Below are 72089 nucleotides of genomic sequence, written 5' to 3' on the forward strand. Positions count from 1 at the left end.
AATTTTCTACAATGGCTGACAAAAATGGATGCCGCCAATGTGTTAGATACCGCATCATTTGTGGTTTCCCGCAGTGTGTCAGGCCGTGGGCCTCTTCCAGAACGGCATCTAAGAGACCGGGCGGGAGACCAGGTCTGCCGTCTGGGACCCGCCAAATTCCTTCAACTTTCACAGCTCCCCTTTTCCTTCCAAACTGTTTTTTGTGGAGAAGCTTCTTCTTGATCACAACCAAGTCTTTCCCTGTCGTATCTTGGTGAAATTTCCTGAACTGTTTTCTCTACCAACAGTTTTGCTACCCCTGCTACACGCCTTACACATGGTGGCTGCCTGTTTTCAATGGGGTCCAGCATTATACTTGCATACATTAATACTTTCCTTTCACCCCCTTTTTTCTGAAAGAGAACACCATTTACTGTATGTTCTCCTTCAGAAACATCCAAAAAGAAAGGCTCTTTATAATCTGGAACTGCCAAATGTGCAGATGTCGTGAGTGCCTGTTTAAGGTTTCTCTCCCTCAGTTGTGCATGTTAGCCGGGCTGCCAAATTACGCATTCCCTGTTCATTCACCATTGCACGTAGGGGCATAGTCTTTTCTGAATATGAAGGAATAAAATGTTTACTATAGCTCGTGAGACCCAGAAATGACAACATTTCAACATGTTCAGCAAAGTCGACCTGCTCAGGCCCAACACACCAACACGGTGATGTAATCATCCAGAAATTTCCCTATAACCTTTCTCTAAACACATCCTGATACACCTCATTATTCTTACGGTCGTAAAACAGAGTGACATGATAGGGATCAACTGGCGGGGCAAAGGGACCCAGCATCGACAACCAGGGCCTCCAGCTCTGAAACAGTGCCACAACACCGACACCAGGTGAGGTCTCAGGCTCAAGTTCTCCCCAATAAATGTCCACCCACACCCCCTGTTCTGGAGAGGGTGTCACACTCATCAGCATTTGTCCCTTCACACCTTGGTGTGAAATGCAGCAGTTCAGTTTCAGTCCATTAGGAAATTGCACCAAAAGACCTTTATCTCCACACAGAATAGCTGCTCCTGTCCTCAACAGGAGATCTCGTCCCAACAGGTTGATAGGGCAATGTGGTGAAATCAAAGGGGTGCAACACAGTCTGTCCAGCAAAACGAGTCACTAATGGAACAGAAAACGGCAGTCTCTCTGGGCTTCCTGAGAACCCCACAAGCTCGACGGTGTCAGATAAAATCAGCTCCGATAAATTCTGATAAATTCCATGAGATGGTGGAACACTGCCTAGTACCTCCGGGTAGTTGTGATATGGACAGTCCCTTTGCCAATGACCATACCCTTTGCAGGCATGACACTGATCTCGGCCTAAGTACCCGCCTATCAAGCCATATCTCTGCCCGCCGCGTCTCCCACACATGCCTCCACTTGGACTGACCCAATACGGGTTTATCGGAACAAAATTTTGCTGCGGACCTAACGGATCTGGCTGCAACTGCCGAGGAAACTGCTGATCCATCTGTTTCTTCCTTTCGTTTATCATTAAGCTTTTTCCGTGCCTCATCTAACTGCATTTTTAAGAGCTGTTCCTGCGCTGTAATCACCCCCTCTTTCTTTCCCTGTTGTTTAGCTTTAAATGTGTTGATGTGGTGAGAGAGATGTCTCTCTCTGACATCTGTTGTACTGCCTGGAAGGTCAGGATTTCCTTCCATGGCTTCTTTCACTAACTGTGGAAGTCCTAAAATTATGGCCTGACGGAACAAAGTGGTGTGTAAATTATCTGAGCCAGGATGGCACCCTGTGGCACACATCCATTCCTCTTTACACCTCATAAGGAACCAATGTGCCGACTCACTTTCCTCCCACTTAAATCTTAAGTTCTGCATTGCTCCTGGAGATATCGGAAATATCTGTCTCATAGCTTCACCAACCCTGGTTGCACAAGACCCAAAACGTGCAGCATTAGGTCTGTCTTTAATGCCTGCTGCTACCTCAACTTTATCCAAATCCCAGAGAGACACTTGTCTACCTAAAATTCCTCTAAAGTCTCCCATCGCCAACTGCATGCTCTGTGTTAAACTGAAAAGGGTAGACATCCACTTGCCACCTCCCTCTGCGGGTGGGGGCATCTTATCCACTAAACAATTAATGTCTGTGATAGCAAATGGAACATATACTGGTTCCTGTCCTCCTCTTTTCTGTATCAGAGGGGCCTGGAACTGCGGCCTTCCTAAAACGGGCCCCTTACTCCTCGTGTGTATTCCTGTTTGACCTACCTCCTCATTATTTATGGCCCCTGTCAACGGTACACCTCTATACTCACACTCACTCTCTTCCCATGATTCTAATTCATAATGTCCCATACTTGAACCCTGATCCTTTCCATATAATTCTGTCTAAGCTTCAACAGGGTCCTGAAGCTCCAATTCCCCAATAAATGTAGCCGGAATTTTGAAGGTATCTGTCTTATTCTCGCTCTCCTCTTTATCACTGCCATAAATCAATCTTGCCTTCTCCTCCCTGCGCTCAGCCCTGGCAAATCCTCCAGAGGGATCAGCTCTTTTCACTTGTTTTGTTTGATTGCTAAGTGTTTTAAAGACGTTTAATGCAGATTTTTGACTGTCCTATTCTTTAAATGTAGTCTGTTGGGAGATTTTAGGGCGAACCACCTGGGATTCTTCTCTAAATTCAATTTTTCCTAAGTTATCTTTAACCTCTTCCTGTCCCTGTTTGATCCTTCTAACCTGTCTCCGAAGTTCACCCACTGTCTCACATAAATCCTGTATTTCTTCATCTCTGTCCACATCTAACTGACCACTATTAATAGTCAAGACTGGCAATTGATACGGGGGTGGGGAAGTGGTAGTGAGTAATAAACAAGATAAAAGATGCTAACAAGATAAGATTACAAGATCACTGAGGACAGAAATCTCACCATCGAAGTCTACAGAAAATCTACACATACCGACCAGTACCTCCAGTTTGACTCTCACCACCCACTGGAACACAAGTTGGGAGTGATCAGAACTCTCCAACACCGGGCCAGAGAAATACCCACCACATCCCAAGGCAGAAAGAAGGAACAGGACCACATTAAGACAGCTCTCAAAACATGTGGCTACCCAGACTGGGCCTTCACCAAAACCTCAAGAAAGCGAGACCTCAGCAAAGGAGAGGAGGAGAGAAACAAACGCCGCAGCGTTTCCATCCCCTACCTGTCCGGAGTCTCGGAGAAGTTTAGGAGGATCCTCCAGAAACACGAAATACCGGTTCATTTCAAACCCAGCAACACTCTCAGACAGAGGTTAGTACACCCAAAGAACAAGACCCCAAGACCCAAACAAAGTAATGTTTATGCTGTACAGTGCCAGGAGAAATGCAAGGAACTGTACATTGGGGAAACCAAACAACCTCTCCACAGAAGAATGGCACAACACAGACGTGCCACCTCTTCGGGTCAGGATTCAGCAGTCCACTTACACTTAAAGGAGAGTGGGCACTCCTTCGAGGACAGCCAAGTAAGGATACTGGCCAGAGAAGACCGCTGGTTACAAAGGGGGGGTCAAGGAAGCTATCCATGTTAAATTGGAGAAACCATCCTTAAACAGAGGTGGTGGCCTGAGGCACTTCCTATCACCCACATACAATGCAGTCCTCCACTCCTTCCAACAGCAAAACAAACATTCACACCATTCCAGGAGACCCAGAGACTCATCACCATGTGACCCAGCAGACAAAGGGGAGACACCTCAACAGAAACTAGGTGAACGACCCGACCAACGACCCTGCTAACGACTCTCAGGTGACCACCCAGATCATTAGCATGCAAATGGTCCACAGGGGCTATATATTTTCAAGCTCTCTCCCCAGCAATTTCAGAACTGAAGAAGCCTTCTGGATAGAAGGCGAAACGTCTTCAAGAGAAGAAACCCAGTCCAGTTGACAGAGAAAACTACCTTGGAAACAAGATAAAATAATTCTCTTCATTGTGTAGAACTCTTAAGTTTTGGAGGAATTACCATCCATCTTCTGTTGCTTCTCCCTAATGTTTGTGATGAATTGCCATGATTACCGGTATACCTCTGTCCAATGAGCACAGTGGGTATTTATGTGAACGGATACATGGAGTAGAACAAGTTCTACAAGTTTTGTTAGATCCTGATCACCACAGTTTTTAAAAGGAAGTCTTCAAAGGCATTTTCTTATTCAAGGGCACACGGTGTCAATGGGCACATCTCTGTGAATACACCTGATTTGTTTCACTCGGGACTTGATTACGGTAAGAAATTTGTTATTTTTATTGATGTTACTGCATAAAATGTAGCATTCAAAAAATGTACAACCCCCCCAAATTAAAGATACATTTTTCATTTAAAATGGGATCAGGGCAAATAGGTTTTCCAGTATTGTATGAGCATGGATCCAAATTCTGTTTTAATTCCTGAATTGGTTATATTTTCACTATAAATGGATTTTTAGTCTTCATTAATTGACTTTAGTTAAAAATCCGTTTAGGAAATTTTTGAACATTTTTAGCTACATGTAACCACAGATTAGTATTCATTAACATTCAAATTGAAGTGCGATGTGTTTAACTTACAGATCAAAATCTAAATGAGGATTTTTTTCATGTTTAATTTAATTTTCACAATTATTTACAGAGAACTAGTTTAGGGTTCTATTGGTTGTGAAACAAAAAGATAAAAATCTAAAACAAAACTGAAATGTAATGACATCAAAAACTTTATACTGACAATGTATCTCCTCAAAAGACATACTTATGTGGTACCTGATGAAGCATATTTGACAAGTTATCTCTTCTTGACTTAAATTTTGCACATGTATTTTCTCTCTCTAAAAATAAAATATTACATATCATTTTTACATTTCACAGAAAGCAAACAAGAAAAATGGGACCCATTGTGTTCTTTCTGATAGCAGGTATTTTCTTTAATGTGCACAAGCAATTCTTATGTGGATACCAGTGAAATTTTGAAAAACATCAATTTTATCACTGTAATTTTGCATCACAACAGGACTAATTGGTCCATCAGCCACAAACACTACAGGTAATAACATCACTGTATACTGTACTTTCCAAGATTAAGGTATTTCTGCACTTCAGTTAATGTAAAACTTTCTCTCTTCATCAACTGCCAACACAACCTCACAAACAAACAATGTAACTTCATTGGCAGCCAATGCAACTTCAACACCAAGCAATGTAACTTCACCAACAGCCAATACAACTTCAACACCAAACAATGCAACCATGTCAACAGTTAATGCAACTTCAACGCCAGTCAATGCGACCTCGTCATCAGTCAATGCAACTTCATCAACTGCCAACACCTCACAAACAAGCAATATAACTTCACCAACAGCCAATGCAACTTCAGCCCAAGCCAATACAACTTCAACACCAAGCAATGCAACCATGTTAACAGTTAATGCAACTTCACCGCCAGTCAATGCGACCTCGTCATCAGTCAATGCAACTTCATCAACTTCCAACACAACCTCACAAACAAGCAATGTAACTTCACCAACAGCCAATGCAACTTCAGCCCAAGCCAATACAACTTCAACACCAAGCAATGCAACCATGTCAACAGTTAATGCAACTTCACCGCCAGTCAATGCGACCTCGTCATCAGTCAATGCAACTTCATCAACTGCCAACACCTCACAAACAAGCAATATAACTTCACCAACAGCCAATGCAACTTCGACACCAAGCAATGCAACCATGTCAACAGTTAATGCAACTTCACCGCCAGTCAATGCGACCTCGTCATCAGTCAATGCAACTTCATCAACTGCCAACACCTCACAAACAAGCAATGTAACTTCACCAACAGCCAATGCAACTTCAGCCCAAGCCAATACAACTTCAACACCAAGCAATGCAACCATGTCAACAGTTAATGCAACTTCACCGCCAGTCAATGCGACCTCGTCATCAGTCAATGCAACTTCATCAACTGCCAACACAACCTCACAAACAAACAATGTAACTTCATTGGCAGTCAATGCAACTTCAACACCAAGCAATGTAACTTCACCAACAGCCAATGCAACTTCAGCCCAAGCCAATACAACTTCAACACCAAGCAATGCAACCATGTCAACAGTTAATGCAACTTCACCGCCAGTCAATGCGACCTCGTCATCAGTCAATGCAACTTCATCAACTGCCAACACAACCTCACAAACAAACAATGTAACTTCATTGGCAGTCAATGCAACTTCAACACCAAGCAATGTAACTTCACCAACAGCCAATGCAACTTCAGCCCAAGCCAATACAACTTCAACACCAAGCAATGCAACCATGTCAACAGTTAATGCAACTTCACCGCCAGTCAATGCGACCTCGTCATCAGTCAATGCAACTTCATCAACTGCCAACACAACCTCACAAACAAACAATGTAACTTCATTGGCAGTCAATGCAACTTCAACACCAAGCAATGTAACTTCACCAACAGCCAATGCAACTTCAGCCCAAGCCAATACAACTTCAACACCAAGCAATGCAACCATGTCAACAGTTAATGCAACTTCACCGCCAGCCAATGTAACCTCCTCATCAGTCAATGCCACTTCGCCATCAGTCAATGCCACTTCGCCATCAGTCAATGCCACTTCGCCATCAGTCAATGCCACTTCGCCATCAGTCAATGCCACTTCGCCATCAGTCAATGCCACTTCGCCATCAGTCAATGCCACTTCGCCACCAGCCAATGCCACTTCGCCACCAGCCAATGCAACCTCGTCACCAGCCAATGCAACCTCGTCACCAGTCAATGCAACTACACCTCCAGCCAATGCAACCTCCTCACCAGCCAATGCAACCTCGCCACCAGCCAATGCAACCTCGCCACCAGTCAATGCCACTTCGCCACCAGTCAATGCAACCTCGCCATCAGTCAATGCAACCTCGCCACCAGTCAATGCCACTTCGCCACCAGTCAATGCCACTTCGCCACCAGTCAATGCCACTTCGCCACCAGCCAATGCAACCTCGTCACCAGTCAATGCAACTACACCTCCAGCCAATGCAACCTCCTCACCAGCCAATGCAACCTCGCCACCAGTCAATGCAACCTCGCCACCAGTCAATGCCACTTCGCCGCCAGTCAATGCAACCTCGCCGCCAGTCAATGCAACCTCGCCGCCAGTCAATGCCACTTCGCCGCCAGTCAATGCCACTTCGCCGCCAGTCAATGCAACCTCGCCGCCAGTCAATGCAACCTCGCCGCCAGTCAATGCAACCTCGCCGCCAGTCAATGCCACTTCGCCGCCAGTCAATGCCACTTCGTCGCCAGTCAATGCCACTTCGTCACCAGTCAATGCCACTTCGCCACCAGTCAATGCCACTTCCCCACCAGTCAATGCAACCTCATCACCAGTCAATGCAACCTCATCACCAGTCAATGCAACCTCATCACCAGTCAATGCAACCTCATCACCAGTCAATGCAACCTCATCACCAGTCAATGCAACCTCATCACCAGTCAATGCAACCTCATCACCAGTCAATGCAACCTCATCACCAGTCAATGCAACCTCATCACCAGTCAATGCAACCTCATCACCAGTCAATGCAACCTCATCACCAGTCAATGCAACCTCATCACCAGTCAATGCAACCTCATCACCAGTCAATGCAACCTCGGCGCCAGTCAATGCAACCTCATCACCAGTCAATGCAACCTCATCACCAGTCAATGCAACCTCTTCCCCAACCACACCTACTTCAGCAGAGGTCACAACAACTTCAGTCCCTATCAAACGAAAAATAAATTTGGGATTCAGGTTGCAACGGATCTTTACACAGGACCTTACAAACAAGACCTCACCAGCATTTCTGGAGTTAAAAAAAGAAGTGACCCAAGTGGTAAGAAAGTAATTTCTGTCCTTCTGTCTTTCCTGTTGACCGTCTCTCTCTGTGTTGGCCCCTGTGGAAATCTGTCTGACATGTTTTATCACTTCTCCACTTAACTGTCAGTTATTCTCAACTCATTATTGTTTGAACAATTTGTTTTCAGCTTGACCAGGTGTATTCAGAAAAATTTGGACCACGTTTTAATCGAACCATTGTCAACAGTTTTAGGTACAACCATTTTCTTATGAAGGATTTACCCCACAAATCACCTCACAGCATGTAATAAGGAACCCATTTCTCAAATCATATTTGTGCTGCAGACAAGGATCCATTGTGGCAGATTGTGACCTGGTCTTTAATAATGAGAGTTCTCTACCAAATACCAGTTCAGTCAGTCAGACTTTGGTTGATGCTGCTTCCACCACTAACATTTCCCTCAACATCAACACATCATCCATTTCTGCAACAGGTATGTTTCATTTCCAGGTAAATACATTTGAAATTTGCATCTTAAATTTAGATGAAATGCAGTTGGCAAACTACTTAATGGAATTAATTGTTGTATTTCAGTTGTTCAGACAGCAACTGAATCCCCAACCACAGCTCCTCCTCCAGTCACAGTAACAGGTAAACAACACATACAAAATTACTGCGTAGTTTCTTTGTATGATAGTTTTTAATTTAGCTTTTGGTCATTTATCAGACCTTTTTGGTGAAAAAGCTGAACATAGACGTGTAAAAGAAACTCTCTAAACTAAAGTCTCACATCAATTATTTACAGTCTCACACTTAAAATTGTTCAATTTGTTTTGTCTGTCAAAATATTTACACAACCTTATAAAAATCCTCATCACCAATTATTGCACCATGAAAGGCAGATGGCATTCAGCAATCCTAACCTTTTCCTCTTGCCAGGTACACATGCCACTTCGCCACCAGTCAATGCAACCTCGCCACCAGCCAATGCAACTACACCTCCAGTCAATGCAACTACACCTCCAGTCAATGCAACTACACCTCCAGTCAATGCAACTTCACCGCCAGTTACTGTAACCTCGCCACCAACCAATGCAACTTCACCCACAGCCAATGTAACTTCACCACCAGTCAATGCAACCTCTTCCCCAACCACACCTACTTCAGCAGAGGTCACAACAGCTTCAGTCACTAACAAACCAAAAATAAATTTGAGATTCAGTTTGCAGCGGAACTTTACACAGGACCTTACAAACAAGACCTCGCCAGCATTTCTGGAGTTAAAAAAAGAAGTGACCCAAGTGGTAAGAAAGTAATTTCTGTCCTTCTGTCTTTCCTGTTGACCGTCTCTCTCTGTGTTGGCTCCTGCGGAAATCTGTCTGACATGTTTTATCACTTCTCCACTTAACTGTCAGTTATTCTCAACTCATTATTGTTTGAACAATTTGTTTTCAGCTTGACCAGGTGTATTCAGAAAAATTTGGACGACGTTTTATTCTAACCATTGTCAACAGTTTTAGGTACACCCATTTTCTTATGAAGGATTTACCCCACAAATCACCTCACAGCATGTAATAAGGAACCCATTTCTCAAATCATATTTGTGCTGCAGACAAGGATCCATTGTGGCAGATTGTGACCTGGTCTTTAATAATGAGAGTTCTCTACCAAATCCCAGTTCAGTCAGTCAGACTTTGGTGGATGCTGCTTCCACCACTAACTTTTCCCTCAACATCAACACATCATCCATTTCTGCAAAAGGTATGTTTCATTTCTAGGTAAATACATTTGAAATTTGCATCTTAAATTTAGATGAAATGCAGTTGGCAAACTACTTAATGGAATTAATTGTTGTATTTCAGTTGTTCAGACAGCAACTGAATCCCCAACCACAGCTCCTCCTCCAATCACAGTAACAGGTAAACAACACATACAAAATTACTGCGTAGTTTCTTTGTATGATAGTTTTTAATTTAGCTTTTGGTCATTTATCAGACCTTTTTGGTGAAAAGGCTGAACATAGACGTGTAAAAAAAAAAAAAAAACTCAATAAACTAAAGTCTCACATCAATTATTTACAGTCTCACACTTAAAATTGTTCAATTTGTTTTGTGTGTCAAAATATTTACACAACCTTATAAAAATCCTCATCACCAATTGCACCATGAAAGGCAGATGGCATTCAGCAATCCTAACCTTTTACTCTTGCCAGTTGCACATGTTGTTCTTCATCATTAGCATTCCACACATGCCAGTAGCCTCAAAACCACAACTTATTTATATCTGCAACATTTGTTTATATGATAGTGTTCAGAAATAGAAAGCAAGCATTAAATTAATATCTAATAGCGATTAGTGATTGCATTTTTGAGTGATGAATGCCACTTAAAACTTCTTTTTAATTGTGATTTGTAATCACTTATATTTTTTTGTGACTGGAATCGATAACAGCATTATCAGACATCAGAATTATTCACATGAATAAAAATTTTAAAATAAATCCGTTATCAAACTCATTTCTAGCTGAAACCGACACAACTGAAGTCAGCACAGCTGAATCTACCACAACTGTCACAGGTAAGAAAGCAACAAAGAATGTTTGAACTATTATGTACACCTTCCCATTTTGCTCACAGTAGCTATTATATCTTTACAAATAAATTTATGTAGGGCATATTTATGCGATTTACTAAATTTTACATTAAAATGTACAAACATAAACATCCACATGTTTAAGTTAATTATATATGTTATGAGTTATGAACTCAGGTTAGCATTCAAATGAGCTGATTTTGAATCAAACTGAAATAATTTGAATTATGAATCTCTCAGAGAAATCCTTTTTTTCTTATATTCCAGCTACAACATCAGGGAGTGAAACTTGGTCCCCAACAGGATTATTGACATCATTTACATTAACAGTGATGGCTGTGGCACACACTCTTATCAACTCAGGCTTTTGATTGCTGCTTGTTTCTTTGTACTTTTGCTTCACCATGTCACAATCATCCAGAAGCAACTCATGGCACAAATCACAACACTAACTTATTAGAGGCTCATGTTCTGATGACACAAGTATATTATATGGTACTAGTTGCAGTATAGGACATTTTAGGATTTTAAAACATTCCTTACTTGAAACATTATGTGCTTCAGCTGCAAAATTTTCATCCAGTGAAACTGTTCTTGGTGAACAGTGGAAGGAATGTAAAGTTAATGTCAGCTTCATGTGACAAGATAGTTTTTAAATAATCATTTGAGCTTATAGGGCATCTTTTGGAGCATAACCCATTTATTCAGAAATGTAGATGCAGTTCTGATAATCCTGTAATTTTACAGGGGTCTGGCATGTCCTTCAAATGAACTGCAGCATTTCCAACCAGCTTTATTCAAGAATAAAAGTGCCAAGTTACGATGATTTTATTGCATTATTATTATTGATTTAAAATTCTGCACAATGTTTACTCTGGTATATTTGCTTAATATGTGAAAACAATAAAAATGAATATCTTTGCTAATAAACTCAACTGCCTCTCTGCCCCTTTGACTAAATAATAAAACTAATAATAATTGTTACACCTGGGTTTTCTACTGGACCTGAAAGCAGGCAAACGCAGTACGAATAGTGTCCAACTCAAAAGTCCTCCTGGACTGCAGGGAAAGCACTCGTCCAGGTATTTCGGGGCGCACAGAGCGCCAAGCAAACGCGGGAGTCCGGTCCAGTGCGTTTTTCCCTCCAGCAAGGAGACCTCGAACAGGCAGGGAGAACCGTTCTACAACAAGTTCTATCAAAAAGCGAAGTAACAGGAATCAGATTTTCCATTTGGAAAGTGATAACTCTCTGACGCTGGCAGACAGGCACTCCGTCCTTAAATAGGTGGCTGATGTAGAGTGCCTACAGGTGCGTCTGCCTGCAGTGCCAGCTGTAGCACATTATCGGCTCCTTCACACCCTCTGCAGGAAGAAGCAAGCAGGACCACAACACACGACCTGAAACCCTGGACCCGAGCAAATAATAATATAAAATTACAACCCAAAACCCAGATTTAAATACATTTTCATGAAATTGATTTAAATAAAAAAAACAACTTAAACTTGAACATAAGTTTTCATATCCAAGGTAGTTTTCTTTGTCACCTGGACTGTGTTTCTTCTCTTCGAGGACATTTCACCTTCTATCCAGAAGGCTTCTTCAGTTCTTCAACGAGAAGAAACACAGTCCAGTTGACAAAGAAAACTACCTTGGATAACAATGACCTGGATGATTGAGAATCTACACAGACATCTTGCATACGTTTTCATACTCTCATAAACATGTGGGTCATTCAGATACCATCCATTTCTTTAGTTCAACTTTCAGCTGGTTCCACATTTTCATCAGAGGCCATCTGTCTTCAATTAAAATGACTGGACCTGATATGGCCTTACAGTTTATAGTGCGTATCATAGCAAAATGAAATCCATGAAGAAGTTGTTTGTCCAAACAATGAAAAGTTCGGTTAGGTCCACCGTGGCACCATAGATTGTGGTGTACACAGGTGGCAAAATGTGAAGTAGAATTTTAACCACAAACATGGTTTATTCAACATAAAAATTAGCAAGCAAATAAAAATTTGATTGTGTCTCTCCCGTACCCCAATGCTTGCTGGTCTCTTACCTTGAGCCTATTCATACTCTTAGGTGCCCCTAAACAAAAAAATAATAAACTAAAAGAATAATAGTGTGAAAGCCAATCATGCTGAAATCAAATATACTGATTCAGTGTTATGAAATCTAAAGCACTAAACCCATGACTTATGACTTTTGGATCTCCTGCTGACTCCTAAAGCTGGAGGACTCAGGAACAGTTACTCACAAAGTGAAAGTTTGCCATGATCTGCATTACTCTAAATATACTCAACTGTCCTGATTATCCTGATTATGCTGAGAAGTAGGGGTTTAATGAGTCCAAAGTCTAGAGATAAAAGAGCTATACAATGTTTTTTGGGTGTTCTTGGATTTAAAGAGAGACATTAGTAACCCAGGGTAGATTTACTACATGCAGGTTGTGGATTGACGAAACAAAATGACAGAAGATAGAATAAATAACATGTTTATTTATTGCATAGTTTTCTATGGTCAAAAGAGATGTGCTCTATGTTTGAAGAGGTGAAGTTGGTGCATATTTAGAGGAATAATAGAGCTGTTAAAATTATTATTATTATTATTAAAAATATTATTGTAAAATATTATTGTAAATGTTCTATAAAAATCTAAATTAAGGACCTACATTAAAATCAAAACTAATTATGGCCCTAAATTATATGGCCCTAAATTATATGTTAGATCTCATCTACAGAGAAATCAAATTCAGGTGAAATGTTTATGTTAAGTTAGATGAAGTGGAAAATAGGTCTAATTTACTTTTCTATTGTACAGCAATAAGACAACAAAGTATTAAAACTGAAAATTTGATTGTATTGATTGTATTAACCTCTCTGTATGCCTTATTGCTTGGATGTACTTGGTTCCTGGCTTGTCTTTTTGGTGTCTTAGAAGGCAATGCGTGCTGGGCAGACAGACTCTGCATAATACTAAATTTATAGACCAATAAGGTATACTGTTGCCAGGCAAAATGTTTTTAGTGCCACGAAAAAAAAACCATGAATAAGCCGCACCGTAGAATAAGCCACAGTTTGTAGAAAAAAGTTAGTCTGGAATTTATTGTAATCATGACCCAATTGTAAGCACCACCAGTGATGCATGGGACAATGCATCAGTCACCACATTATCAATCCCCTTTTTGTGCTTTTTCATCACATTGTGTTCTGTACCAATGGGACTGAACACATGAGATGCTGAGAGAGATGAGGGTTCTTTTAGACTTGTTAGAAGTATATGTGATAGGGAATACCTTCAGCATCATCCAGCATCAGCAGTGCTTCTGCCCTCAGAAGAATAACATGATCATTCAGTCACCAGGCCAGAGCTAATGCATCATGGCCATTTTATCATACCACCTTTTCATTTTTTCCTGGGAGGAAGACAACCCCACAGCAATCTAGTGGCACTCAGCAGCCAAGCCTTAACCAACCACAAAATAAATCGCAATGATCTTGGAAAAGGAGCCGGACAGCCACTGGTCCTTAAACACCTTGGTCGGGCCAGCACTCTAACTGACCCTGTGACTGGGATTGTAAGTGATACTGCAGGGAGATGCCAAGGGACACCTCGCCGTCCCTTTAATGTACTTGACAAGTAGTCTGTGTCCTGATTAGTCTGAACAATGTGCAGTAACCCAAAGGTATTAAGAAACTTTATAAGTACTTTACTGACCACTTAGACAGTAATTTTTATCAGTGGAACACCCTCTGGAAACTGAGTGGACCTAAACAATACTGTAAACAAAAATTGGTTAACTGTCTTGCTTCTGAAGAGCCAACCAATACAATTGACTATTGATTGTTAATTGATCATTTTAATTTCAACATGCAAGTGCAACTAAAGACAAATAAATGTGAGAGACAGATAATTAAGAAAAAACAAATTGTTCCATATGTATTTTCGTTGTACATTAATATACATTTCAAAAATGAGTAGGAAGAAATACTTCTACAGTCCTTCCTCTTGGTGATTGACTCATGTCAAAAGTAAAACAATCTGTGTGGATGTCACTGCCTTTTTGTCTTTTTCATTTTGTCACTTTTTCAATTGATACCTGACTGTTCTCTCCAATAAACATCTCTCATAACCAAGTCGGTGTCTACGAAGATTCCTATTTCATCAGCACATCTGAACTATCACCAGAAGAAATTTACCACACTGTACTTAAGCCACTGCAGTTTGTTCATGCTCTGCCAGATAGTTATGGTTTCATGCCTGATTCTTCAGCACTTTTGTGGTTTGGAATAACTGGTTTTGACTCTATCTTCCTCGGATTTTCCTTCGTCTTCGTCAAGGCAACTTTGGCGGGCGGTCGGTCGGTCTACCTTCGGTAGGTCGGTCGGTCTACCTTCGGTTGGTCGGTCTACCTTCCTCAGATTTTCCTTCGTCTTCGTCAAGGCAACTTTGGCGGGCGGGCGGGCGGTCGGTCGAGAACAGAAGGTGAGTAGGAGAGTATGGAAGGGAGGGGAATAAATGTGTCTGAAGATGTGTAGTTCTATTTGATAATGTATATCCTGGGGACTATACTGTGATATATCAAATGTATGTAACAATGTAGAATGGCCAGAGTCTTCCCCGCCTTTTGCCAGAAGGCAGCAGGGATAGGCTTAACCCCCCAGACATAAACTTAAGTCTATCCAAATGTGGCTCTTGCAATTGCTGTCACTGCCTGCTCTTCTGCTCTTGCGCTGATGTGGAAAATTCCACTCACTCTGCCACACCCCTCCTCCTTCATCATTTTCACCTGTTCCTCCCTCTTAGGCTCTCTCTTTATTATCAGGGTGTCCAAACCAATGTTCCCTCTAAGCTGCGCGCTTGCACAATCGCGCACTGCTTGCACATACTCAGCGCACAAGAAAATCTATGCAGTGCACAAAATAAAATTCAACAGAAACGTATTCATTTATATCTAATTTTAGAACTGATATAATCTAGTTAATTAGACCAGTAATATTGTTTTCTGTACCATTTCGCAACGTACCTCAATGAGCGGCAGGTGTCCAGCCAATAATCCGATACAGTTCACTTACGCTACACAGCCAATCATAGCATTGACAGTGTTTATGTATGTGCCCTGCCTTTACTCGCCGTGCAGGTTAGCTAGCTAACAACAGTGCAGCGGATCTAAGAGACCCAAATGCTAATCCCTTATCATGGCGAAACGAACGGGCAGAGACACATCCACTCATCAAGCCAAAGTAAAAAAGAAATGCGGTTCTTTTAAGATGGAATGGCTGTCAGAGTACGTGCCAATAGAAGAACAAGCGGTGAAACTCTTCCTAGGACTCTTCCTTTGGTTAAAGCAGGACTCTCACATATAACATAGTACACATCTCATGAACAACAAGATTTTTGTCTTTTTCATTTTATGTGCTGCTGCCATTTGGTTCTTTTAATAAGCCATGTAACTTGCTATGATCCAAGGTTTTGAACAAGCGTGATACTGCTGTGTGGCCACAGCGTACCCATCTGATGTTGCTCACAGTGGTCCTCAGTGTGCTCAGGGAGCTTGTGTGTCTGCTCAGACACATGAAAAATTAGAGGGAACATTGGTCCAAACAACTCTTTAAGAAGCCTCCAGGTGATCCAAAATGCTGCAGCTAGAGTTCTGACAGGTATTGGCAAAAGAGATCACATAACTCCTGTACTGGCATCTCTTCATTGGCTCCCCATTAAATTTAGAATAATTTTTAAAATTCTTTTTCTGACCGATAAGCTCCTCAGAGGTCTAGCTCCATCCTACCTGGAGGAGCTAGTGACACCTTATCATCCCAATAGACCACTCCGCTCTCAGAATGCTGGTTTACTTGTGGTCCCCAGAGTCTCTAGGGGTAGAATGGGGGGCCGTGCATTTAGCCACCAGGCCCCCCTGTTGTGGAACCAGCTCCCTGTCCAGGTACGGGAGGCTGACTTAAAACCTTCCTCTTTGGAAAAGCTTATTGTCATTAATTCTGTAGTTGCAGTTACTATCCTAGACAGACAAGTTATCATACTTTGGGGGTCGTCTGATTATTAGGTTTACATCTTAGTTATGCTGCTATAGGCCGAGGCTGCCTGGGTCCAGAAACATGATCACCTGACAGGCCTCTGTCACCCCACTGGGTCATGGCTTCCTCTCCTCTCGTCTTCTAGTAGATCATTGATGATGTTGTTTCTTGTATCGTTTCTCTGCCCCGCTGTATCCATCAACAGGTCTAGCTGTATGCTGGCCTGGCGACCTCCGACCTTGCTGACCCAATCTACTCTTATACCAGCAGCTTGTACTATTAATGTATCTCTATGATCTCTGCCTATTCTCTCTTCTATCTGTCCTCCCCCTTCTCCTCCCTCTCTACCCAGCCGGCCATCAACAGGAGGGTCCCCCTACATAAGCTCGGTCCTGCTCAAGGTTTCTTCCTGTTAAAGGGGAGTTTTTCCTCTCCACTGTTGCTTGTCTGGGGTTAGACCCTGGGATTCTGGAAAGCACCAAGAAAATATTTTGATTGTAACAGAGGCTATATAAATAAAGATTATTGAAGATTGATTGATTGCCAGATTATTGCTCCATGCCACTTCAGCACTTTGTTTGATTTAGTGGTTTCGATCCTGCCTGCCTTGGACTTCTCTTCTGTCGATGTCCTGGCAAATCTGACAACCTTCCATCCCTGTTCAAAGGTTTTTGCCTTGTGTCTGTTTGGACTTTGCCCTCTTGTGGTGTTTTTTGCATGCCACACAGGTTTGTTTGTGATTCCTATGGTGCTGTTACCCGCAAGTTTTTAATAAAGCCGTTTATTAAAACTGTCAGTAACTGCTGCACGTGGATCCCACCACACCCGTATCAGCACAAATTGGCCAAGTCCATCCTTCTGGAGTCAAGTTGCATCGCCTGGTTGCCTGGGACATAGAACAGTAGGTGGAGAGGGCCATAGAAGGGCAGCCAGATCCCAGTGCCTGTCCACCAAACTGTCTGTTTGTTCCGCCCACCTTACGGTCAGAGGTGCAAGAGGGGTTTCCTTCTCCTAAATTTACCTGCCATCCTGGAATCCTTTGAACCCTACAGGCCATCTACTAACGGTTCTGGTGGCCCATATTGAGGGAGGACACCGAGGAGTTTATCAAGGCCTGCCTGCCCAGTTTGCAACCTGAGACTATCAAGACTCCCCGCCAGGCCCCTGTAGGACTCCTGCAGCCTCTTTATTTTCCCCACCACCCTTGGTCCTGCATCTCTGACTTTGTCGTGGGCCTTCTCACTTTGCAGGGCTTCACTGCCATTTTGATTATTGTGGACCGCTATAGCAAGATGGTCCACCTGGTTCCATTGCCCAAGCGCTCCTCTGCCACACACACACACACACACACACACACACACACACACACACACACACACACACCCATCTGACCAGCCTTCATCATTTTCACCTGTTATTCCCTCTTAGGCCTATTTAAGTCATTTGTGTACATTCCTGCCTTGCCAGATTATCACTTCATACGTGACTTTCCATCGCTTTGTTTGATCGGATTTAATGGTTTTGATCCTGCCTGCCTTGGACTTCTCTTCTGTCGATGCCCTGGTAAATCTGACAATCTTCTGTCTCTATTCAAGAGATTTTGCCTTGTGTTTGTTTGGACTTTACCCTCTTGTGGTGGTGTGGTGTTTTTTGCATGCCACAGAGGTTTGCGATTCCTTCGGCGCCGTTACCCGCGAGTTTTAATAAAGCCGTTTATTAAAACTGTCAGGAACTGCTGTGTTGCGAGTGGATCCCACCACACCATGTTATTTGCAGTCCATGTCCATATCATAGCTGATTGGGCCTTTTATAATATGTGGTCATTTAACACATTCGTAGGGAGGGAAAAGACCCAGAAGCAATTCATTCCATGGAGTCAATCCATGTGCATAAAGCACGCATGTATGACGTACATAACTGAGTGGTTTGAAATGTACTAGTTATCAAGACCATGTATTTTTGTTGTGCTTGTCTTTAAAATCCCCCATGTTTAATTAGAACACTTCAGCCACACTTGAGCTCCATCTGTGATTGGATGAGGCCAAGCTTGGCAGGACTGGTTGCGCTCTGCTGCATTCTGAAACATGTGAAAGGCACAAAGACCTGAGTAAAATGTGAGGCAAAAAAAATAAATATCTATACTTGCTCCAATATTTTACCTTAAATTTAAAAAAAGAATGTTTAAAGCATAGTTAGTGTCTTGTAAGATTTGCTCTTTTTTTTTTTTTAATATCTGGAATTCTGATGATTGTGGGTTGAGGGAACACTGGAGAATAAAAGAAAATTCTATTAAAACAATTCACACCATTCATGAAAAAGTTGCATAATCTAAATGTGTCTTTGCAAGGCATGGTAGTTTAGAGCATATAAATTTCCTATCTAATGTATAATAAATGCGTGACACTCTAGGGGCTCATTCAGTGACAGGCTTATTCAGCCCCAGTACTGAAAGGATCATTTCCAGAGACCCTTTGCACTTTATATTGACTGCTGGGTACCTCAAATTTCTTAATGTTTACTTTAATTCAATCTTATGTGTGAGCTGCTGTGCAGTTTACCCACTGAGTGGGTAATAAAGCTTATTTTTGGAATCTGGATTAAATGAGCTGATTTATTTTTAAAAAACAAACAAACACACAAACAGTGAAACAATTGCATTCAGTTCACGTTGATACTGAGCAGAATTCGATGTTAATCTTTCCCTTTGGTGGAACACTGTTAGTCTCAGAAGTCTTATGACGATCTTTGTCCCCGTTCCTCCTCCCCTTTAAGGTTTCAAAGACAAACACACAGTATGACTCAAACACGAGCACGGATGAACAGCTCTCTCCTCTACAGGTGAGATTCATTGTGTTACATCTGATTTTATGTCACTGCAAGTGTGAACTGTATCTCATAGAACACACCTTTGCTGTAAATGAAAAATAGCTTGCTTGTCTGCTAACTTTGTGATGCTGCCAAGTCCTAAAACAGACTGGAATGAGTGACAGCTGTGCCAAACTTTCTACTCAGAACGATGCGGATTACCAGGTTGTTACTGCTTCACTCATGCTATCCTCCAGGCTTTACTTTATTAAAAAAAATTATACAATAGATAGATAGATAGAAGTATAAATGAAAAGAAAGACATTTATTAAAATATTTAGATATCATACTCAACCACGCTGATTTAATAAGACATAAAAATATTTTGTAAATTCAGATGGGTAAGATTACCAGTACACCTTATTTTACATTATCACCTGCTTCTATCATGACAGACACATGCTTGATTTCGTCATCACTCCTCCCATTGAATAAATGTGTTGTCCTGTACTGTTAATAGGAGAACACGTGTGGAAATAAAACCGCTTCGATATGATATATTGTTTAATAATAGGTTATCATTCCACTGCTACAAGCATTCATTGCAAATGTGTTTCTAATGCAAACAGCACAGCGCTATTGTGGAGTCTTTAATATACTCCTCATTTAATTGCGTGTTCTTACAGGTTTGAGAGCGACCATGAACAACAGCAGCTTTGAATCGTCTCCATCTGAAACAGAGTCTTGCCTTACACTCAGACATCCAGCATCTCGCATTCTTCTCTATACCTTCTTCTCTGTTGGAATCATCTGCACAGTTGTGGGCAACCTCCTGGTTGTCTTGTCCATTGCATATTTCAAACAGTTGCAGTCACCTACCAACACCTTTGTCATGTCTCTGGCAGTGGCAGACTGCCTTGTGGGCTTGTTAGTGATGCCTTACAGTATGATTCGGACAGTGGAGGGCTGCTGGTACCTAGGTCTTCTTTTCTGCCGACTTCACTCTAGCCTTGATGTGATGCTCTGCACTGCCTCCATATTTCACCTCAGCTGCATCGCCTTTGATCGCTATTATGCTGTCTGTAACCCGCTACTTTATTCTTTGAGGATGTCCCACAGTCGGGTAGCTCTCCTCATTTTTGTGTGTTGGTCCGTTCCCATGCTAATTTCCTTTGGACCCATAATGTTGGAACTCCATATTGCTGGTGTGGACATCCAGCTCCCTAAAGATGTTTGTATGTTTCTAGTCAATCAGGTTTATGCCGTCACAGCCTCTGTGGTTGCGTTTTACTTTCCGAGTGCTATCATGCTGATAGCATACTGGAAGATCTTCAAGGCTGCCAAACGCCAGGCCATGCAGATCAGTGCCATGGAAAGTCAGATGGCTGCCGGAGTTGGCAAAGACACCAGCAGGAAATGGCAGCACAGAAACAACATGAGAAGGGAAAGGAAGGCAGCAAAAACTTTGGGTATCATCATGGGAGTTTTCCTAATTTTCTGGATGCCTTTCTTTACAACCAACATTGTGGACCCGTTCATTGAATACGGCACAGAGGGGGTGGTCTGGGATGTATTTTTGTGGCTAGGTTACATTAACTCCTCTCTGAATCCATTCTTGTATGGTTTCTTCAACCGTTCCTTCCGTAAGGCATTCCTCATGTTAATGGGCTGCAGGGTCTGTCTGACTGGGTCCTCCGCTGGGATGGAGTTATCACACACGGCAAGAGAAGCCAACTGAATGTGTAAATCAATAATAATATAGATATGTTTCAATCTGTACATATCTTTAATTGTAAGGGCCATCTAATGTGATTAAATGTGATTAAATGTAATCTGATTAAAAGAGGCTAATCTTGAATGTGGACTTGTGGTTTCCTGTCTTTCTTCCATATATTAACAAAGGTTATTCTATCAACCCAAACTATGAAACTTTTCAACCTGATGTGTGATTATTTTTAGAGACTATGTTTTCAGACACTAAAGTCATTGCAAAACCTGATGGTAGTAAAGAAAAGAGATGCTAGCCCTTTCCTAGTGTCACCTACCGTCATGTCCTCTTTCATTCCATCAGTCCGTTCCTCTTGGCATCTTCCTCGGCAGTCTCAGCATTTTTCTACCAATGTCTTCACTATCCTCCTCAGTAGTTGTCCAAAACATTTCAGTGTTGTTTTTCTATTTTAAACTCTTTCTCGTCTCCCTCACATCCTACCAGTGGGACTTACGTTAGTACCACCACTTTTTGGAAAGTGGCTTCTGCCGATTTCTGCTCCCTTTTCTGAACATCTGAAGATTTCCTTAATAGGAATACTGTGTGGTGGAAATTACCTAAAGGCCTCCAAATAGGATGAAATAAATGATGTACAGTATTGTTGGAAAAGTTGTCTTTTTGGGATTTTAATAAGGAGAGTATAAAACAAAATCAAATAAATGCAGCAGCTGTTTGAGAGTCTGCAGGAGCTGTCAAATGGGTTTTTGTAGTGAATAACTAAGACAATGAGTGACGTCCTCTTGTTTTCAAATCAGTGCGCATGTGTAATAAGGAATTAGTCCAGTGAAGTAAAGTCTCGCTATTACAACTGTACCCTGTGGTAGTGCTGAAATAGGGGGTGCATCGTGTTGTGAAAGGAGACTTTGTATCATCCATACATGGGCCCTCTGCATCTCCTTGATTTCCTCTAGGAGCCCCGGGGTGCTTGCACATGCATCTTTAAATGCAGGGTTATCAACTTACAGTCTATGTTGATGTTGTTGGAGCTGAGTGCTGTAGGAACTGGACAAAAAGATGAGTGTGGACTAAAGGTTAAAGATTATGTTCCTTAGAAATCACAAAATTTGGTGTATTTTAATGTCAATGTAATAACATTTTTGATCAATAGCCTAAAAGTGTAAGTAAATGTGACATTTGTTTCTAATTGAAACAAATGTCACATTAGAGATGGACCTGCTGAAGCAGACACTTTCTGCGCAAGCGGCGTGAGTTCACCAGGTGGAGTTGGCTGTGCGTCGATTGTCAGAGCACATGCACCACATCACGGCCGGGTTTCACAACTCAGCGGTCAGCTGGCGGACACCGCCGAGTCGCGTCCAGACAACAACCTGCCGACCAACCCTGCTCCACAGCCACGAGAGCCCTATATCCCCATTCCAGGCAGGTACTTAGGAGATTTAGGGACATGCTACCAGTTTCTGCACCAGTGCCAGCTGGTGTTCGCTCAGCAACCCCTCACTTATTCCACCCTGCAAGCTAAAACCGCCTTCGTTATGAGTTTACTCACTGGACAGGCTGCCGCCTGGTCCGTAGCTATCGCCACACAACACCAGGAGCTGAAGAATGATTACACCAGATTCGTGGAGGAGATGAAATGGGTTTTTGATCACCTGGTAAAAGGAAGACAGGCTGTAAATCAACTGCTAGACCTACAACAGGGTAATTCCTCTGCTTCCGATTACGCTGTAAATTTCCGCATTTTGGCGGCGGAGAGTGGGTGGGGAGATGCAGCCTTGCAGGCCATATATCTCAAAGGGTTGGCAGGGGAGTTGAAGGACGAATTAGCGGTTCATGATGAGTGCCACTCCCTCAACTCCCTTATTGATTTAGCCATCCGCATCGATAATAGGATCAGGGAGAGAGCCAGGGAGCGGCAGGGAATGCAGAGAGGACGGTTCCGCACCAGCACCCAGCTTTACTCACCTGATTCCTTCCCGAGATCTCCTCTAGCCGCCCACTACGCCCAGGAGCAACTACCGCCACCAGCAGATGAACCCATGCAGTTGGGAAGGACACGCCTCATGCCAGCGGAGAGACAACGCTGCATGCGGGACCAGCTGTGCCTCTACTGTGCGCAGCGGGGACACTATATTTCCCGCTGTCCTGAGGTGCCAAAGGGACGGGGTTCACCAGTGGTCAGAGGGACCGAGTTGAGCCGTATCTCTTCCCAGATCCTGAGCGACAGTTCGTGGTCGAGGTTGATGCCTCGGACTCTGGGGTAGGGGCCGTCCTCTCTCAGCGCCATCCCACTGACAACAAGCTTAACCCCTGCGCCTTCTCGCGCCGTCTCTCTCCAGCGGAAGCCAACTATGATGTGGGGAACCAGGAACTCCTGGCGGTGGTCCTGGCTCTGCAAGAGTGGAGGCACTGGCTGGAGGGAGGGACACAGCCTTTCATTGTGTGGACGGACCACAAAAATCTCGCCTATCTGCGCACTGCTTGCCGCCTGAACTCGCGACAGGCCCGCTGGGCCTTGTTCCTCGGCAGGTTCCGCTTCACCATCACGTACCGCCCCGGCTCGTGGAACACAAAGCCAGATGCACTCTCCCGCCAGTTTTCCTTGGAGGAGAGGGAGCCCTCTAGGGAGACCGTCCTAGATCCGGAGTGTGTACTGGGCGAGGTCCACTGGCCGGTCGAGGCGGAGGTTCATGAAGCGCTCCAGGGACAGATGGTCCCAGATGGATGCCGGCCGGGCCGGCTGTTCGTCCCGCAGTCCGCCCGGTCGTCAGTGCTCTCATCGGGACACATCTCCCGGATAGCCTGCCATCCAGGTGTCCATCGCACACTACCGGTAGCCCTTATCTGGTAGCGCTTCTGGTGGCCATCCATGGCGGGGGACGTCCGGACCTTTGTCGCTGCATGCACAGTGTGTATGTGCAGCAAATCCTCACACAGCCCCCCTGCAGGACTCCTGCAGCCGTTACCCACTCCCCCTCGTCCCTGGTCCCACATCGCTGTGGACTTCGTTACCGGTCTGCCCCCCTCTGAAGGTAACAATACTATATTGACAGTGGTCTATCACTTCTCCAAGGCGGTACATTTCGTTCCCCTCCCTAAACTTCCCACCGCCTTGGAGACAGCATGTTTTCAGACTTCATGGAATCCCGCAGGACATCGTGTCAGACCGCAGACCCCAGTTCACCTCGCAGGGGTGGAAGGCGTTCCACCGGGCCCTGGGAACCACCTCCAGCCTCACTTCGGGTTACCATCTCCAGTCCAATGGGCAGATGGAATGAGCAAACCAGAGTCATCCCTGCGTTGTGTGGTCTCCCGCCTCCCGTCCTCCTGTGCCTCACATCTACCCTGGATAGAATACACCCACAACTCCCTCATCAGCGCAGCGACCGGTCTGTCACCGTTTATGGTCAACCACAGCTACCAACCTCCTCTGCTCCCTAGCCAAGAGTCCGACGCGGCGGTACCCTCAGTCCACGCACAGTTCCGCCGGATCAGACTACGGTAATACGCTAAGCCCATCGATTAGCGGCACACCTACGCGTAAGGATCCCCGAAAATGGCGCCGGTCAAGCAACACGCATATGAGGCTTACTTTAAACTACAGGCCATCGAATATGCGGCTGAAAATGGCAATCGAGCAGCTGTAAGACATTTTAATGTAAATGAGTCCATGGTCAGAAAGTGGAGAAAACAAGAAAGTGAACAAAAGTGAGGAAGGCGAAGCTGTGTTTCCGCAGGAACAGAGCAAGGTGGCCCGAGCTGGAAGACCGAGTGAAACACAACTGTCACAAAAGGCCAAAGCGATTGCTGAAAAAATGGACATTGAGCACTTTCAAGGAGGTCTGTCTTGGTGTTTTTGCTTTATGAGGAGGCGGCATCTCTCCATACTCACAAGGACAACTGTTGCGCAGCAGCTGCCCGCGGATTACCAGGAGAGGGTGGCCATCTTCCATGACAAGATAACCGCGCCCAGCCACATCTAAAACTTTGATGGTTTTGTGGCAGAATAATGAATATTTTGACAATAAATGTGTTGAAACTCACTGTTTTACTTCCGTTGTCATTTTTTACTGTATGTTTTAGCACTGTGTGCACTTTACCACACTGTGTATGGAAATTAGAAGTCTTCCAAAATACACGCCTCGTGTCATCCATGCTCTGGTGAGCACAGATGGCCCCACCCTGACAATGTACCTCTAGGTCTTTGCCAACAGGTGTCCCTCTTCCAAAATTAAATTACACACTCTCAATTAAATATGCAAAATATACATTGAAACAAAATAAAATAAAAAATAAATCTGTCTGTTTTCAGCTTATGCCAGTGCATTTATTATAATTCTTTTAGAAGATCTTCTCACTTCTATATACATTTGTGAACACTAATGAACATTTGTGAACACTTATAATTCGACAACACATATCAAAACACTCCTCAGCCTTACTTAAATGACCAAGGTGGGTCCGGTTTAATTGCTTCGACCACAACTTGAAACAATTCAAAAAGACTGGGAAAAATAATGGTCAGATGAGGTGCCAAACAGCTGGTGATAATAAACAGCTACTAAATAGCAACAACAGCTCGCTAGTTTACCTAAAAGCTCTAAAAATGTTACAAAGTTTATGGTGTGTGTGCTTGTGAGTTTGATTGAATGATTGATTCATCCATTAGCATCATTATTGTTAGCTAACTGTATTTACTTCATGTTGCTCCTCTTTAATTGACTTTACTGTGAATGCTGAAATAAACACACATAACAAACACACACACAAATGCAGTGGACAATTTAAAAATTTTCATTGTACAAAATAAACAAAGAGAAAGGACCTGAGAGGTTTATGGTCAAACATCTCAGGATGCTTTTACTGTATCTCCACATTGACAGAACCGACTAAATCATCAAATATTAAGTTCTACAACAATAGATCAATACAGAATTAAACAAGTAACTGAAAATATTGAGTCGCTACATATTTATTCAGCGATGGTTTTGATCTTTTCATCTCATTCTTTGAGGTCTAGTGTTGTTTCCATCCCTGTTCTGGGTTCCTAAGTATCAATGAATAAATGACAATGAATCCACAAGCAGTGTTACAGATAAAATAAAATGGTTGATTATTATTATTGTTATTATTAGTATTGTTGTTGTCGTGTTTACTTATTTATTTACCGTGGGCTCCATTGAAAAAACGACACATTCAGATTTCTAACCCTCTTGAGGCCACGTATTAAACAACAAGCTGGGGTGCTGTAGACAATAAGGCACAAATTCACACATGACAAATATTGGTGGGGCTGTTGCTGGAGCTGTTGTTGCTAAGTTAAGTATCTCACAGACTTAGGTGGGTGCTTAATTAATCATTTCAGCAGACCATTGAGAAGAGACATCCTTGGGAAATGGGTTGACCGGCACTTATTAAGAGAGGAACCCAAGGCTGGTTGTTTGGTGGTCCCACACAAAGCAGCAATGCTGAGAACAGAGGAGATATCCAACCACATGAAGAAGAGGGTCCTGTCAGCCCATCCCTCTGGAGAGGGCTACAAGATCTTCTCCAACAGATTTCAGCTGTGTCCATCTGACAACTAATTATAAATGGAAGGCCCCCAACACAACAGCAACTCTGTCTAGATGTGGACGCCCATCAAAACATTCCAGATCCATTTCCTTTTGTAATGTAATGGTAATGGTAAAATGAAGGAGTGGGGCAGCTTTTCTCCTTCTGGAGATGGGCATCTAGGGAATTACCCAAGGAACCAAAAATCCTCTGGTACATTAACAAATTCTTGACCATAATCTCAGATGCCCCTCCAGCCTCTCAACTGGCTGATTTCTGCAAGCAGCAGTTGGTTTGTGCTTCTAGGAGACATTTGATTGAAGTGTTGGCTGAAGATGTAGGAGCTCCAAGCTACTAACACATGGCTTCATATACTTGTGTTTTCACTTTTTATAAAATAAACTCCCTTTGTTGAATTAAATATTGAAACATATCTCTTTTTGTGGCTGCCCATTATTTGTAAGGTATGCTTTAACAATTGGTATTTGGATGCAAGTATCTGGAGGGTTCACAAACTTTCCAGCAGCACTGAATATGGCTAGAGGACCTGTCAGACCCATCATATGTTAGACTTGCAGAGGCTCAATAAATTTAAAGAACTAAGGATAACTAATAAAAGTAATTACGGGACATGTCGCTCACATCAGTCCTGCTAACTCTGGATGGCTGTCTGTGTTTGGCTCCAACATGGACACACTTTTAATAAACTGAGATGAAAGTTTAGCTCTGACTTAAAGTCCTCCAGGAATGTAAGAGTGTTTTCCTTGAGTATAAAAATTAAACCCTAACCTTATCCAGCCCTTCACACGTCATTTCTTATCCATCGTAACTACAACAAAGATTCCCTCTTATCCCCATCCTGTCAAATGTCTGTCTCCTTCAGGCTATAACAGTCTGTCAGATCATAGAACTTATAGCCGGTCTGCTCACATTTATAGATCCCCATTGAGACTGTGTCTACTATATCAATGTGACCCGGTGTGATATTCTTTTTTGTCCCTCCCTTGATTTTATTTGACATATTGGTCACTTTTTCTTTTAGCTGGAAGGGGGACTTTTGGAGAGGCGGTAGCAGATTCCATCTTTTCGCATGCAGCCAATGGCCTTGTCCCTTGCAATGCAATGAGTCATCCAAGGATTCGTGCACTGTATAATTGGCTCCACAGTGGCGCCTTTTATCCTTCGTCCTTCCCTTGACAGCTGTCCGCCACTTCTGGTCATAGAAGCGGTGCAGGAGCCTCTGTTTCTGACACTGACACCTGAGGAGTCGAATGAAGGCTCGCTGGAACTCTTTGCTGGAGCAGGGGTAGATTATTGGGTTGATGCAACTGTTGAAGTAGCCTAGCCAAAAGATGACCTTAAACACAGTTTCAGATGGCTTCAATGCTGGGAAGAAGGAACCTAGAAGGAAACAGTCATCATTATAACAAGTTCACAAATGATCAGTTGCTCACTATTTATAATTTACAATAAGGCAAATCACCATTACAATGCTTTTCTGAAACCAGTAGGACACAGCATAAATCACCAACAAAGGATGGGGCTGCATGTAAAAGCTACATATGTCTAATTCATGTGATACATCTACTCACACTGTTGTTGTTTTGGTTGTGATATGTTCTGCAGCTACTATGCCATTTTTTGGGGGCGGGGGGAGGGTGGTGAAGGAAAAAATCTTTACAAACCTGCTTATATATTCCAATATGTGGCATAAAGATATTCCCCCAATGGTACAATTATGTCAATCATTTTGTGCAAATTCAATAATTAGGCCATAGCTGACACCACAAAACTGACTGATCTGTATCTAAACTACACAGCTTGCAACTAATAATTAGATCACATAATGCTTTCTTATTTCTTAGCAAATTAAATGCTAAAGATTTTTGCTGCTGTGCCCTTGGAGCTAAGTGGCCTTTAATAATATGTTGCATTTGTTATTGCTGTCCATTTTTTCTATTTAAGTCAACTGGAGAGAGAAACTGGAGGATGTTTGGCTTTTCACCAGGGCGGTTCCTTAACTTGTATCTTGTCTCCACAGACTTTGATTGATTACAGTCATGACTGCAGACACAGACAAAATATCTCATAGGCCAATGTCATGCATTCAGTGTCTGGGCCCAGTACCTCATTTCAGCGCAGATACACCACCACCACCATCATCATCATCATCATCATCATCATCATCATCATCACTTTTTTCTTGTAATGTGGACCACATTTTTGGGAGAGACACACTCAAAATGATAATGTGAATGATAGTGCTTACTTCCTCCATGTCTCACTGTAGAATACACTTTATGTTGGGCATTTTTTTTGTTGTTGTTTAAATCTTTAAAAAAAAAGCAGCTTGTAATTAATTTCTGATTCATCACAGTTTCTATAAATGGAGCTACCGGTAATTCACCATTGATCCTTCTCACTGAAATGACATCACCAGTACAGTGGACAGGAAAGTGAAAATCCTCTCTGATGACACCATGACAACACACCTATTTTTACTTTTAACATTTTACTTTGCTTTTCAGAAAAGCATCTAAGCATCTAAAAGCATCATTCTAAGAACACAGCATGACTTCCATTTTATTTGTTGTTTTTTCTTACCTGTTTGAAGCCCAATTTGGCTCCATTCAGTGAAGCAACAATCTCCAAATTAAGTCAGGCGAGCAGGGCATTTCCAGTATCTCCAACTAAATATCAACTCTAACAGACTGCTGATCAGAGTCAAGATCAATCATTCAACTGCAGAGCTTAAAGATCTTATCTGTCTGTGACAACTAGTGAGCATCAAGGTGAACGTGCATACTCTCTCCAAAACCTTAATGATACCCCAGTCAAGGCAATTCTTTACAGCTTCAGCAATCTTTTTAGCAGGACTAGATTACATGTTGCTATGCTCAGGGTGAACCCAGCAAATTAATCTAAAGCCTTTTCTCAGAGCATAAACAAGTTGCTTGTAGGCCTATTTCACCAAATTCCAACAGCAAATACATTATGAGAACGTTAACAACCCCACCAAGAAAAAAAGCAATAGTTTTTAAATATAGACCTCTACCAAATGGGTTCATAGTTAAAATATGAAATGTCATACAAGTGTCACAATTGGTAGCAATATTCAAATAAATCTTGATTTAGAAAGAATTTAAAAAGGAAAAAATATCCACGCCACTCTTCAAACCATTCATTCTATATTCAGGAACTCAAAGATGAAATAGATTAAAAGAATATTTTTTGCGGGTTGACTGAACTAATTTTGCTGGTTTCTGTGTGACCTTTGAGCACAGTATCTAAATATTCCATTTCGAATCTCCTCATCTCATCACACATTACTTTTGGTGATAGGTTACAAAGCATCCCTGGTTTGGGTTCAAGCACAGGGAGACAGAATTTATGACATTCCCACCTTGACACACTCCTTGGGTTGTCACCCTGTGCTGGCTGTATGACTTGATTCAAACTGTGGGCAAGCCAGGCAGAACCTTCTGAGAGACATTGGTTTCAGCTTTAGCAGGTGACAATCCCTCTTGTCCACTGTCCAGGAATTAGTGATGCACAGATCAAAAATGTATCTAAAGGGGGGAATGTACCAACTCCTTGACTCGGCTGGGGTCGGAAAAATCAATGCTCACTGCAGGAAGGGGTGGGTGATGGACAGGAGATTGCTCTGGACTCTTCGCTCCACTGTTGGACACACAAAAGAGTGATCTCACAGGTGCGAACAGAAGGTTGTCTAACCATTCTACTATAGCCAACCCTTCAGCAGACCTGTAATTACAGGCTCCACAGCCCCACTTCACTGGGTCTTTGTCAGGCATCAAGAGAGCACCCCCAATGCAGTTTGGCTTAATATTTGTGTCATTTACTTGAAAGGGTATTAGTAAAGAGTGATTTCCACAAGTTTAGTCTTGATTTTTTGCAGATTTTTACTAATGTGGTACTGATGAGATGCCATTTTTGCAGAAATGGATGAACTAAAAGCTTCATTTGGACTGATTTTAGGGCAAAACAGAACTTTTAATTATATTACTTTAAGATTACTACACATACAATAAAGCAACAAATAAACCATTTGGATGAGAATTTCTTAGTAACAAGCTCTTTATCACTAATAGTACGTAAGAAAACAATAAAAAGGTTAGTCCACCTTCATCACATTCAATTTTAATCACAAAGAGGTCAAAATATCTTGGAAGATCGTTACACAGGCTTTCTGGTTAGTAGGGAAGAGTGCCCGACCATTTAATGCCACATCGCCACCTGGTGGATTTCTTTAACGTTGCATACCTCTGCCATTTCACTGGAATACTGTGACTTAAAGTGTAACCCACTTGGTCAAGGAGAAAGATTAAGTGTAATATGTGGTGGAGATGGTGAAGTTTCAATTTGGAATGCATTATTGAAGATTGCAATAAATAAAACGTCTATGATCCTTTCTAGAAAAGATGGAGATTGATCGCTGATATAAATAAATCTACCATATAATATACCTTATGGGATGGGATTTTATTTTGATAGCGATAACACGAAGCACTGAATTTCACTTTTGAGATTAAAATTTCCCCGTTCCTTAAGGACCAAGACAAGTTATAACGCATTGTATTATACGACACGAAATCAAAGTTCATATTTGCTACATTGAATAATATGGCTACGCGATGAAACCCTGGCAGTAGGTGAATATACTACACCACATCTTGTCCCCTTAAATATTCCCAGTGGACAATTTAAATCAGGATGATGGGATTATTAGGATTTTAAAATATGAAGTTGGAGACATACCGATCGGCAGAAAGAGGAAGAAAGGCAACCAGCACAGGATGAACATCCCCACAACGATGGCCAGAGTTTTAGCAGCCTTCCTCTCCCTGGAAAACTTCATCAGTCGCACTGAGAGCGAACTTCGGAAGGGCTGGTTTTTGCTGCTGCCCTGACGCGCACCTTCCAGCACGCTGCGACAGTGGATCCGAAGTACCACCTCCATCGAATTGTTTCTCTCCCGTTTCATGCCCGCTTCTAAACTGCTGCTAGTCCTGCGGGCCACGACGTACACCCGAAAGTACATGATAAGAATGACCATGAGCGGCAGGTAGAAGGAAAAGAGAGAGGAGAAAAGCGCGTAGCCTGGCTCCTCGGTGATCCTGCAGATGCTTTCGTCAACCGGCTGCGGTTCCTTCCATCCCAGCAGCGGTCCGACAGAGATGACGGAGGATGAGAGCCACACTACGGCCAAAATAGCCACCGCTTTCCTCTCTGTCATAATGCACGGGTATTTCAGGCAGTGCTTGACGCCTATGTAGCGATCGACGGAAATTATACAGAGGCTGAGGATGGATGCGGTACAGCAGAGGACATCAACCGCTGCCCAGATGTTGCAAAAGACCCGTCCAAACACCCAGCAACCCAGAACCTCTAGAGACGCAGAGAAAGGCAGCACGATGATGCTCAGTAGAAGGTCAGCCATAGCTAAGTTGACGATGAAGAAGTTGGTGACTGTCTGCAGATGTTTGTTGCACACCACGGACAGAATGACTAAAATGTTACCAACAATTGCCACCAGAATGAAAGCGGAGAGAACGAACCCGAGCCCGACAGAATTAGAGTCCAATGTGACGTTCGCACAGGCCGGGATGGAGTCGTTGGAAAACATATGTTCCAAAACGGATCCATTATGAGCCGAACCCAAATAACCACCGGGGCTGCTTCCGTTCCTGACGTTGGAGTCAGCCATAGTGGGAAAGCCATAAAGCTAACTTAAGGAAAAGTTTTCTTTTGCAGGAAGTGTGAAAGGACGGGAGCCTCATGGGAAAAATCAAACGGTAAACCAGGTTGATACCTGCAGGCGAGATTCAGAAACTACCGTAGAGCAACCTTATCCTGAAAAAGTTTGGGTTAAAGTACGATGAGTACTATAAAAATGATGACAAGGAAAAAGGAACAAATCCTTCTTCTGTGTTTGTCTATGGGATCGTTTTCCAGAGGAGGCTCCTCTGTCAGCGACCACAGGGTTGAAACTGGCGCAGCAGGTCTGAATCAGCCCCACCCACTGTTGCGTTTAACATCCCCACAAGAGCGCGTAACAGCGGTGCTGCGCATCTGCGGCTGAAGCAGATCTGACTCGCCACTTAATTTGCGTGTTATAAATTTTTGCAGGTACATATTTGTATTCACGTCAAAGAATCCATAAATAAGCCCACAGAAAGCTCCTTAGGTGAAGACATTCCTCTTTATCCAGCAAGGAGAAGACAAAAAGCATCGAGGGCATCTGTTCAGCAGGAGCAAGTTAATGCTGATAACTTTGGTGCCTGCAGGGGAAAGCTGTCTTCAGGACATTGCACAGCTTTGGTAGGAGGACAAGCCTGAGCAACCCACTGGAGGGCCTAGAGGGGACAGATATACACCACTGTGAACAACTAAATTGCACCGGGAGACCAGGGAACCTCCCACTCATGTTGTACACAGTTAAATGTATACAGATTTCATGTCGGTGTACACTTTGGCTGTGTCTGTAAAGGTCGTAAAGGTGCCTCGTGACATCTTACATGGTTCGTTTTTGTCTCAAATCTTTGGCATCTACACTTGATCTGCTAGTTGCCCTAAAACACTTTGAAAAAGCTACAGACAACATGGGGTCATAGATGTTATTAAAACACCGGGGGACAGGTGGTGCACGAAACGATAAATCACCTCCCAGCCAATCACTGACAAGATGGATTGGGAATGGGGAGGGGCTTAGTGCAGTGCAGATCTAAATATAAATTTACTCACAGAGTAGTTGGAGTAAATGGAGTTAGCTCAGCCATCTTAGCAACATTAGCGTAGGACAGACCCACTTTTGATTTTTAACTTTGAGGTAAGGTGGGGGGTGGATCGGCTGGATTATCTTTAAAGACTCCTTGTACACCCTTTGAACTGTGGAGAACTGAACTTTTAAAAGCAGATATGAAAAAAAAAATGAAATAAAATGTTTTGCAGATTTTGTGTCAGGAATGTTTGCAATGCACAAACATGACAGTTCTGATGGATTAGAGGAACCTTATTGGTGTTGTCCTTTCCAAAAAAATAAATTTTGAACAGAAGTGGTCCTAAAACTAAACAAACAAAAATTAGAATGAGGATACAGTAGTTGAGGGCAGTGACACGTTTTGTTTAAAATTGTGTGATTAAGTAAAAATGAGCTGTGTTGTTATATAATGAAACAAGTGCATGAAGAGTCAAATGGCCTGAGTTTGAATATTGCACCCTGACTCCCTACTTGGAAAACTTATATGGTGCTTCTATTGGTTTGGTTAAATACAGCAGCAGATAAACAGGAAACACGCCAGGCCTCTTTTATGAAAGGTTAATATATGTTGGAGGTCATAGCATCTAATAATTTTACTGTCAAATCTATTTTAACACACACACACACACACACACACACACACACACACACACACACACACACACACACGTGTACATCCTGTCCTCTTAGAGAATCTGTCAGTAAAAATAAATCAGCTCATAAAAATTATAATATATAGTGTTTATATATAGTGTTATATACAGTATCCATCCATCCATCCATCCATCCATCCATCCATCCATCCATCCATCCAATATCGCTTATCCGGGGTCGGGTCGCGGGGGCAGCAGCCTAAGAAGAGAAACCCTCTCCCCAGCTACTTCTTCCAGCTCATCCAGAGGGATCCCCAGGTGTTCCCAGACCAGTCGAGAGACATAGACTCTCCAACGTGTCCTGGGTCTTCCCGAGGGTCTCCTTCCGGAGGGACATGCCCTAAACACCTCACCGAGGAAGTGTACAGGGGGCATCCTAACTAGATGCCCAAGCCACCTCATCTGGTTCCTCTCAATGCTCGAGGAGCAGCGGCTCTACTCCGAGCTCCTCCCGGATGGCAGAGCTTCTCACCCTATCTCTAAGGGAGGCCCCAGCCACCCTACGGAGGAAGCTCATTTTGGCCGTTTGTACCCGTGATCTTGTTCTTTCGGTCATTACCCAAAGCTCATGACCATAGGTGAGGGTAGGAACGAAGATCGACCGGTAAATCGAGAGCTTCGCCTTTTGGCTCAGCTCTCTCTTCACCACTATGGACCGGTGCAGAGTCCGCATTACTGCTGATACCACACCGATCCGCCTGTCGATCTCCTGCTCCATTCGTCCCTCACTCGTGAACAAGACCCCGAGATACTTGAACTCCTCCACTTGGGGCAGGATCTCCTCCTTGACCCGGAGAAGGCACTCCACCTTTTTCCGGTTGAGAACCACGGCCTCGGATTTGGAGGTGCTGATTTTCATCCCCATGCACCCTCGAAGACCCTGCTGAGGGTGTAGAGCTGGTCCACTGTTCCACGCCCAGGATGAAAACCACATTGCTCCTCCTGAATCCGAGGTTCGACTATCCGGCGGGCACTCCTCTCCAGTACCCCTGAATAGACCTTCCAGGGAGGCTGAGGAGTGTGATCCCCCTATAGTTGGAACACACCCTCCGGTCCCCCTTCTTAAAAAGAGGGACTACCACCCCGTTCTTCCAATCCAGCGGCACTACACCCGATGTCCACGCGATGTTGCAGAGTCGAGTCAACCACGACAGCCCTACAACATCCAGAGCCTTAAGGAACTCTGGGCGGATCTCCTCCACCCCCGGGGCCTTGCCACCGAGAAGTTTTTTGACTACCTCGGCAACTTCAGCCCCAGAGATATGAGAGCCTATCCCCAGGTCCCCAGGCCCTACTTCCTCACTGGAAGGCATGTTGGTGGGATCGAGGAGGTCCTCGAAGTATTCCTTCCACCGATCCACAACGTCCCGAGTTGAGGTCAGCAGCACACCATCACCACTATACACAGCGCTGACAGTGCACTGCTTCCTCCTCCTCAGACGCCTGATGGTGGTCCAGAACCTTTTCGAAGCCGTCCAAAAGTCGTTCTCCATGGCCTCACCGAACTCTTCCCATGTTCGGGTCTTTGCCTCGCCAACAGCCGTAGCTGTGCTCTGCTTGGCCTGCCGGTACCTATCTGCTGCCTCAGGAGTCCCACCGGCCAGTAAGGCCCGATACAACTACTTCTTCAGCCTGACGGCATCCCTTAGCGCTGGTGTCCACCAGCGGGTTCGGGCATTGCCGCCACGACAGGCACCAACCACCTTGCGGCCACAGCACCGGTCAGCCGCCTCAACAATGGAGGCACGGAACATGGTCCACTCGGACTCAATGTCCCCGCCTCCCCCGGGACATGGTCAAAGCTCTCCCGGAGGTGTGAGTTGAAGCTCCTTCTGACAGGAGACTTTGCCAGGCGTTCCCAGCAGACCCTCACAATACGTTTGGGTCAGCCGGGTCTGTCCGGCATCCTTCCCCACTATCGGAGCCAACTCACTACCAGGTGGTGATCAGTTGACAGCTCCGCCCTTCTCTTCACCCGAGTGTCCAGAACATGCGGCCGCAAATCCGATGACACAACCACAAAGTCGATCATAAGGTGTCCTGGTGCCAAGTGCACATGTGGACACCTTAATGCCTGAACAAAGTGTTTGTTATGGACAATCTGAGACGAGCACAGAAGTCCAATAACAAAACACCACTCGGGTTCAGATCAGGGGGGCCGTTCTTCCCAATCACACCTCTCCATGTCACACTGTCATTTCCAACGTGAGCATTGAAGTCACCCAGGAGGACGAGGGAGCCCCCAGAAGGAGCACTCTCCAGCACTCCCTCTAAGGACTCCAAAAAGGGTGGATAGGCTGAACTGGAGTCAGGATCCGTCCCCCCCACCCGAAGGCGAAGGGAGGCTACCATCTCATCCACCGGGGTAAACTCCAATATACAGGCACTGAGCTGGGGAGCACCCACCCCTGCCCGTCGCCTCTCACCATCGGCAACTCCAGTGTGGTAGAGAGTCCAACCCCTCTCGAGAAGACTGGTTCCAGAGCCCTTGCTGGCATCAATGTGAGGCCAACTATATCTAGTCGGAACTTCTCAACCTCGCGCACCAACTCAGGCTCCTTTCCCACCAGAGAGGTGACATTCCATGTCCCTAGAGCCAGTTTATGCAGCCGGGGATCAGACCGCCAAAGGTCCCTGCCTTCGGCCGCTACCCAAAACAGAATGCACCCGACCCCCTTGGCCCCTTCTGAAGGTGGTGAGCCCACGGGAAGGGGATCCCATGTTGCCTCTTCGGGCTTTGCCTGGCCGGACTCCATGGGCAGAGGTCCGGCCACCAGGCGCTCGCCAACGTGCCCCACCCCCAGGCCTGGCTCCAGCAGGGGGCAACGGTGACCTGCATCTGGGCAAGGGAAACTTGAGACCAATGTTATTTATCTTCATTAGGGAGTCCTGGGCTACGCTTTGTCTGATCCCTCACCTAGGACCTGTTTGCCATGGTTGGGCCTACCAGGGGCATATAACCCCAGACAACGGAGCTCCTAGGATCATTGGGACATGCAAACCCCTCCACCACGATAAGGTGGTAGCCCAGGAGGGGCAGTATATACAGTGATCCCTCGCTATATGATTTTTGGTTTCATTCTATAGTTCAGTGTTGCATTGTAAAATAATAAAAAAAAATGAAGCTGACTACTTCACGGATTTCACTTTTCGCGTGTTATTTTTGGAACGCAACTCCCGCGATAAACGAGGGATCACTGTATACAGTATATATATATATATATATATATATATATATATATATATATATATATATATATATATATATATATATACACACACAGTATATATATATATATATCTTCATTAGGGTGTGTGTGTGTGTGTGTGTGTGTGTGTGTGTGTGTTTTCGGCAGCTCCATCCCTAGTCTTGATGAGTGCGCTACATCTGTGCACAGAGCCATTGCTCACTTTTGCTCCACATCCTGCCTGAATTAGACTCATTGAAAATGTTGAATGAAGACCAGCAGAACTTGAGAAATGGAAGCAGAAGTGTGAGCCATGAGACAGAATATAATTAAGTGAATATAATTAAGTGAAGCCATTTAGACTTAGATACCTGATCCCCAGGTATCAGTATGAGTGAATTACCTTTTAAAAACAAAGATATAGCATAAATGAAGGTGGCTACACTTATGAGACTGCCCCACAGGAGGACATTAATAACAATAAAGTCAGGACAAGCTCTTTTTATTCAGCCACATGGTTCACGAAGCCACACAGTTTTGTTTGAGGACATCTAAATGTCCCTCTCCAGTCCAGGCAGTTATACACATTAATTATCTTTGCCAAAAACCAACAGAAAAGTAGAAATAAACTAAGATCGTTAAGAACGACTGTGGATCTTTGCTATTTTACATGTCAAAATTACACCGTCATGGCCTTTAGGTCATGATTTAACATGTTCAAATTTGGAACAGGTCTTTTCATCTTCTATGCTGAGTGACAGCCTAAACTAGACTTTTTCCCCCCAACTTTGTTTATTTGGATTTTACAGGCATGTAATAAAAGGAGGGAATTGAAACAGTTTTAATATGCCAATTACAAAGAAAAGAAACAAAACTCAAAATGACAATTATCAAATTAGAACTTGAACACACACACACACACACACACACACATATATACAGTATGTATATATATATATATATATATATATATATATATACACAGGTTTATTAAAGTATATACAGTATATATATATATATATATATATATATATATATACAGTATATATATATATATATATATACACACAGGTTTATTAAAGTATATACAGTATATATATATATATATATATATATATATATATATATATATATATATATACACACTGTATATACTTTAATTGGCCCTTAATGACTTGTCTAGCCTGATTGCTTGGCTAGAACTGAAATCTTCACTGAGAAGTAGCAGGCAACACTGCCGTGGCAATGCAATGTTTAGCTGAACCACAAAATGATAAACACAGAGGTGATAGAGATCTGTCAAGATACCCTGACAGCAAGCAAACTGGAAGGGGTCCAGCAATGAGCTGACCTGGGGCTTAACTGTTTGAGCATAATCCTCTGCCTGTTCTTTATCAATTGTGAAGTCAGAGAAAGGAGACTGCAGTGGTTGAGATCCCTGGCATGCTTGTCTTTGGGACTGGAACCATACAGGAAGTCTTCATAATGGTTGAAACGCGCTCCAGACTGAGGCTCAGGTGCAGGGCCACTCCACATAGCTGGTACTCCCTCTGAGGTTCTCAGTCAGTTTTATTATTTATAGTGTTAGGACTCCTTCTTAATACCTGTTTCCCTCCTGCTCCCTTGTGTGTTTTGTTAATATCTCCAAGTGTGTGTCTCTTTTTCTCCAGGCTGGGTGAAACAATGTCCTGGTCTCTCCCTCCACCTTAACTGTACAGCTGCTGCTCATCATCTTGCTTTCTGCCTGTTAAAAGCCTTCTTCTTAAAACCTAAGTGGTGTCAGCCAGGCTCTACCTGTGTCTACAGTTGTTTTTGTGCATTCTTCATGGCACTGGATCTATTCTTCTGTTTCTTTCTTTTGTTTGGATGGACTGACCTCTGTCTCAGAGTGTAGCTAAATGTAAATAAAGATGGATGTGATGCTTATTTAAGATCCTCAGAATAATCTCCTCTAGACCTCAATGAATTACTTTGACTTCATTTCAAGGTAGCTACTGTGCGCAGAACATCACTAAATACTATTTTTCCCCTTATGCCAATATTGTATCAATTTATTTGAAGAAAAAAAGCAGTTAGCTGCTCCAATTGGAGACCAATGCTTGTGTGTGCTGTTTTCATCCTGTTGATATTTTTCCTCCCTTTAATGAGCATCTGAGAATAGAACTAAATGAGCTGCTGTTTCTCTGACTCATACCTAAACCTGCATCTGAGTCAGATTGCACAAATTTCTCCAGCCCCACTTAATAACAGGCCAAAGGAAAATAAAGATTTATAGGACAGAAAAAAATGATTACATAATCTGATGGATAATGGATGGACTGACTTCATCTGCTTCATTAGTAATGACTGATAATAATTGGCAATGCAGCATCATTGCTCCAAAAGCTGTGTGTGAGTGATTATGTGAGTGTGTGGGAGAGAGACAGAAAGAGAAAGAGAGAGAGAGAGAGAAAGAGGGGTAAAAGCAAATCCATTAAGTGGATCTAAAAATAACGCAGACCATTCATTGAAATTCCACATGGAGCATCTCAGACTTAAAGGGCCACGAGGCCAAATACATCCACTAAAGCACCACTTCATTTGGAATTGAAACTGTAATGAAACCACACTTTTTACTATTAAGTTTTACTATCTAGTTGAAAGACTACATAAAGGTAGAAGGTTTTTGAAAAGAGTTGAAGCCTTTGCTCATCATCTGATTGTGATCAAAATGACAGTGACAGTCCTGCCTTCATTCCAGCACTTTTCCTGGGATCATATCTGGAGCTCCCACCTGAGGCCCTGCACTGGCTGCTGGGGAACAAAAGAGATTTTTCAATTACTCAAATATTTCCAGTACAGATGTTAGACTAGACAGTCATACTGGAATATGAACTGTATTTTTTGCCATAACAGGAATGATTCTGTGATTACAAAGAAAGCAAAGCTATAAATAGAAATGCTGAACCAAACAGCAGTTTTGGGCTCCCAAGCAACTGATCGTTAATGTTACCAGACAAGTGTGTGATATTACCTGACCCCAAGTGTCTGCTGTTACAGCTGAGGTTTAAATAAGTGATGCAGAGATTTTGGATTGATATTCCACAAACTGCTTTGTTTCAGGGGCACCTGAACTCCACAGTTTAAACTCAGCTCCACACCAGTGACTCATCGGCATCGCAGTCTCGTGTGCCTGGGATTTAGGTTTTAACACAGCGTCTTCTGTGGCTGAGAAGGCCAATGCGTGAGGCACAGACACGGCTGCAGATGTCGCAAGTGTGGGCCACACCCGAGGATGGAAATGGTGAGGAGGAGACCTGTTGTTGCTTTCTCTTTGTTTCGTCTTTGTTTCGTGGTGTTTTGCCAGAGTGTTTTCATAATTGAGCAGCCCGGTGCGGAGCGCCTTCTGCCACTTGAGGCAGTCCTGAGCAGTGACTTGCCAGTTGTCAAGGCTGATGTTGAAGCTCTTGAGGTCTTGCTTGCAGATGTATAGCGTAACTGAGGGCGTCCTTTCTGTCTTTTACCAGATGACAGTTCGGCAAACAGGATGTCCTTTGGAATATGACCATCATCCATCCAGCAGACATGACCCAGCCAACGTAGACGTCTTTGCCTCAGTAGGGAGTACATGCTTGGAAGCTGTGCTCTCTCTAAGATTGCCGTGTGGGTGACCATGTCTTTCCAGGTAACGCCCAGTATACGCCTAAGGCAGCGAAGGTAAAAACTGTTTAGCCTCCGTTCTTGGTGGGAATATAGGGTCCAGGTTTCGCTACCATAGAGGAGTGTACTAATGACACAGGCTCTGTACACCTGCACCTTTGTGTGTGTAGTGAGCTTTCCATTGTCCCATACCCTCTCTGTCAGCTTCCTGAAAGTTGAGGCATCTTTTCCAATGCGTCTACTGAGCTCAACATCAAGGGACAGATTGTCAGTGATGGTGGACCTGAGGTAGGTGAAGGTGTTTACGGCTTCCAATGTGTAGTTGTTGATAGTGATAGATGGAGGATTTTCAGTGCCCTGTCCCATCGTCTTGGTTTTGTTCAGGCTGATGACCAGGCTAAAGTCCTGGCAGGCTTGGGAGAAATGGTCCATGAGGGTTTGCAGGTGCTCTTGGGAGTGTGCTAACCACTGCTGCATCGTCGGCAAACAGCATGTCCCTGATGACGAGCGGCCTGACCTTTGTTTTGGCTTTCAGACGGGCAAGGGTGAAAAGGTTGCCATCTGTCCTTGTGTGAAGGTACACTCCCTCAATAGCTGTACCAAAAGCTTGGCGCAGAAGCAGGGAAAAGAATATCCCGAACAGGGTGGGCGCCAGCACGCATCCCTGCTTGACACCGCAGCAGATTTTGAAGGGGTCCGAAGTGGATCCATCAAATTGGATGGTGCCATGCATGTCTGTGTGAAATGACTGTAGGATGCGGAGAAGTTGAGGGGGGCAGCCTATCCGTTCGAGCAGCTGGAAGAGACCGCTCCTACTCACAAGGTCGAAGGCTTTTGTAAGGTCAATAAAGGCCATGTAGAGTGGCTTTCTCTGCTCTCTGCACTTCTCCTGCAGCTGTCTCAAAGAGAAGATCATATCGGTGGTGGACCTTCCTACTCTGAACCCAGCCTGTGATTCTGGGTAGATCTTCTCAGCGAGAACCTGGAGTCTATTCAGCACAACTCTGGCAAAGAGTTTGCCGGTAGTGCTGAGAAGAGAGATGCCTCGGTAGTTGTTACAGTCGCTCCTGTCTCCCTTGTTCTTATACAGGGTAATGATGGTGGAGTCCCTCATGTCATGTGGGAGAGCGCCTTCACGCCAGCACTGGCAGAGGAGCTTGTGCAGTTTGTCGAGAAGAGCAGGCTTACCACACTTGTGGACTTCAGCTGTGATGCCATCGCTGCCTGGTGCTTTACCGCAGGTTAGACTGTCTATAGCTTTGCTTAGCTCCTCCGTTGTTGGTTCCATGTCAAGCTTTTCCATTACAGGTTGTCGCTCAACATGGCAGAGGGCTGCATCCGAGACAGTATTGTCGCTGGCATAGAGCACGGAGTAATGTTCTACCCAGCGGTTGAGTTGTTTAGAGCGGTCTGTGATGGTTTCACCTAAGGCAGATTTTAGCGGGGCAATTTTGTGATGTGTTGGTCCAAACGCCTTTTTAATGCCGTCGTACATGCCTTTGGTGTTACCAGAGTCAGCAGCTGATTGGATGTTGCTGCAAAGCTGTAGCCAGTAGCTGTTGGCGCAGCATTGTGAGGTTTGCTGGAGTATCTTCCTTGATGATCTGAGGGCATGCAGGGTCTTATCGTTTGGCGTGCATTTGTATTTGGTGAGGGCAATACGTTTTTGTTCCAGGATCGGAGTCAATACCGATGCATTGGCTTCAAACCAGTCATTGGACCTTCACAGCTTTTTGCCAAAGACCGTCAGGGCCGATCTGTGGATGGTGTCCCATAAGCCGTCTCAGTACTGCTGGGCAGAGCAGCACTGGGGTAGACGGGGGATGGATTCCTCAAGGACACCGAGGAAGGCAGCAGCTTTGGTTGGGTCAGCTGCTTTGCTGCTGTCCACGCGAGGGGGTCCTTTTGGTCTGGCTCTGTGGAAATTTTTTACCTGCAGTTTGATTTTACAGCAGACTAAAGAGTGATCTGTGTCGCAGTCTGCACTGTGAAAGCTGCGTGTTTGGAGGACATTTCGGAGGTCAGAGCGCCGTGTTATGATCAGATCCAACTGGTGCCAGTGGCCAGACCATGGATGCCTCCAGGAGACTTTGTGATGGGGTTTAGACTGGAAATATGAGTTGGTGATGCACAGGTTGTGATATGAGCACAGCTCGTCATAGAATTTGTCCTTCACTTCTTGGGGGGCGCTTAATGTTGGCGCGTACACACTCACCAGGTGGACAGAGCCCCTGGTGGTGTTCAGGCAGAGGGTTAAGATTCTCTCTGATCCACCAGTGGGTGGTATCAATGCTCGCAGTAGCATGTTCTTGACTGCAAAGCAAACCCCATATTCCCTGGTTTCACCAGGGGGCCTCCCTTGCCAGAAGAAGGTGTAGTCTCTTTCTCTCAGTGGACCTGAAGAGAGGAGTCGGGTTTCCTGAAGGGTACAGATGTCAGTTTGTCGCTTCAAGAGTTCGTTGTTAATGACTGCAGTCTTGCGGGTATCTTCTACGGCAAGCAGGTTGTCAGTTTGTCCGAGCGTCATGGTCCTGACATTTCAGCATCCCAGATGTAGTGCTGGTGTCTTTGCTTTAGTTTTGCTTGGTGCGCAGTTTACAGCCCACTTGTCGGGATGAATCCCTGAGCTACATGCACCCAATGAAGCAGGCAGGCTGTGGTGGGACAGCACCTTATTGGCTGGGGGCTGCCCAGCTTGAGGCGGGTGGTAGCTGACCAGTGAGGTAATACATCTCTGCCACCGACGGAGGTAGCCCCTGGCGCCCATCTCTACGCCAACCGAGAAAGGGCTTATAACCGGTAACTGCTAACCTCCCGTGTTATGTCTTCACTTCACAGTGAAGCTGGAGTTTCCTCTCCACGGCACAAGAAGCCTGGGCAAAATATTAGGAGACCCTGTGTTGCCCAAGCAGCAGGGTCCCCCTCTCTTCCTTGCTGACGTAATCCAAAGGAATGGTGAACCAATACATTTGGCGTCAGGTCGGCTGCAGGGCGTGTGTGTGTGTGTGTGTGGGGGGGGGTACGTAACCCTGGTGAGGGGGGCTTACAGGTGCTACACCTTGCCCAAGGGTGACCCGGAACTATGTAAGGCAGGGGCGTTCAGCTCCCTGAGGCACATAAGAGCCCACATACCCATACCAGTGACTAACAGCTATAATAATAGGGATAACAAATGACTTCATACGAACTGCCAAAGACTTCCTGTCACTCCTCCAGTTTAATTCTTCCATTTTCACAGCAGCCTGTAACAGAAAAACATTCTGATATTGTTCCCAGTTATCATTACCAGCTACAGTTGATCAGCAGAAGGGTTGATCACTGAGTGCACAAGGTCTGATGTGACAGTGGGGCAAATGAATGAACTGAAGCTGACATTTCAGTTGTAACAGTTTTATCAGTTGTGATTTCACTGGAAGACATGATCATTATGAGGACCATGATGATTTCCATCCTTTAAGGTGTCCTTGTCACATTTGGAGGAACAGACATTAAAAGGGTGTGACTTTAGGATCACCTGCTATAGTGTAAATAAGATAGTTGTGAATTTTGCATTTCATTATTATGACACGGATGTGGTGGGATCCACTTGCAGCACGTCAGGTCCGGACAGTTTTAATAAATGGCTCTATTGTATACTTGCAGGTAACAGCATAGAAGAAAGGACAGGTCTCCGTGGAATGGAGAAAACACTCCACAGTTCCAGGTGGGCAACGTCCGAATAAACACAGAGCAAAACTCTTGGTTGGGAACAGAAAGTTATCGGGTTTACCAGGGCAGAGACACATGAAAAGCTCAAGCCAGGCAGTGTCAAAACCAATAAGTCCAATCATACAATTTGCAATAAGTCCAATCATACAAGTCAGGCATGGAGCAATAACAACCTGGCAAGGCCTTAATGTCCAACAGTGACTTAAATAGGCCTAAGAGGGATATACAGGTGACAGTGATGAAAACTAATCAGATGGGTGTGGAGGAGGGGCGTGGCAGAGTGAGTGGAATTTTCCACCTCAGCACAAGAGCAGCAGAGCAGGAAGTGACATATTAATTCACTTTCATTGAATCGGCACAACCATCCCATGGTAATCAATCAATTAACCAACCAACCAACCAATCAATCAATCAATTTTTATTTATATAGCGTCTTTTACAATCAAAATTGTTTCTAGGTGCTTTACAGAATCCCAGGGCCTAACCCCAAACAAGCAACAGTGGCAAGGAAAAACTCCCCTTTAACAGGAAGAAACCTTGAACAACAAACAAGGATCCACCATTTTTGCTATTCCTTCTCTTTTCATGTAAATGAACAGACAAAGCAGAACGAAACTTTGGCACTTTCACCAAAAATTGTATTATTTGTAAACGGAGCCTAAACTGTGTCTTTTGGGAAATGTTCCAGACTACCGAATCTGTTCAAAGATAGTTCAAGTCAGCTAAAACTAAACCTTTCCCCTTCTAGATATCATCCGCCCACATTTATCTAGTCCGAATGACATCCCAATGTCTTTGCTGTAGATCCTAGTGAGGTGGATCAGGGAGTCAATGTCACGCTCATTCTTGGCATACAGCTTGATGTCATCCATGTAGAGGAGGTGGCTGATGGTTGTTCCACTTCGGAACTGGTACTCATAGCCACTCTTGGTGATGATCTGGCTAAGGGGGTTTAGGCCTATGCAGAACAGCAGGGGGGACAGGGCATCTCCTTGATATACTGTATGCCACATCTGATGCTCACCCGCGCAATTGGCTTTGAGTTGGCCCCCAGAGTCGTGTTCCACAGCTTCATGGAGTTCTGGATGAACTCTCTTAGTGTCCTGTTGATGTTCTACAGCTTTAGGCACTCCAGTGTACATGTGTGCGGCATCGATTCATAGGCTTTCTTGTAATCAGTCCAGGCAGTGCACAGGTTGGTGTGTCATGACCTACAGTCTTGGGTGATTTCCCTGTCGACCAGTAGCTGGTGTTTGGCACCTCTGGTGTTGTTGCCTATGCCTTTCTGTGTTCTCCTCATGTATTAATCCATGTGCCTGCTGATCTTAGCCACTATGATTCCTGATAGGAGCTTCCATGTGGTGCTGAGGCAGGTTATGGGCCAGTAGTTGGACAGAATTGTGCCCTTCTGGGGGTCCTTCATTATGAGGACTGTCGGGCCTTGGGTTAGCCACTCTGGGTGGTCCCCTGATGTTAGCAGGTGGTTCATCTGTGCTGCCAGGCGTTCATGGAGTGCAGTCAGCTTCTTAAGCCAGTAGGCGTGGATCTTATCGGGCCCTGGTGCTGTCCAGCTCTTCATTTTGGACACTATTGTTTGGATGTCTGCTAAGGTGATGACTACTGGGTCTTGTTCTGGGAGTTGGCTGTGCTCAGCTTGTAGGTCTTGCAGCCATTGGGCAGTAGAGTTGTGCGTTGCCTCTTTCAACAGTGCCCTGTTCATGTCCTCCAGTAGAGATTTGTCTGGTACTTTGTGTGTTAGTCTTGGCAGGGAGGTAGTTGAGTTCCCCCAGGACTTCATGATTCTCTCTCTCAGGTCAGCTGCCCTCGTCCCGATTGTGTATCCAATCTCGATATTGGGGGGTGATGATGAAATCACCCCCACACTGGCCTTGGCATCCTGGCTCCCCCTTGCTGTAGCATATTTGTACCGTGGGTGAGGCACACCGCTGTGCCTCGTCAATCTCTAGCTGTGATAGCAGCTTCTTATTGTGGATATTCAAACACTGAGCTAAGAGCTGCTTCTTAGTCAGTGAGGATGTTGGGTTTTGAAGTACCCATTTCTCCCACATCCTCTGCATGTACCCTCTCTCGCTGGGGTTACTCCCGTAGTAACACTCAATCAGTACCACATTCTCTGCCCTGCTCCATGAATGCCTTGTTCCAGTAGATTTGACATCAGGGGGCCCTGGTTCCCCGACCCCTGACACGGACCTTGTTGACCCGGGTGACGTCCGAGCTGGTATGACTCTATCAACCTTCCGCTTATACCGAGGTGTAGGCATATATATGCGTAAGGAGCCTTGCCTAAGGGCTCGCCTTCACTCCAAAGTCAGTGGCGTAAACCACTGACCTATCCAGTCGCATATATATATAGCAGCACAATGTGGAGAGACACTATCAAACCACTCACAGCAGCTTAAACACAAACTTTCCCCCCAAGACTGCGCTTCGGGCGGAGAAAGCACGTGAGTTAAAAGCTGCTTTGACCAAGCAGTAGACCTTTTTCACAAGACCGCTGAATAAAGCCAAAAAGGCAGCTGAAGCTTCATTCAGAGCTACACATTATTTGATTAAAAACAAGAAGACGTTTTCTGATGGATAGATTGTCAAGGGGGCTCTCTGGTTAGAAAAACTACACAGGAATCAGCATAACTAGTCTGCTTGATGAGGAGGAGGAAAGGTGAGGAAAGGAGAGGAAACCATGACCCAGTGGGGTGACAGAGGCCTGTCAGGTGATCATGTTTCCGGACCCCGGCAGCCTTGGCCTATAACAGCATAGCTAAGAGGTGACCTAACGATTAGACGACCCCCTAAGTATGATAATTTGTCTATCTATGATAGTAACTGGAACTACAGAATTAACAACAATAAGCTTTTTCAAAGAGCTAGGTTTTAAGTCTGATCTTAAAAGTAGCGATGGAGTCAGCCTCCCGTACCTGGACAGGGAGCTGGTTCCATAGCAGGGGGGCCTGGTAGCTAAATGCTCGGCCCCCCATTCTACTGCTTGGAGAAAAAAGTGCCGCATGAAAAGCTCATGTCAGTAACTACCGATGGTGCACCGGCAATGGTTGGATGCCGTGTGGGCTTCATTGCACATTGCAAGAATGACCCAGTGTCAGACACAGAGTTGAACACAACTTTATTAGCAGGAACCGAAGGCAGACAGGATATACCGGGGAACAGGCAAAACAGAGTCGTCAGAAACAGGCAGGGTCGGAACCAGGAAAACAGGCAGGAAAACGCTGGAGAGTCATGTGGAACACAGAGGACAATCTGGCAGGGAGGCAGTGTAGCGCAGGGAACTATAAGGGCTCGTAATTACTGATTTGCCACAGGTGTGCGGAGTGAGCAAGGACACAGGGGCGGGATCGCCCGCAGCTGTGACAGAACCCCCCCTCAAGAGACGGCTCCCGACGTCCCTAAGGAGAGGGTGGGTGGGGGTCAGAACTCCTGCGACCCCGATGACTCCAATCCAGGGTCCTCTTTCTCCGCCCCCATGTCTGGTTCGGGTCCTCCGAGGTCTGGCACCTACTCTTGACCTACTCTTCTGGGTCGTGAAGGCTGATCCGGGTGTCTGGTGTGGAAGTCACGAATTAGATTCTTGTCCAGGATGTGCAGTGCCAGTACCCAGGCCCTCTCCTCAGGTCCATAACCCTCCCAGTCCACCAGGTATTGGAGGCCCCTGCCACGGGGTTGCCCCCAGACTCTCTAGCTCGACGTTGGGGTTCTCGCAGTCGAGTGAAAGGTCCAGTGTCCCAACTGGGGACTCCATCGTGCTGCTGGGAGACTTCAATGCTAACGTGGGCAACGACAGCATGACCTGTAAAGGCGTGATTGGGAGAAACCGTCTGCCCGATCAGAACCTGAGTGGTGTTCAGTTATTGGACTTCTGTGCTAGTCGCAGTTTGGCCATAACTAAGACTATGTTCAAACATAAGGTTGTTCATCGGTGCTCTTGGCACCATGACGGCCTTGGCCGTAGGTCAATGATTGACTTCATAGTCGTGTCAGGTGATCTGCGGCCATATGTTTTGGACACTCGGGTGAAGAGAGAAGCAGAGCTGTCAACTGATCACTACCTGGTGGTAAGTTGGATCAGATGGGGGGGGGGGCACGACGCAGACCTGGCAGGCCCAAACGCTTAGTGAGGGTCTGTTGGGAATGCTTGGTGAAGGAACCCGTCAGGCTGGTCTTCAACTCCCACCTCAGACAGAGCTTTGATCGCGTTCCTAGGGCGGTAGGGGACATTGAGTCTGAATGGGCCATGTTCCGCTCCGCCATTGTCAAGACGGCTGTCGTGAGCTGTGGCTGCAAGGTCGCTGGTGCTGGTCGTGGCGGTAATCCCTGTACCCGATGGTGGACACCAGAGGTGAGGGGAGCCGTCAGGCTGAAGAAAGAGGCCTACAGGTCATGGCTGGTCTGTGAGTCTCTGGAAGCAGCTGATCGGTACAGGTTGGCTAAGCGGGTTGAGGCAGGGACAGTCGCGGAGGCAAAAACTCGGGCATGGGAGGAGTTTGGTTAGGCTATGGAGGAAGACTTTTGGTCTGCTCCGAGAAGATTCAGGTAAACTGTCCAGCGCCTTAGGGGCGGCAGGCGGAAACTCACCCACACCATGTTAGGTGTGCATGGGGAGCTGCTGACGTCTCCTGGGGCAATTATCCCGAGGAAGTTCCCGAGGTAGTGAAACAGCTGCCTGGTGGCGGAGCTCCGGGAGTGGATGAGATCCGCCCAGGGTATTTTAAGACTCTGGATGTTGTAGGGTTGTCCTGGTTGACACGCCTCTGCAACATTGTGTGGACATCGGGGGCAGTGCCCTTGGACTGGCAGACCGGGGTGGTGGTCCCGATTTTTAAGAGTGGGGACCAGTTCCAACTATAAGGAGAGCACACTCCTCAGCCTCGCTGGGAAAGTCTATGCCAGGGTGCTGGAAAAGAGGATTAGACTGATTAGACTGTCGAAGCTCTGATCGAGGAGGAACAATGCGGGTTTTGCCCCGGTCGAGGAACCACGGATCAGCTCTTTACCCCTGCTGGGGTGCTTGAGGGGAGTTGGGAGTTTGCCCAACCAGTCCACATGTGCTTTGTAGACTTGGAAAAGGCTTTTGACCGGGTCCCCAGGAGCATCCTGTGGGGGGTACTCCGGGAGTATGGAGTGGAAGGTCCCTTGATAAGGGCCGTCCAGTCCCTGTACCAAAGGAGCAGGAGCTTGGATAGCCGGTTGTAAGTCGGACTCGTTCCAAGTGAGGGTTGGACTCCGCCAGGGCTGCCCTTTGTCACCAGTTCTGTTCCTAACTTTAAGGACAGAATTTCTATGCACCTCCGGGGAGTGGGGGGTGTTGAGTTCGGTGGACGGAAGATCTTGTCGCTCCTTTTTGTGGATGACGTAGTTCTTCTGGCGCCATCGAACAGGGACCTCCAACAAATGCTGGGACGGTTCGCAACTGAGTGTGAAGCGGCAGAGATGCGGATCAGCACCCCCAAGTCAGAGTCCATGGTCCTCGCTTGGAAAAAGGTAGAGTGCCTTCTCCGGGGGGGAGGAGGTCCTGCCCCAGGTGGAGGAGTCCAAGTATCTTGGGATCTTGTTCACGAGTGAGGCTAGGATGGAACGTGATATCAATAGGCGGATTGGAGCGGCGTCAGCAGTGATGTGGGCGCTTAACCGATCTGTCGTAGTGAAGAAGGAGCTGAGCTGGAAGGCAAAGCTTTTGATTTACCGGTCGATCCCAGTCCCAGTCCCGGTCCTCACCTATGGCCTATCAATGTTGGGTGATGACCGAAAGAACGAGATCGCGGATACAAGCGGCTGAAATGAGTTTCCTCCGCAGGGTGGCCGGGCTCAGCCTTAGAGATAGGGTGAGAAGCTCGGACATCTTGGGAGCGGCTGGGGGTCCCCCCGGAGGAGCTGATGGAAGTGGCCAGGGAGAGGGCTGTCTGGGCATCCCTCCTGAAGCTGCTGCCCCCGCGAACCGGATCTGGATAAGCGGGAGAAAACGAAACGAAACGAAACAAAATTGTGACATGTTCATTTGCAAAAAATAAATGTCACTTTGACAATGAAACATAAATACATTCATTTACAAGTACATGTCCTAAAGTTATGACTACAGTGATCCCTCGCTATATCACGTTTCATCTTTCACGGCTTCGCTGCTTCACGGATTTTTTTTGCGAGTCGTTCATTGCAGTTCTCAAATATAATCGAAGGTGGCATATCCCTTTATAAAAATCTTCTTGCTCAGAAAAAGAAAGAGCGCCAACAACTACCCATAACAATGTTCTTCTCTCGGAGAAAGACTCCTGCGCCTTCAGTAGAAACAGACGCTCCAGCGGAGCGGAGTCAGGACGAAGAGGCGCAGCTGGGATTGTGAAATACGCGAGTGACAATGTTTCCAACCTTGTATTACTATATTAAAATTAATGTTTTAAACAAATTTTTGGCTTTAAAACAGGTTTTGATTTTTGGTTGCATTCTATAGTTCAGTATTGCATTGTAAAATAATAAAAAAAAATAAAGCTGACTACTTCGCGGATTTCTCTTTTCGCGTGTTATTTTTGGAACGCAACTCCCGTGATAAACGAGGGATCACTGTATTGTTTTTTTGTGTGAATACAGTATTGAATGTTTTTGATTTCTTGATTTGTTTGTACATATGTTTTGAGCTGGTAGCTCTCAAGCCATTTGGGAATCTTAAGGCAGCCCTCAGCTTTAAAAAGGTTGGTGACCGCTGCTCTAGATGAATACAGAAGGGGGGGAGAAGAAGCAGAAAAATAGCATCACTAGTCTACTTGATGAGGAGGAGAAGAGAAGAGAAGAGATTTTTGATTTTTACAAAAACACTTTATTTACAAATTACACAGGGACACAAAAACGCCCTGCTTAAAAAACACACAGAATAAATAAATAAATAGATAAATATTAGGGAATAGCAAATACAATTCATCCCACTAGGGGTTGTGCAAAAACCAAATGGTTCTCTGCGACAGTGCATAATACACCTTGGAGGCACCATACATTGCGGAATTGGCTGAGGTCATTTATCATTTTATAAAAGGCAAACTCCCACCTCAGCCTACAACGGACATTACAGTGCCACACAGAGGCGGCCTCACAATCCCCAGATTTAGCAGTTTTTTTCCCCCTTGATATGTATATAGCCATTTTGGCTTCTCCGCAAATAAAATTAAGGAGCTGCCACTTGTTAGCAGCTTTGTTGTACCCTGCACCATAAATAAGAGCTTTTATCGAAAAGGGTTTGTTAAAACCATTAAAAACAGTTTTCATGGTGTTAAAAAGCACAGCGAGCCTCTCGCATTCACTGTACGCATGATACACAGTCTCTCACTTGGAACAAAATGGGCACTGGTCCGACACAGCAGTGTTCATTCTGGAGAGAAGAGCGTTCAGGGCGACGGCCCCTTGTAAGATCCTCCATTGGAGGTCTCCGGTTCTCTTCTTCAAGGGCGGCTTGTAAAGGACCCGCCAGCAGGGGCGGGCTCCATCCCCTCCCAGTCGATCAGCCCACACGCTGGTGCTCCTGTTCGACAGTCCTCTCCTGTTTAGTACCCTCACACAGTCGTTGTATAGGGTCTTCTTATCGACTGCTACCAGGGAGAAGATCTTTGCTGGTCTGAGGAGAGGACCGTCTAGATTCCCGAGGTGGGCAACCAGCCTGATCTCCGGGAAGGGGTCCTCGCTGTCGGGTTCGGTCCCCTGGCCGTAGTCCTCAAGGATGTGCCTCTCTCTCGTGCTGAGTCTGTTCCTCCATAGCCGAAGCACCCCCTCAGCTGCCTGGGTAGAGCGGATGCCTAACAGGGAACCCATTGCCTCTGCGCCCGTTAGGTCTGGCCCTGCCACGGCCACTACGTGCTGGAGGAGTAAGGTACGGGTCCACCACAGTGCAGCCGTCAGCCTCGGCGTGGCTTCGGCCGAGACGTCCAGCCTGGCTCCGTGCACCGTGGGTTCCCTTAGCAGCCAATACAGAGAGTCAGAGCTGGTTCTTTTCTCAACTTTAAAAAGGGCCCATGCCTTAACAACACTTTGATAAAATGGAGGTAGCCCATTTAACTTTGCAAATTTAAAGTCAGTTAAAAACAGAGCATCATCCAGCCCCAAGTTACTCACCCGTCTGAAGACACATCTGGCCACATCTCTCCACATCAGGTTTACCGGCCCTGTTAAAAACCTCTGTACAAACTGTATTATAAAAGCGGCGGTCCTGCTGGCCAGGTGGATGAGGCCCTGTGGATCAATCAATCAATCAATCTTTATTTATATAGCGTCTTATACAATCTAAATTGTTTCAAGGCGCTTTCCAGAATCACAGGGCCTGACCCCAGACAAGCAACAGTGGCAAGGAAAAACTCCCCTTTAACAGGAAGAAACCTTGAGCAGGACCAGGCTCATGTAGGAGGACCCTCCTGCTGATGGCCGGCTGGGTAAAGAGAGAGGAGAAGGGGGAGGACAGGTAGAGGATAGGATAGGTAGGAGAGGAGAGGAGAGGAGAGGAGAGGAGAGGAGAGGGGTAGAGGAGAGGAGAAGTAGAGTGAAGGGGAGGTAGAGGAGAGGAGAAGGAGAAGGAGGAGGAGGGGAAAGAGGAGAGGAAAGAAGAGGAGAGGGAGAGGAAAAGGAGAAGGGGGGGGAGAGGAGAGGAGAGGAGAGGAGAGGAGAGGAGAGGCACAGAGCACAGAAACACACACAAAAAATATGATGCACAATCACTTCAGCGGGGCCGGAGGTCATTATGCAGCTCCGAGGGCGGCGATACCTGTAAATAAATATAGGGGGGAGAAGCAGAAAAACTACAAGAATCAGCATAACTAGTCTGCTTGATGAGGAGAGGAAAGGAGAGGAGAGGAAACCATGACCCAGTGGAGTGACAGAGGCCTGTCAGGTGATCATGTTTCCGGACCCCGGCAGCCTTGGCCTATAACAGCATAACTAAGATATGACCTAACGATTAGACGACCCCCTAAGTATGATCATTTGTCTGTCTATGATAGTAACTGGAACTACTGAATTAGTAACAATAAGCTTTTTCAAAGAGGTAGGTTTTGAGTCTGATCTTAAAAGTAGCGATGGAGTCAGCCTCCCGTACCTGGACAGGGAGCTGGTTCCATAGCAGGGGGGCCTGGTAGCTAAATGCTCGGCCCCCCATTCTACTCCTGGAAACTCTGGGAACCACAAGTAGACCAGCATTCTGAGAGTGGAGCGGTCTATTGGGCTGATAAGGTATCACTAGCTCCTCCAGGTAGGATGGAGCTAGGCCTCTGAGGACCTTGTAGGTCAAAAGAAGGGTTTTAAAAATTATTCTAAATTTAACGGGCAGCCAATGAAGCGACGCCAGTACAGGAGTAATGTGATCTCTTTTGTCAATACCTGTCAGAACTCTGGCTGCAGTATTTTGGATCAACTGGAGGCTTCTTAAAGAGTTGTTTGGACACCCTGATAATAAAGAGTTACAGTAGTCCAGCCTGGAAGTAACAAATGCATGGACTAACTTTTCAGCATCATGCCGCGTCAGCAGTTTCCTGATCTTTGTGATGTTCCTCAAGTGAAAAAAGGCACTTCTAGAGACTAATTTAATGTGTGAGTTGAAGGAGAGATTTTGATCAAAAGTTACTCCTAGATTCCTCACAGAGAGACTAGATGTTAATGAGATACCATCTAGAGTGATCATGTGATCTAATCTATCCCTGAGAGGTTCAGGACCAAACACCATGACCTCAGTTTTTCCTGGGTTAAGGAGGAGGAAATTTGAAGACATCCAGGACTTTATGTCTTTAAGACAGGTCGGGAGCTTCACTAACTTCTCTGTCTCCTCGCGTTTCATGGATAAATAGAGCTGAGTGTCATCAGCATAACAATGAAAATTTATCCCATGCTGCCGAATAATGTTCCCTAAGGGAAGCATGTACAATGTGAAGAGGATTGGTCCGAGTACAGAACCTTCAAGAACTCCATGGCTAACCCTACTGTATGAGGACGGAACACCATGGACATGGGCAAACTGGTATCTATCAGATAAGTATGATCTAAACCAGTCTAGTGGATGAGGCTCCTCTCTAGGTAAGTACAAAACCCCCTGCTGGACCCAATGCATGCCATCCCAAAAGAAGGCCAGAACTCTTGTCTGCAGTTGTGCTAGTAGCCCCGAGGGTGGCCCCTCCGTGCTTCCGACTCAAGCCGGTTAAACCGGCGTTGGCCGCCATGACGGCCGCACGCGGTCGGTCGCCCCACACACTCGCACAAACACTCGATAAACTAATATAAACTCGCAAACACCACACTAAATTAAACTATATTATTCAGCATTCACTCACACACAAGAAAGAATAGGAAAAAAAGCACTTTGGCACGGTTTTCCACTCGCTCGCTCGCTCCCCCGCTCTCACACATTTCACCCCGAGAAGAGCAGAGAGGAGAGGAGACCATTTCCCAGTGGGGTGACAGAGGCCTGTCAGGTGATCATGTTTCTGAACCCCGGCAGCCTCGGCCTATAGCAGCATAACTAAGATGTTAACCTAATGATTAGACGACCCCCTAAGTATGATAACTTGTCTGTCTATGATAGTAACTGGGACTACAGAATTAATGATAAGCTTTTTCAAAGAGGTAGGTTTTAGGCCTAATTTTAAAATTGGTCTATTGGGCTGGTAAGGTGTCTGGTAAGGTGTAAGGCCTCTGAGGAAGAAGGATTTTGAAAATTATTCTAAATTTAATGGGCAGCCAATGAAGAGACGCCAGTACAGGAGTAATGCGATCTCTTTTGTCAATATCTGTCAGAACTCTGGCTGCAGCATTTTGGATCACCTGGAAGTAACAAATGCATGGACTAACTTTTCAGCATCTTGCCGTGTCAGTAGTTTCCTTATTCTTGTGATGTTCCTCAGGTGAAAAAGGCACTTCTAGAGACTGTTTTAATGTGTGAGTTGAAGGGGAGATTTGGTCAAAAGTTACTCCAAGGTTCCTCACAGAGAGACTAGATGTTAATGAGATACCATCTAGAGTGATCATGTGATCTAATCTATCCCTGAGAGGTTCAGGACCAAACACCATGACCTCAGTTTTTCAGAGTTAAGGAGGAAATTGGTCCGAGTACAGAACCTTGAGGAACTCCATGGCTAACCCTACTGTATGAAGAGGGAACACCATGGACATCAGCAAACTGGTATCTATCAGATAAATATGATCTTAACCAGTCTAGTGATGTCCCTTTAATCCCAATCATATGTTCCAGTCTCTGTAACAGGATGCTGTGATCAACTGTATCAAAAGCAGCACTGAAGTCCAGCAGAACCAGCATAGAAACCAATCCATGATCTGAAGCTATAAGAAGATCATTAGTAACTTTAATAAGTGCTGTTTCTGTGCCGTGATGAGCTCTAAAGCCTGACTGAAACATCTCAAACAGGCTGTTCTCTGCAGGTGCTCCAGTAACTGAGTCACCACAACCTTCTCAAGAAGTTTCCAGTTCAGGCCTTTCTGTTTCTTCAATGGTCCAAAAACAGACAGACTGGGTTGACTAGAGACTCTGTTTCTGTTCGCCCTATGATGCGATGCAAATAAATGGACAAATGAATGAATAAATTTTAATATGAAGACAGAAGACTTTCCTGATATGCTGAGTGGAACTCCTTTTCTCTTCATCAGACTCATATCTGGTGAATTGCACCCTTTTTTCAGAGGGTTTTGGATGAAGGAGTCCAACATTAAATCAAATATGTTTACGCTCTCAATCCCGGATCCTTGTAGCACCTCACATCTGTATATTGGCGCTCACACTATGCAAACCCTCTTTCCAAAGCTCTGGACCTAGTTAAGTTGGGAAAATTTGTTCACACAACTCCTGCACAGCCAAGATTCAGCTCTTCCTTCCAGTCAGGACAGGCATAGGCATGTTCCTGAAGCTCACAAAATAGTCCCTTATCTGTAGCCTCTTGGGAAATCCAGGTTATGCAGGACATGATTGTGATAGCCACATTGTAATGTAATGCAGAACATTCAGTCTTCAAAGATCCACAACTGCTGCCAAACTGCAGCCTCATGTGTTCACCTGAGGAGGTTGGTTGTTGATTGAAGTGAGAGAGAATACGTGTATCACTGTCTCCACTAAATCCCACACACAAACACTACCTTTTATCTGCTCTAATCAAGGTAAACTTGAGTTAATAACCATTTCAGGTACATTTATTTTTAGCAGCTATTTTACACATTCTACAGTAGTAGCATGTGGTCCTACAATTCCAATTATTTGATTTGTCTTTGATGTAATTCTCTGCTCAATATCTGGTAGGGAGCTAAATAAACACTGTGGCAATTGAGCCCACATGTAGTTTGAATGTGAAGTATAAAATGAGCTCTCTTTTGAGTTTTTTTTTTTTTTTGTGAACACATGCATGAGCCTCCAAACAAAGCAACTAAACTGAACTCCTACTTGGAGGTTTGATGAAACATTTGCCACATCCTGGACAGACCACCACACAGAAAACCAGCCTGTAGTCAGTGTGGATCTTATTACTAAATAGGAAGTCGATGGATATAATATTAAATTAAAAAAAGAAACAAAAGCATAGCTTGCACCTTTCCAGTAGAGCTCCAAGTCTCAGGCTGTGCCAGGCTGTTTCAGCTTCTACACTAACACCAGTGGCAACTGTTTACTGTATAGTTTTGTCAGCAAGTGCAGTGTTTTTTTTTTCATTGGCTTTGGTGGCACTTTTCCACCTCTGCTGCAACTCTCCAGCTGACCCAGTCGCCCTCTCGCTGACTCCACCTACCAGATTGGATCATTGCTGGAATTATTCTGTTTTTTATTTGGTAAGAGAGCCAGTTAAAACCTGTTTCCTTTTTTCTGCATTCTGGGGTCTAATATTGAACTACATCATCTGAAGTTGCCGAGGTAGTCAAAAAACGGTGGCAAGGCCCCAGGGGTGGATAAGATCCGCCCGGAGTTCCTTAAGCTCTGGTTGTTGTAGAGCTGTCGTTGTTGACACAACTCTGCAACATCTCGTGGACATCGGGGCAGTGTCGCTGGATTCGCAGACCGGGGTGGTAGTCCCTCTTTTTAAGAAGGGGGACCAGAGGGTGTGTTCCAACTATAGGGGGATCAGACTCCTCAGCCTGCCTGGTAAGGTCTATTCAGGGGTACTGGAGAGGAGTGTCCGCCGGATAGTCGAACCTTGGATTTAGGAGGAACAATGTGGTTTTCGTCCTGGCCGTGGAACGGTGGACCAGCTCTACACCCTCAGCAGGCTCTTCGAGGGTGCGTGGTGTTGGTGCCCAACCAGTCCACATGTGTTTTGTGGACTTGGAGAAGGCATTAGACTGTGTCCCTCGGGGGGTCCTGTGGGGGGTCCTGTTGGCGTCATCGGCCCATGACCTCCAACTACCACTGGATTGGTTCGCCGCCGAGTATGAAGCAGCTGGGATGAGAATCAGCATCTCCAAATCCGAGGCCATTGTTCTCAGTTGGAAAAAGGTGGAGTGCCTTCTCTGGGTCATGGCGGATATCCTGCCCTAAGTGGAGGTGTTTAAGTACTTTGGGGTCTTGTTCATGAGTGAGGGAAGAATGGAGTTGGAGATCGACAGGCGGATCAGTGCGGTATCAGCAGTAATGCGGACTCTGCACCCGTCCGTTATGGTGAAGAGAGAGCTGAGCCAAAAGGCGAAACTCTCGATTTACCGGTCGGTCTTCATTCCTACTCTCACCTAAGGTCATGAGCTTTGGGTAATGGCTGAAACAACAAGATCACGGGTACAAGTGGCCGAAATGAGCTCCCTCCGTAGGGTGGCTGGGCTCTCCCTTAGAGATAGGGTGAGAAGCTCTGCCATCCAGGAGGAGCTCGGAATAGAGCCGCTGCTCCTCGAGCATTGAGAGGAGCCAGATGAGGTGGCTTGGGCATCTAGTCAGGATGACCCCTGGACGCCTCCCTGGTGAGGTTTTCAGGGCATATCCCTCTGGAAGGAGGCCCCCGGGAAGACCCAGGACACGCTTTAGAGACTATGTCTCTCGACTGGTCTGGGAACGCCTGGGCATTCCCCCGGACGAGCTGGAAGAAGTCGCTATATAATCCTATATAAATTCTATATGATTTGTTCTATATAATTCAATTCTAATTCTACATCCCAGTTTTTAGAATTACAGGGTCTACGTTGATGTAAGACAGGCGCCTGGCTTAGCTCTTCTTTACGTCAACGTCAGCTTCATAGCTGTTATGCTGGCATCCATCACTGCACTTGTCAAACAAAGTCTCATGTGTCGTGTCTCATTTCTAATGCATATGCTTTAAAAACACTGGATGGAAACAGTCATCACTTGCATTTATGAAAGATTAAGCTCCTAACGCTCACATGTGTTTGTTTACATTCTGGGTGGGCAGACCCTGTTTCTCTACCACCATATTTTCTCCATGCCTACAGCTTCCAGGCTAGTCTATGTCACCTCTAACAGTGGTAAAAGACCACTTGTTGGTTGAGAAACCTTAAGTGGCACCAGTCTGACTCAAATTTAGTGTCTAGAATTGAAATCCTAGTTTTGTTGCTCGCATCCCCATGCCGTCTCTCTGCCTGCATCCCTGCCAATGCCACCCGTTTCTGCCTGCCTCACTCCCCCTGTTCTCAGCCTCATCCTGGCTAACTTCACTCTTGGTCCTGCATGCTGTGACCCCATCCTGTGTTTACCCCTTTGATTTGTGCCATTTGATTCCTCAGTAAAGGAGACTGATTTTTTCCAGGACCTGAAAGCAGGCAAATCGCAGTGGTAAAAAGTCCAAATACTAAGTCTTTATTCAAAGATCAATTTGGCAGTCCTCCTGGACCACAGGGAAGCACAATGCTAATTTCCCTAATGGACACCCCCTAAAGGGATCAATAAAGTACTCTCATTCTGATTCATCCAGTCTTCCGGGGCGCACAGAGAGCTCCAGCACGGAACCAACATGGGAGTCAGGTCCTGCGTGTTCTCTAGTCCAGCAGGGCAGCATGGAGACCTTGAGCAGGCAGGAAGAAGCGTATCAATGAGTTGCAAACAACCAATAATGGGGAAACAGGAGTCAGCTCTACCATGAGAAACCCAAAAACAAAAACCCCAATAGACTGAACTGATTCCTCCTTCTCTGCATTTGGGTTTCAGTCTGTGTCTGGTTAGAATTCCATTCTTTGACCATTTTATCCAACTGCATGACATCACACAAGTTTTGCCTTCCAAGAATTCACCAAAGGCACCACAGGCAAAGGATTATATAAAAGAAGGCTGGGATGGGTGCTGACATGCATCAGGACAAACAGTGAAGTATTCCTTTGAAAGTTATTCCTGCAGGGGAAAAAAATCCAGCTTTTAGGGCTTTTATTTTTCACCATTTGTCATCCTCTCATTGAGTCGGCTTTTAAAAATTTTAGACCGGGGTCTATCTGTCAGGCAGTGGGGTGTGGATAGGGACGTTTCACTGATGAATTATCTTAAACTGGATCCATCCTGAATGAAAGTGAGGGGAAGAGCCACGCTAAGTATCAGAGTGCAGGTAAATGGGTGTCTAGCCAATGATGGGTTATAGGGCAGATCCAGACCAAAATGCTCAGCTCCTGAAACTCCAGACTGGCCTCAAAGACATAAGGGTCTGGATGAGCAGAAATGTCCATAGTTGAACTGTTGAACTTATCACACTTGGCCCTAACACATGGGGAACATGTTCTCTATTGATGTAGCCTTTCTGAGTGATATTAATCTGTCCCCAAGTACGACTGGAAAGAACTTTGTGTCTTGTTCAATCAGGATCTCTCTTTATATATCCAAATTACACATGTTTCAAAGACTTCTGCCTCTTGTCATCTGCCAACATGGCTAAACTTGGGAACTTCCTTCCCCAAAGTTATGCAGAAAGATTACTCCATGAGTTTATTTCCTCCTGGCTGGACTATTGTAATTCCCTTCTATCAGGCTGACCGAACAAGTCATTAAAGCCTCTACAGCTAGTCCAGAATGCTGCTCAGGTGTTGACTAGAACGAGGAGAAGAGACCACATTGGTCCAGAACTGGTTTCTCTATGCTGGCTGCCTGTTAAATTTAGAGATTTTAAAATCATCCTCCTCACATACTGTATGAGGCTGTGGAAATGGGTGCAAATGCATATGCTTCTTGCCCACAGAGAGTTTCTATAAATAATGTTGAAAAGTGAAGCTTTTGTTTGGATTGCATTTACTGTATTTCACCAATCATTAGATTTAACTACACCAACAGCAGCAATTTATTGGGTTCATGGGTTATTGGTTTGGTGCTATGAAATGGCACCAAAACAATTATGCAATTGCACTTTATAGTATAATTGTGACAGGTATGGTATGGACCCAAGTGCAGTACACAACAGGCAAAGAACTGATGATCAGTCAACTGGTTTATTAACTGCAATCTGGCAAACAAAGAACAGTTCGAGGGCGGGGCAGTGGACTTGGTCGAGGCAGGCAAAAGTTCAGTAACCGGGAGGCAGGCAGAATCAGGCAAACAATCCAGAGGGAGACTGGCTGAGCTCGTGGTCAAAACAGAAGACAGAGTTAATTTACCGGGGGTCAGGCAGAACAGGTAGGTCATAAACAGGCAGGGTCGATTCCGGGAAGACAGGCAGGTAAACGCTGGAAGGTCATGCATAGCAGAGACAATCTGGCACCGAGTGAGTGTGATGCTGGAGAATATATACTGGTAGGTGAACTGATTGATGAGTGAGGGCAGGTGTGGGATTAGTGACTGAGAGCAGGTGTGTGATCAGTGACAGAGATCAGGTGTGTGATCAGAGGAGTGGAAAAGAACTGAGTCCATGGGCTGGAGCAGAGTGTGACAATAATAATGTTTCAAGAATACATTCAAATATAGGAAACCAACCAATCAGGGTGGAGATCTTTATGAAGTGAAAGATCCTCATTATGAGATGAATGATCTCAGTCATCCAGATCAAAGATAATTCTTGGTTAAATAGAAGAAAGCTTGCATTATTACAGGGTGGATCATCCCGGTCATCATGTCATGTTGGGTGTGAGCCATTGTGAAACTTTCTGGAGGAAGATCTCAGGACAGCATGGGAAGCAGCCTCCAGTGTCTAAGCCTCCTCTCCTGCCAGAGAAGATTTTTCCAGTTCAAGATACTTCTTTTACTCCTCTTTCAGCCATCTTTCTTTTCTGACCAAAACATGAAAATTGCTGTTTTCAGAAGAGTCTCCCTCATTTTTTAGGTGGAGATGGAAGCTGAATCCTGACCTAGGGAGTTGGCTCTGCCGTTGCCTGTGTGTAAGTATGTGTCAATGTGTCTGTTTGTGCGTGTATGTGCGTGTGTATGTATGGACATGCGTGCGTGTGTGTGTGTGTGTGTGTGTGTGTGTGTGTGTGTGTGTGGCACACATTCAAAAGAATGACATTCTTTCGGAATGTGTCGAAAAATAGAGATTGATGAATTCTAGGTCATGAACTCAGAGTTCAGAATAGAAACACAGACCTTAGTTCTTTCTTTTATAAACAGTACATAAATGTGAGAAGTAATAAATATGTTGTGTGCCACATCAGCTTGGCATTTCTGTCCTAAACCATAGAAAGTTTGTATTTGTAAGATGTTAAGATTCATTTTTATTGTTAAGTCCAACTTTTCTGACACTTAACTACTCTTATTTTCTCATCATTTAAGGCAAATGTTTCTGTATGTTTGCTTTGGCTCATGTTTCATTTCTCTCTACATGGATATTAGACACAAAGTAAGTCAAAACTGAAAACATCTGCCAATGCACTCAGGCCGTCCACAGTAAGGCTAGGAAGGGGAGACTGACGCATTCCGTGTGTGCATGTGCATGTGTGTTTGTGCAGGTTGTTGACAGTTGCAACAGTATATGCAGTTATTGGTTCTTTATTTCCCATCAGGTGCACTGGATTATGAAGGTGTCTCTTGCAGAAACTCTATATATGTCAGTGTTTTCCAGGGAATTTCATGAGAATATAAAAGTCTCCCCCCACCTCCATTGTTGTTCCTGCCCCAGGCAGAGTGAGAATGGGGCCAGTTTAGTGAGTCCAACAACAGCTTCAAGCAACCAGGTGCTACATCCCAAACTCTCAAACTCCTCCAGAAACCCCCAAAAGATCAATTTTTCTGACCAATTTTTGTGAGAAACATGTTTAAAACTGTTTTGTCTAGCATCACTGCTTTCTAGAGCTCAAAACTAAATTGAAATATAGATGAGATATTCTCGAGTCCATTCTGAACCTTTCTCCTCGGATCTGTCCAAACAAGAAGAGCAGTTGTCTGTTTGGAGGTCGGGATCTGGGAAAGATCAACTGAAAACCTTTGTACAGCGAATATCTTAGAAATAAGATTTTATCCTGCTGGCTGGAGTGAACCTCTGCTGTTGGGGTGTTACATAAGGGTGATATATGGTGTGTCATATAGAATTATAACATGTGGTTGTTGTCTGATGCATGACTTTATCTGCATCTCCCTTAAAACAATCCAGTTCCACTTGTTGGATTGTGACCCTAAAGTTTAAGAAATAGTCAAAAACGAATAACTTTCATATGTATATTAATATATTGGGCCAAGACTAGATTATAGTTATATTTTCTCTGTGTCATTGGCTACTTTATTTAAATTCACATTGGTCTGCAGATGTTCCGATTATGCTCAATTTGCTTAAAGTTATTTCGGGTCAAGTTGAAATCGGTATTCATCCATCACTGTTAGCCTCTCAGCAGTGGCCTGTGAGGAATGGTTCATTCCAAAGATCCTGAAAGTTGTTCTGCGGTGGCAAGGATTGAAAAGCCTGACGGATCTGTTCCGTTCTGAATCTAAAGCAGGAATCGCACCACTTAATTGCATCCAGCTAATGTTTCCTTTTCTTCTTGATTTCCACTTTTAATTTAGTCTGGTCAAAACGTGCGTGTGGTTAGCGTGGTTTCCGGTTCACACCAAGAGAGCCAAGTAACAAACAGATGTGCAGTACCTGATAAGTCAGTCAACCTCTCTCCCTGCCTGTTTGAAAGGCATTATGTTTATCATTAAAATGTGTTTCCTTTAGTTTACGCTTTAAACTTGGAGTGTCGCACTGTTGCTTAAGTGGAGTCAAAACCATTACATTTCACAATTGTTTTGCTGGGATTGTACTGGGAGTTTCACAGTTATTGGTGGGGCACTAATTTTCAGTGATTGTTTTAACATTCAATGATTTGAGTGTCTTCCCCTAACAGCAAGTTGAGTGCTGAGCCACACTCACACAGAAAGCCCCTGGAATCCAGAGGGATCAGAGACCATGTCAAAGCGTGTGGGAACTGATCCTCAGCTATTTGTTCTCAGCTCAGCATGAAGCTCCCACCGGTCATCTCACGTCCAACAGCCAGTTTAGATGTTTATGAAGGTCCCAGGCAGCCCTGTGGAATGATGACAGTCACATCAAGAGGAAAACAAAATATTCCTTATATTAAGTAATAGCTGCAACATTGATAGAATTCATGAATTCATCTTCAGTTTTGAAGTCATCATAAGGATCTTTCTCATTGTTGATCATAATGGTGGATCCCATATGATCAACATGCTCTTGGCCTTTCATCAGACTACCGTATTATTCTCATTGTCAGAAGAGTATCATGGTCTTCTCAATCCAACAATATCCAGGAAGAAACTTGCAGATGCTAAAAGTGTTGTTAGTCCTAAATCAATACATCTGTGTTAGGTGCTACAGCCTTTGCTAGACCACCAGATCATTTTATTTCAAATTATCTGGTTCCAGTGTGATGAATTGCTTTTTCATTATTACAATGTGATGTGGTCCAATTACAGCAGCTGTTTCATGACTACAATGTAAAGTGGTCCAGTAACAGCAGCTGCTTCAGTACTTCAATGTGATATGTTCCAGTTCCAGCAGTAGCTTCAGTACTACAATGTGATGCAGTCCAGTTCCAGCAGCTGTTTTATGACTACAATGTGATGTGGGTCAGTTACAAAAGCTGCTTTGATACTACAATGTGATATGGTTGTCACACTCTGCTCCAGCCCATGGACTCAGTTCTTTTCCACTCCCCTGCTCACACCACACCCTCTGATCACACACCTGCCCTCACTCATCAATCAGTTCACCTCCCAGTATATATTCTCCAGCCTCACACTCACTTGCTGCCAGATTGTCTCTGCTATGCATGACCTTCCAGCGTTTACCTGCCTGTCTTCCCGGAATCGACCCTGCCTGTTTACGACCTGCCTGTTCTGCCTGACCCCTGGTAAATTAACCCTGTCTTCTGTTTTGACCACGAGCTCAGCCAGTCTCCCTCTGGATTGTTTGCCTGATTCTGCCTGCCTCCCAGTTACTGACTTTTTGCCTGCCTCGACCAAGTCCACTGCCCCGCTCTCGAACTGTCCGTTGTTTGCCAGATTGCAGTTAATAAACCAGTTGACTGATCATCAGTTCTTTGCCTGTTGTGTACTGCACTTGGGTCCATACCATACCCGTCACAATGGTCTAGTTCCACCAGTAGCTTCAGTACTACAATGTGATATGGTCCAGATCCAGCAGCTGTTTCATGACTACAATGTGATATGGTCCAGATCCAGCAGCTGTTTCATGACTACAATGTGATGTGGTCCAGTGACTAGGACAGGTGTAAAAAAAAAAATATTAAGGGACATCCAAGATGGTTTAGTTTTGAATTATTTGATGAATTATCTTTAATGTGAGATTTGTCACAATTTACAAAGTGTTTGTGCTGATTGAAGGTATTATTCACCTTTAGTAAATCTATATTATTGGACATATTAAAGCCAGGATGCACATGTATGATGACATATCTTATGGTTGCATGTAACAGACATTTGATTTTATTTTTTTTCATCAAAGCTTGGATAGGGAAAGTGATCAGTGGAAACTCTGTGGTTGGCACTGAAGTCACCAGAACCTCTGGACTGGTTGAAAAAAGTTAGACTTTGAGATGTTTTGTGTTCACTTAGGGCTCCCACCAAAGTAATCCCACAGAAGAGTAATCCTCACTTGAATAATCCACTGATGGATGAATAGGGTCTACTGGGTTAGGCTGAAGAACCGGGGGTGGGGTTGACCACAACAACAATTATTATTAGTAACATATTAAATAACGGACTGTAAAAATAGGTAAATAGATTGCCAAAGAAAGTCTTGATAAAAAAGCTTTGTTTCCCCTAATGTTGACGGTTGACTGGTACAACTGACTGCCATACTGTGCTGCTCTAACAATATAGACTACTGTCAGGACTGTTTTAATCAAGAGTCTTTCATAGCCATCTTTCTCACTTCTTCCTAAGCAAGTTGTCATTTGAATGGGTTGAAGGCAGGTTCACCCCTGGAGGCGACTCAAGCTCATCCAGGGCCCTATGTGATTTGTGTGAGACTCGTTTTGGGGATTTCAGTACCTTTCTCAAGGGTAGCAGAACACCTTACCCTTTTGTCTGCAACTGAGGTACAAAACAAGAACCCTCTACTTCTCAACCCAGTCCCTTGCAGGCTGAATTACTGCTGCCTCCTTCGTGATTATTTAAGCTTCCAGTTGTTTGTCACATGTATAGATTCAGAAATAAACAAGATTTGATTCAGCTTTCAACATCTAAAAATGTTTTTTCTCCACAATCTTGGGATCCTTTAACAGCACGAAAAAACCACAAATGTATTTTGATTCAGGTGTTGTCTGTAATACTCAGAATGTGAGCTATTTTTGGGTGATTTATGGTCCAAATAGTGTTGGTTTGACAATTCAACCCTGTTTTTCTTCCATTTTGACGGATACACTCAGAAATCCTAAACTATTTCAGCTGGGTTCTTTTGCTTTAATACATTCTTCTGTTATCAGCCAGAAATGTTTCAGCTAGTAATAAATCCAGAGACAGTGCTGCACCCAGTGGCTCTCTGTTTACTGGCAAACTAATTATGAAGGTTGTCTTTTAGCAATTTAATAATCTATTTAATTTCTACAGGATTAGGAAGAGTTGTCAAATTCTAAGCAAATCTAAAGTCAATTCAGTTTAGTGGTAATATTCACCAATGCTGAAAAATTTAGATTTTGATCATTTACTACCATCTAGTGGCAGTATTGTGTACTGCAGGCTGCGGATTTATCACAGAAAACAGTTGTTAATGAGTCGCAAATAATGAGAAACATTTGATCTTTTGGTGAAATGTTATAGAATGTTATGACCATGCAACAATTAGTACATTGAAGTATAACCATAATCTGCTTTCTTCAGCAATTAATTAAATTGCATTAATTAAAAAAATAAGAAACAAAAGTCATGGATATTACTCACTAGCCACAAACAGCTTTGAACATGCTCATAATAATGTATCTATTTAAAGGCACCTTTTTAACACCCCAAAACACAAAAGAAAAATAGGAAAGCACAATAAAAACATTTAGAAATAAATAACCAAAGATCTGAGGGTAGAAGAGGGAGTGGCAGGATGCAGGAGGTCACAGATGTGAATTTTTGATTACCTTAAATATTAACAGAAGGATTTTTATCTGAAACGTTAGTGGAAGCCAGATCTGTTCTACCGTAGAATGGGTGTTATACAGAGGAGGTTCCAGTGATGATGCTGAATTCTGAATGAAGGAAAATGGATAGGCACAGTGACGGGTCAGGTTGGGATGTGAAATATTGGAACTGGAAGATTGTAGAAGTTAATCTGCTGAGTAGAGTGACACAACTATGCAGCCAAGTCAAGGAGGATGAGACAGGTGAGCCAACCAGAATCAAATGTCAGGACGAGGTCATTCATACAGGCATTGGACAGGTGTGTAGTGACGGAACGCACCCAGCTCAACCTCCAAATGCTCATCTAATAACTACAGTGGTTGTTGTAGAGCACTCTCCTTAAGAGCCAGCATTCCTGTGTGAAGCAGGCAGAGAGCAGCACCAAGACCAGTGCTCTCTCTTGGTGGTGCTGATCTAGCACACATACCTGTAGAATTTTCCAGGTAAAGTGAAGAGAGGCAACTAAATGTCACATCACACCACCAAAACTTATACCACCAGCATGTGGACAACAGTTATCAGGATGTGCTTATACCTATGAAACTCACCTTCTCTGCCTTTCAGTTGCTGTTGCAACCTGATAGTAACATATATGATAGAAATTATGGGATGTGTTGATTAAATTAAGGCTAAAAATGCTGAAAGCACAAAAGAGCAAGTAAATCAACTAGCGGTTTATAGACATTCAGTTGGTAGATAAATGTTTGTTTTTTTTAATTCTTTTTAATCAGAGCCATTTTTACAAGTCCCAATTTCACTGTGGATCTCTCAGCACCTGGAAAATCTACAAATCATGTCTGGCTCTAAAGCTTAAAACCTCATTTTGCAGTGGGGGGTAATTCATAACCCCGGGGGTAATTCATTGATTCTTTCACAATCCCTTTGAAAATGACTTAAAAAGTCTTAAACCTGTTTCCATTATAAGATCATATAAAATCCATAAACTCAAATATTAATCACCATGTCTTAAAAATTGGTCACATTCAATCTTGTCTGTCCTCATAATAGATTCCTTTTGGATGGGAGCACTGGCAGCACAAAGGTGCTGTGTGTAAAACTTGCTTGGATTTTGAGGAGGAGGTTGAGATTCCTCTCATTGAACACCTCGGATGCCAGCTGAGGCCATGTTGCACACAGAAGATCCAGTTATAAATGGTGCATATGTCATGCTGCCTTCATGGACTGGACATTGACTGAAAATCAAGTAATCTAAAACTTGTCAACCTTGGAGAACTATTTTGGGTTCCTCGCACCAGACTAGTCTTACCTGGAGCCCCTTTGTTGCAGTGACTGTGAGTTATGATCTAGTGACTGTAGACCAAGGGTCACCAACACAGTGCCCGTGGGCACCAAGTCGCCCGCAATGACCACATGAGTTGCCCGCAAGCCTGTTCTAAAAATAGCAAAACTCGCAAGTGAAGTGCGTCTAAGAAAATTTTTTCTACCGCTATTTTTTTTAAATCACACCTGCAGTTACATAGATTTTAAAATGACAATGTCTTAAAAATAAATGAAAATATAAATAAAGTGAAGGTAAACTCTGACCTAGTTCAAAGGTCAGTATTGTGCGCATGAAAGAACCTTTGCGCTTGTGGAGAATAAACTAGTGGGCAGTGAAGATGGTGAGTGGAGTGCAATTTTCTACCCCAAAAACATGGCAAAAAGAAGACAGTAAATTTATCATTTTCAAAGTGAATGGGAGGAAGAGTCATTTTTTACTACTGTGAAAGGAAGGTGTGTATGTTGCATTTGTGGGACGGTTGTGATGACGGCAAAGCGGCACAATGTGGAGCGACGCTTCACTACGCGTCATGAAAGCTACAGTGCTAACTACCCACCGGGAAGCATTCTACAGTCAGAGAAGGCCCATGAGCTAAAAAGTGTGTTTATAAAATGTAACAGATTTTGAGCAGAATTTCACTTCTGCAACTTCCTCTTCTTGCAGTATTACCTCAAATAAGTTCGTGAAGTGGAGTACCACATTAAAGGTCCGTCACTAAACAAAGAACAGAAACCACTTCCGCCTGTATGTGTTAAATAAAGGAATTCAATATTCATAAAAATAAACAATGTTAAATAAAATATTCTACAGACATAAAATGACAACATAAATGATATTTATGGCAGTTAAACCTGCTGTAGACCATGGAGTGGATGTCCTGGGCCACTCAGACTGGCCTGATCTGATATGGAATCACCCATTTGTTATGATCAACTCGTGAGGATCACAACAAGTAAATAGGAAAAGGGGAAATCCAAACAGCACCTTGCATTTTCAGAGAGGTTTTATTCTAGTTAACAAACAAAAAAGGAGAAGGCCATGTGGCAGGTCACGGCTGCAACCCGGGGAGAGAGCGAGCAGGAAGTTTGGAGCCTCTTTTAAGCCCTTCCTTGAGGTGCAGGCCAATCAGGGAGCCACACCACCTCCACGCCCAGCACCTTCAGCAGAGGGAGCCAAACCTGCTGAAACACAACCAGAACACCCAACCACACACAAGGAGAAACCACCGTGCCCTAATGTTGGCCAGGGCCATCACACAGTAATTAATCCTTTACTAAAGAAGACAAACAGAAGAGGTCTCAGTGCAGAACATGATGTAGTCAGAAACACAGTCTGTCAGTCCATCCAGGTCCTCACCATGTGGTTCACAGAGAGCAGACCAGTTGGTGGTCTCCAGGGCATCCTGCAGACAGTCCATGGCACCATCTGACCATTTCCTAACAGTCCTCACAGTGACCGATTGCTGCTGAACCACAGGTGTGTATGATGGGGAGAGCAGCACGAGATTATGGTCAGACTTGCCTAGTGGAGGGAGTGCAGTGGAGGTGTATGCACTGGTGACATTAGCATACAGTAAATCCAAAGTCTTACTGTCTCTCGTGCTGCACTGGACATATTGATGGAATGTAGGGAGAGTGGAGGAGAGTGAGGCATGATTGAAGTCACCTGTGATGAGGATAAAAGCTCCGGGATGTTTAGTCTGCAGGTCAGCTGTGACAGAGTGAATAACATCATAGGTCGTGTTCGCTTTACCGGTCGGAGGAATATAAACAGTGATGGCGATGACATTAGTAAACTCCCGTGGCAAATAGTATGGACGGAGTCCAATAGCAATAAGTTCCACGTTGGGACTGCATACGCGCTCCTTGACATGAATATACTCCGGGTTGCACCACCTGTTGCTAATGAACACGGCAAGTCCCCCTCCTTTCTTCTTACCGGCCGCGGTGGTGTTTCAGTCCACCCACACAGTGCTGAAGCCAGCGATCGTCACATTAGAGTCCGGTATTAGTCCATGTAGCCATGTCTCCATGAAAAACATGATACTGGCCTCTCTGTACTCCCACTGTGTCCGTGTGAGCGCCTCTAGCTCGTCCATCTTATTTGCCAGGGACCTGAAATTCCCCGTTATGACCGCGGGGACACAGGGTTTAAAACGTCGCCTCTTTATCTTTTATCCTAAGTTCACCTTCTTGCAGAGGAACTTATCAACACCAGCAAACTATGATGTCATGTTTTACGATGGGGGTTAAACATTTCTTGACTGTCTCCTGCTAATTACAACTATCTAAACAACAATCATGTCAAGGAAGGGTCAACTGACCTTTATTACACTTACTAAAGATTCTACCATTCCTAACTTCTAAAGTACTTCTAACAGAAAAATATGGTACAACACATGATAACAAGATAAACAGAATTCTCTTCAATCCCCCTTTTGGCCCAGCCTAAGCTAGGTCAATACTAGCAATTCATTGACCGCTCCCTTTGATGTAATCAAGAATAATAGAAGCTTAATCCTTGTGTCGTCTCCTTTAGATGTTCCTGGATCTGTCCAAGCATTCTCTGTGAATTACCTGCTGGGGTACATTGATTCCAGTGATACCAGAGTTAGGGTTAAGGTGTTAGGGTGTTAGTATGTTAGGATGTTAGGGTTAGGATTAACATGTGATGTTCGCTCTGCAACTTCAAAGGGACCAGTCCACCTGGGCTCTGACCACTTTCACTTGATGACTCTCAGAAGAACCCACTCAGCTGTGTGTGGAATTCCTGGATCCTCACTGACTGTGGTTACAGTCAGTGAGGAAGAAACAGTCAGTGCCTGTTGGAAGAAAACTGAGAGAGTTGTTTTTAGTTGAACAAAATAAGATTTATATTTCATAAAAGTGCTGGGCTGGCCTATGGATTTTATGCTTTTATGGGAACCGCCTCTGGCCAGCCAGTGTATGCATCCACTGCCACCAAGAGGTATCATAACCCATTGACTAGGTATATCATGTCAGTAAAATCTATCATTTTTTCTTGCCCTGGCATGGAAACTTGCCCTCATGTGGTCGAATTGTTGATTTTTCATTAAAGTGTGTGCATATTGAACATTCTCTGATATAATTCTCTACAATGGCTGGCAAAAATGGATGCCACCAATGTGTTAAATACTGCATCATTTGTGGTTTCCCACAGTGTGTCAGGCCATGGGCCTCTTCCAGAACGGCATCTACCAGACCGGGCGGGGGAACAGGTCTTCCGTCTGGGCCCCGCCAAATTCCTTCAACTTTCACAGCCCCCCTTTTCCTTTTAAACTGTTTCCTTTGGAGAAGCTTCTTCTTGAAGTCTTTCCTTGTCGTATTTTGGAAGAATTTCCTGAACTGTTTACTCTGCCAACAACAAATTGTAAATTGGTTTATAACCTATCGCCTTCTTTGCTGCCTAATCTGCAGCCTCATTACCTTCTCCCTCCCTCTTCACTCCTGTGGGAGCTGACAAAGAGCTTTGCTCAAGGTCACCGTCAAACAAAGCAGAAACAAACATCTCACCTATCACCACTGCTGAAAAGTTACTTTTATTTTTTTTTAAAACAAGAAAAACATGCAACAGTGTTCAGCTTTATGTCATAAACTATAACAGACCTAAGCAGTTCTAGTCATTTAACAGGCACGCGATCGTAACTGTATCGAGAACTTTGTTCAGTAAATTCAATCAATCAATAAATCAATCTTTATTTAAATTCCATCTGCGACAATCAAAACTGTCTCTAGCCTC

The 72089-nt window shown here is 44.5% G+C and overlaps 3 protein-coding genes across 8 annotated transcripts; 2 read left to right on the forward strand and 1 right to left on the reverse strand.

Moving 5' to 3' along the window:
- The first annotated feature begins 4031 nt into the window (after positions 1–4031).
- On the forward strand, positions 4032–11382 carry LOC105418961 (uncharacterized threonine-rich GPI-anchored glycoprotein PJ4664.02-like). Of its 6 annotated transcripts, none has more exons than XM_029851195.1 (14): positions 4032–4267; positions 4883–4929; positions 5025–5057; positions 5187–5689; positions 6044–7891; positions 8043–8107; positions 8200–8348; positions 8450–8506; positions 8795–9159; positions 9311–9375; positions 9468–9616; positions 9718–9774; positions 10379–10432; positions 10715–11382. In XM_029851195.1, exons 2-14 carry the CDS (start codon positions 4899–4901, stop codon positions 10816–10818), a joined length of 3480 nt encoding a protein of 1159 aa, XP_029707055.1. In that variant the 5' UTR covers positions 4032–4267; positions 4883–4898; the 3' UTR covers positions 10819–11382. The 6 variants fall into 6 exon arrangements, with proteins under 6 accessions (XP_029707055.1, XP_029707053.1, XP_029707054.1 ...); XM_029851193.1 differs by having other exon boundaries at positions 4033–4267; positions 5834–7891; XM_029851194.1 differs by having other exon boundaries at positions 4033–4267; positions 5187–5427; positions 5740–7891.
- An 8608-nt stretch (positions 11383–19990) lies between these two features.
- LOC101066297 (5-hydroxytryptamine receptor 4) lies at positions 19991–21127 on the forward strand. Its single transcript, XM_074084940.1, has one exon. The coding sequence runs from the start codon at positions 19991–19993 to the stop codon at positions 21026–21028; it is 1038 nt and encodes a 345-aa protein (XP_073941041.1). The 3' UTR covers positions 21029–21127.
- A 4194-nt stretch (positions 21128–25321) lies between these two features.
- On the reverse strand, positions 25322–32599 carry adra1d (adrenoceptor alpha 1D). Its single transcript, XM_003976353.2, has 2 exons — positions 31349–32599; positions 25322–27970 (listed from the first exon to the last, which is right to left on the reverse strand). Exons 1-2 carry the CDS (start codon positions 32295–32297, stop codon positions 27432–27434), a joined length of 1488 nt encoding a protein of 495 aa, XP_003976402.1. The 5' UTR covers positions 32298–32599; the 3' UTR covers positions 25322–27431.
- Positions 32600–72089: the final 39490 nt, after the last annotated feature.

The sequence above is a fragment of the Takifugu rubripes genome, chromosome 17, assembly GCF_901000725.2.
Source record: "Takifugu rubripes chromosome 17, fTakRub1.2, whole genome shotgun sequence".
NCBI lineage: Eukaryota > Metazoa > Chordata > Actinopteri > Tetraodontiformes > Tetraodontidae > Takifugu > Takifugu rubripes.

Coding starts and splice junctions, on each gene's coding strand:
- adra1d (XM_003976353.2), bottom strand. CDS start 32,297: ATGGCTGACTCCAACGTCAGGAACGGAAGCAGCCCCGGTGGTTATTTG. Junction 27,971..31,348: donor CTTCCTCTTTCTGCCGATCG/GTATGTCTCCAA, acceptor GTTTCCTTCTAG/GTTCCTTCTTCCCAGCATTG.
- LOC105418961 (XM_029851192.1), top strand. CDS start 4,899: ATGGGACCCATTGTGTTCTTTCTGATAGCAG. Junction 4,930..5,024: donor TGTGTTCTTTCTGATAGCAG/GTATTTTCTTTA, acceptor GCATCACAACAG/GACTAATTGGTCCATCAGCC. Junction 9,376..9,467: donor ACCATTGTCAACAGTTTTAG/GTACACCCATTT, acceptor TTTGTGCTGCAG/ACAAGGATCCATTGTGGCAG.
- LOC101066297 (XM_074084940.1), top strand. CDS start 19,991: ATGAACAACAGCAGCTTTGAATCGTCTCCATCTGAAACAGAGTCTTGC.